We start from the raw sequence: 72,089 nt of genomic DNA, 5'->3' as shown, positions 1-72,089 counted from the left end.
CAAAAACCGTTAGTCACGTTTTTTTTTTTTAAATTAAATCATTTTGGGCTTTGATTTTTTAACAAATAGGTTAAAAACAATATTTGCAAATTGCTATACGGTTTTTGCTCATTCATTACGTAAAATAATTCAGAGACTATTTTATCAAAGTTAAAAAACAAATCATTGTCAATCCCTTTAAGTATATAACTCGTTTGTATTTCAATTTCAAATTCATTGAAACATTTATCAGAAAAATAATGTTTGTTTTACTGTAAGACCGCAATATCTATTTAACCAATTGAGATTCTTAACAATAACCACACGTTCAATATTTATTTTGGGTGCTCATAAGGGTGAGATCGGAAGCTGGAATAAAAAACCCATCTTTTTATGCCTTTAATGGATACAAAATGGCAGCTTATTATAGTTTCTTTCAGAACAGTGCTAAAATTAGTAAATCAAAGAACGTTAAAATGTTGCTAAATATATAACCATTTTTTTTAATTTCAACTTAAACATGCCATTTTTACTATAAAATGATACCTTTGTTTATAATATTTAAAACCTCAACGAATGTAATACAAACCATGATTGTACACATTTTCCTGTTATGCAACGTGCACATATGAATAATAGAAAGATTTAAGTTTGCTTATCAAAATTATTCATCTATTTAAAAAAATATTTTGATGAAGAAACAACAACAAAATAATACCTGTTATGATAACAGCGTACACAAATAGTTACAAAAACATATAGACGAAAAATTAAATTAATGACACATTACTTATCAAGTAATTACGCTTTAAACATACCAAGTTGATAATGATGGCGAACAACGAAAAACCGGTGAAACATATCAACACTATCCGCAGTTCTTTATTAGACAAAGTATGCATTGTAAATAATAATGCTTCCAAATAGCAAACAATTGCTTAAGAGCAGTTATGATTCCCGCAAATCCCTTCTAATTCGGTTGTTTGCGTTGTAACAGCTATTTAAAAGCTTTTCTCTAAACCTGCTTCCTCAATATTGCTGAAGCATTTCTCGCAAAATTATGTAATAACGATTTACAGACAGGCAAATCGCAACAGCTTGGACATCATACGGAAAATGCCGTTTAAGTACCATGTTAAATCATTCACATACGGATGGATTGCATACATAGATTCTTAATGTTCACCAAGAGAACTACTTTCAATCTGATAAGCCTCTGACGAATACCGTTTCGTTTTTGGGTAACAAAATCGGCAATCGTTTTTTTTTTTCAAATGTAAATATTTTTTAATTGAAAGCAAGTTCGAAAATCAAATTCTATATATCTCTTTAGAAAATACTAATTTATTTAAGCTCAATTGTGGCGAAAGGTGAACTGATAGAATCATTCTAAAGTTTGTTTCTTTGATAAGATTTACCTTATGCGTTTTATCTTTATTTAGGATTGTTGGGATAAGAGTGAGGTTTGTGCACATAAACTGGTTTAAACCCCCAGTTAATTTACATTTTACTGACCGTTCCAATGCGGTACCTAACGATTCTTGATAAACATACCAATTATTTTTAAATATATGCATAGAATTTATGCACTGTGCTGTTTGTAGAGTTTCGTGTTGTTCTATGTTTCTTGTTTGTGATTTTGTGTCCAATGTCTTTGGCGTTTGCCCATTGCAACTAAACCGGGTTTATGTTTAAACTTTTTGCTACTGAGCATGTTTATGTAGCTTTTTGCATAAATACTGGGTAGAAACCAGTACTGGTGTCCTTTTTGAGAGGCCATGAGAAAGTACCCCTGGTGGATCGATCCCACAGCCGCTTGGGTGAGAGGCGGACAGCTTTACCACTAGACCATTCTCTATTCTATGTTTGATTACATAACCTACATTAATCAAACAATGTTTACCTACTCAATCGTGCTAGCAGTGTCCCTTATCACTTTTGAATTACTTTACACGTTTCGTAAAGAATCGTCCTGTATGTTGATAAACACATGATTCACTGCTTTCCTCACGGACTCTCTTCTTTTTTATTTTGTGCTTAAATTTTATGGTTAAGAATTGAAAGGTTTGAAATTAACCTCAAACGAAGAGTTTGCAATGAGTTTTTGTAAAGAAATGTAATGTTTAATGATATTGTCACTTTCAGATATTTAAGACTTTGACTGTAAATGTCAAAAATAAAATATTCATTCAGTACATATGATTTAAACCATGTATAAACCATTCACACGCTAGCTGGATAATATAATTTAGCCAGTTTGCACATGTAAATGACTTGATTGTTTAAATAGTATTCCTGGATAAATATGTTGACAATGAAAAAGGAAACGGTTACCTTGACCAAACCAAAACACTAAGCAGTAGTTTACAATTGCAGGGCAGCGACCATAGGCGCAGCTATTGGTATCGAGTTGTATGTTATCAGAAGCAGTTCAAAGTTAAGATTGGTTATCGACATTTCATTGACCGTTTATTGAAATATTTCTTTATGAGAATCAACTAAGTCCAAAAGTGCTAACTGATCAATGGTTATCTTAGAGAATTTTTCTCATTTAGCTATTTAAACCTTTTTTAAACTCTTTTATTTAAAGCACTTTTGGCTGTGGGATATGATCCGACATCGTTTGATTCTGGAAAATCATCTTAATATTAATTTTGACTATGTCAAGTCCTTTAACTCTGCTGTAGCTGGGCTTCAAAACAAACAGAACACTAGGCGCACAACTTCTCATGTTGGTTACTGTTCTTGCAAACGTTTAAAGCTATAGCTCAGATACCTCATATACACACATCCGCAACATTCACACCTTTTCACAGCTGTATCTCAAAATATCACAACACCAGAGTGCATGCTCTATATGCCATTTATTTTTCGGTACGTAAAGGGTTATAACTTTGCACCTAACCGGTGCAGCCCCAGGTGAAATAAGCCAATGGCCATACCTCTCTTCATGTCCAAGGTTCACCCTCCATCAAAACCTTAGTAGCAAAACTTTAAAAGTAGTAAACGATCTTGACTCTAGCTCTAATACTTTTGTTGAGAAAAGTCACAAATATTCGTGACGGACAGATGGACAGACAGACAACAGTGATAAAAACCTTACATTTACCAGGAGACATAATAATTTATGTTCTTGTATCTGCTTTGTCGTTTAATTTGCTTTGAATCTATATGCATTTTAATGCCATAAATCTACTCGACAAGGTAGCATATGCATGTTTTTGCTAAGGACCTCAACAAACGCACGTACCAGAACTTTATACAGATGTTACCTACTTAATTTAACCATGTGGAAATTAAACGAATCCGTTCAGTGCCGTACTGTATCATGGCTTACTTAAAGTCTTATATGGGCTTAACATCTTACGGGAGTGCGTTAATTATCAAGTTATTTCCTATTTAAAGGGCGTATAATTGTTTCATGCCAGAAATAAAATGTTTGGGATAATTAACCTGATAAAATCAAACAAGAACAAATGTATTGCTCCAAGGAAAACGGTGAACTTAACCTTCCAAATGTAAGACACTTCTTACAAGATATTAAAGCAAGCTATTTAAAAGACTCATTGATAAAAATAATTTAGGTAAATGGAAAATATTTGTTAACAAGTATAAGAAAAGAACGGTGGTTTTATACTTGAATGTTGACTTGAAGAAGACACGAAAGGCAATGTGGCCTAACGTATTTATTCACAACATCCTGTACTCATGGAATATACTTTAGAAGAAACAAAAAAATAATGATATCAGAAAATTCATCATCTGGAACAATTTATCTATAAAATGCAATAATACTATACCTTGAACACATTCTCGACTTTAGAGAAAATAAATTCTTCTTATTTAATTACATGCAATTTCTATACCAAATTCCTAATGTATATTACAATTGACTAATACTATACAACAATATATGAGGAATGATCAGAAATCTTCAAGTATAACAATTTCGGTAGAATATACGTCGATGCTTGATGAAATAAAATCTAAAAAAACATATCAAAATGTCTATATAATACACAGATTCAAAATATCAAAACAGAATTAAAGCACAAACAAAAATGGGAAATTTAAATAATGCCTTACATAGCTAAAATTGATTCATATATAAAAGCATGCCAGTTTAAAATAATAAAAATAAATAATAATCATACCAACAAACAGATATTTGTTCAAATGCAAACTATCCAACTCCAGCCAATGCGACTTGTGCTCAAACAATGAAGAAACAATTAGTCAAATGTTTTGGGAGTGCATCATAATACACGATCTGGGGAAACACCTAAAGACCTATCTTCAGACTAAGGGTACACTTGTTGAACCTAGTCTATTAATAGTTTTAATTGGAGTAAACACAGCTACACGTAGAACATATCAAAATTGAGCTCAGCAATGCAATGGCAAGGCGTGGCAAGAAATGAGCTTTTCTAACATAGATGAAACATTAAGTCATATGATAATTGAACATATTGTGTGAGTTTGTTTTTTTCTGTATAATTTTTTATGATGCATCGTATTTTGTATTGATATCGCTGTTGTATACATCTTAATAAAATAATGATAATAATAATAATTTTAGTGCATTATTTTTTTAATTCGTTTCACTTTAAAGATCCAAACAAAAAATATATGTATAAAATCAATGTACAGATAAAAATTGTAAACAATACTTTTTGTGCTTTTAAAACTGGGGAATAAGTGGCCTTTAGGTTTTAAATGAACAAAGAACATTTATAAAGGCTTACATACTTTTATATGTACATACATCTTGTGATTGTTTTGTTTTTGTGTGTACCATTCAATTGAGGTACACATAATAATGCATTTTAAAATATTCCATTGGCTTATGTACTTAGTTTCCAACAATAAGAAAATCGCAGTATTTTTGGAAGCATCAAAACTAATTTATTGGTAGGAAAGAGCTGCAGGATGAAATAGCATTCAACTTGCTTGTGAACTCCTCGAGTTAAAACTGTACTTGCTATAATTGTTAGATTTCAAGTACGCAATTAAAAGGAACTAGTTATAATAGAAATTTCCTAAAACGTTGGCGAATTCTAACTTGATGGTCATCTTAAATCATTAAAATCATGCATATGGCTATTACAAAAAATATCTTTGTTGATCATGGATGACAAGTAAAAGCTGTCATGCTTCTTAAAAACATGGACGCCAGTCTATCGCCCTTCATTTGCATTTTTTACTGTACGTGAAATAAAAGGTTTAGAATGATGTTTGAAAAAGGTGTTCTGATTTTCAAATGGCTTACGATTGGCCTCGTTTTGGAAGTGAATTGCATACGAGTGTCTAACTACAATTATGTCGATTATGGATCCCTTGTGAACCTATATTGTTTCGGTATCATTTGTAAGTTTTAAATGTAGGAAAAGCACATCTTAAAAAATATACCGACACAACACAAATACCGGAACACTATTTGTTGGCTGTGGGATATTGCAAAAAAGCTGTTTTACGTCCGATTTTATTGGACATTTAGAACACAAATATTCTAATTGCAATCACGTTATTAATAAAACAAATCGGCCTGATCATCAGACATTAAAAAATAACATAAATACTAGTGGCTCAACAAACTTGCAAGCTTAATTGTTAATCGTACACTTTAAATTGTTCAATTTATTTTACTTGCACTTTCATGGCTGTATGGCTGAAACCATACAGCCTAGATGCCAAATCAGATAGCCTAAAACAAGTTAGTGACGTCATCCATTGTTCTTTTTGTACTCTTTATGGGTTATTGGACTGCCTTCTGTACTTAACTTTAATCTTATTTTCTTACCTGTATTTAAAGAATGGACTGTAAAATATTTTAATAATGGACGATAGTCAGTAGAAATACTAGTAAGGTGTAATTAACATACTGTAGAGGCTTGTGTTGACAAACTTGTTATTCTTGTATTGTGTAAAACTATGCACTTATTTGAAGAAAAATACCTTAAAACTTTGTTTTATTTAGGTTAAATTAATAATTATAAAATGTCGATTTTTATAAAATTCCGATGTTTAGGTTGTAACAAATCAATGCCTAATAAAGATGTGAATGTGGTTTGCGCAGCCGTTAGGGAAAAAAGGAAACTATTTTTTGTTGTATGTCTCATAAAGAGTTGAAAACCAAAAATGTTTTTATAGGTTACTTACTAAGCAAATAATGCGCAATAAAAACACATTTTGCACTTGTTTTATGTTCCTAGAAGTTGAATTTTAAAAGTGACTACTTCAAATAATAACCAAAATAATTATTTATTATTTATATGTACATGTATATAATCGCAAAACATTTTGATTTGTCTAAGGGGTCACATGATTAGTAGCTTTTCAATGGGTGTGACAGTGTGCAATAAGTTGACAATAACGCAATGAAATTCATGATTTGGACCTCGTTCATTACATGTTTGAAGTATGTACGCCTCATACTGTCCATTGTGTCAGTGAAAAAACACCATCGGCACTGCGTGCCTCGGACTGTTCATTATCTGACATAATGGACTGTTTTAGGCCTTTCACCCTTACCTAGATGACCAATAAGACAGTTTGGATGCCAAACCAAAGAACATAGATGCCAAACTAGACAGGAGACGCAAACATCGCCTCATTCTGTTCGTTAAAATGAAAAATGATATTTCTCCAACGTTTCTTACAAATCTTATTCCTCAGACGAGAGCTCAGCCATATGCCTTACGAGAGATCGATCAGATGTTACTGTCATCCTTTGTAGCACTCAAGCCTATGCTACTTTATTCCTGCCCCTGACTATTCGCCAGTGGAATTCACTTCCTGAAGATATCAGACATACACCTACTCCCAGGAAGTTTAAATCACAACTGAACACGAAACTAAAGACACCACAACTCCTGTATAATGTAGCAAACAGACAACATCAAGTTAATCACGCTCGTCTGCGATTAGCTCATTGTATTATGACCTTCACAGAGGAAATACTATTCCTTCTCCCCTTTGTGCTTGTGGAGCCGTTTAAACTGTGTAACATTGTTTCACTCAGTGTCCTAGATATAAATTAATGCGTGACCGTTTTATCCATGATTTACCTTGTGCTGCTACTGTAGAAAATCTTCTTTTCGGTAATGATCGCCTTACCCTTGATGCCAATTCAAGCTTGTTTTTAAATGACCAGAGATTCATTGCAGCATCAAAGCGTTTTGATGCCGAACAGACGACCCCATTGGTGTATCGATCGCTTTTCATCGGAACATTGTGTGTGACAGAGTTTTTTTCTTTGTTTGTTTGTCATTTTCTGTATACTTATTATTTGAAATTCGTAACTGTACACTACTAAATGGAAAGGAATTAGTATAAGCAATTACATTGCTTGTTTTCCAATCCATTTCATCTTACTATTGCTGTACTATTATTTTTGTATATATGAACTGAATAAAATATATTTAAACTAAACTAGACAGTCTAGATGCCAAATCAGACAGCCTAATGCCAAACCAAACGGCATAGGTGTCCATTCAAACAGCCTAATACCAAACCAGACAGCCTAGATGCCTGATGTGCCTGACTAGTGATACTGCGAGTTGTGAGCGATTTACGGCCACTACTGCCTTCGACCAGATTATCATCTAAACAATCCGATTGCAAATTCGCCAATAGTACAATAACAGATGGCAATCGTTGAGTTCAGCTGTCTTGCGTAAATCTGTATTGACATAAATGTCCTAGAATGGTTTAAGCTATACTGACGAACACAAACAAAGTCAGAAAACAGCTTTTATGGAATTTAGGGACAAATAAGGATGTTTGCTTTACGATTAATCGTTAATAGTAACTGTTATTAAACGCTTATCTGTGCTTTTTCGAAATACTGACGTTTAAAATGCATATTTTAACTAAAATCCGATTGCGAAATGTTCTGATAGGTTTCGTTGGTTTTACACTGATTGCCATTATTGTCAACTTGGTAAGTTATTATGATCATAGTAAAAATATGATAAATTTGTTACTTTAAGTCTACACAATTATGTTGTTGTTATCGTTTATCGACAGTTTCATCATAACAATTCATTATGTGTTTGCATTGTCATTTCCTTAATTTCATCGTTTATTTTGTTTTAAAAACATATTAAAGTAAGTTATTTTGCTAAATGAAATCAGAAAATAAAGTGAGGTATGCTAAAAAAAAATTAAGAAATTAGGTCAGGCCAAATGATTTCAGGAAACATTATTTCACGATATAACGGCTAAGTTTATTACCATGCTCCTTACTGAATAGATCCTATAGTTGTTAATGAAACATTAGTTCAATGTAGTACTAATAAGTTGTTTGAATATAACATTTTTTCTCGCAAGTAAATTATTAGTTAAAAATGAAATAAGAACGCTTTATCTCTGAGGGACTCGCTCACAGATTTTATTTTGACAAAGAGTTTTTAAAAGTTGTTGAACTTGAGTTATTTGACGTTTGCTCTATAAACAAATAATGAAATAAATAACTGACAGATATTTAATTGAACATAATTTTGTAAATCCAGGCCCCGATTTCTTTATATAACTCAAGCGTTTCTACAACATCCATCACAATAGAGCATTTCCAACAAACAATAAACAATAGAGCTTTCAATTTAAAGTAACAATCTTATTTAAAATCAATACATACACATGCGTAACAATTTTTGAGTGATAAACTACTTGCAAAATATTAATTACTGACAATAAGAATGTAACAGTGCATTTAATAGCTGAAAACGCACACATATTCAATAACTGGTGGGTTCTAAAAGATTTTCAGTAATCAACTATCATCATATAAGTTTGAAATATCGTAAACACTGCAACTGTTTTTGGAATTTAACACGGTTTCCCTTATAAGAGCCATTGTTTTCGATATGAATTCATTCTTTTCGGTAAATAAAAACAATTTTATTAATTCTCGTACCCATATTTTGGGAGTAACAGTGCATCTTTAAATTAATATGGTCGATGTTTGATATTATGAATTGTGAACGAGGCAATTAGTGGTGCCAACGTGATTATTATAACAGTAGAATGGTTTCGTATTAAATTTAGTTCCTATACATTTGAAAACATGGCTAATCAGATATTATATAACGAAGTAATTGCAAAATATTGACCCTCTCTGCTATATTTTGATAACACTTTCAGGATTCCGATGAAAATCTCAAAATACAACACCATCAGCCATTGGAATTCAAAACCAACCAAATTGATGCAAATCAACAAAGACTTTATCCTTTAACACAAAACAAGGACACCAGATTGTTGATTCCTGATAGTAAAATCCATCAACACAATGGCAATATGCAAAGAAAGTTTCCTACAAAGCAAAGTCGTGCTGATAAAAAGACTTTCACTCAAGACTTGATACTGACACACAGAGCGCCAAAACATGCTTCAGAAACAACGAGATTAGTATCATCTTCATCAATATTTTCATCAACATCATCTCCTGTGTCAATGACGTCACCTAGGTCAATGACGTCATCTATCTCTGTTACGTCATCATTTGACTTCTCCGAATCTTTACAAACCACCGCCGGATCTCTTAATGCAGCTGGTATTAGCTCTTCCAAACCAGCTGGCTACGACGGACCAATTACATATACAAGAGTTGGCATGGAAAGATTCTACATTTATTCCGCATTTTCGTACATTTATAATAAAAAAGTAAATTATGAACATTTAAACCCTAAACATGAAAGAGACAAGGACAAAGGTATGTCACGTGGGGTATCTGTTTTGATTAATGGGTGGAAGGATAATGTGAAAACCAAACGAAACGCCAGTGTTGAAAATTTTCTGTGCTGTGTGTTGAAAAGGGATGGAACCGTCAAAACAATTCAAGGTGTAGACACTGATGTGACGTACCATACACCGTGGGTAAGTTTTCGTTATTTATTATTAAAGCGCTTGTTAAACGCCTTAATGGAAACGTGGGTTTGACAAGCTTAATTCTTAAGCAAAGGCAAGATGCATGTCTATAAATTCGGTAGAAGGACAAATTTTGGTTTGATTTGCGAAATATTACTTCCGCGAACGGCAATACGTACGTCTAATCATTGGTTTGATCATTGAAGTACTTGGGGTTAATCTATAAGTTTTATTATTATTTGTTTTATTATTAAGTTTCCTCAAGTAAATGCATACTTTGATAAGATTTACCTTTTACGTTTTTTCTTTATTTAGGATTGTTGGGATAAGTGAGTTTTGTGCACGTTAACTGGTTTAACACCCTAGTAAATTTACATTTTACAGACCGTTCCAAGGCGGTACCTAACAATCCTTGATAAACATACCTAGTTTTTTATATATAGTATGACTGCACTGTCCTGTTTGCGGGGTTTTGCTGTTCTTCCATGTTCATTGTTTGTTTTTGTGTTCTACGTCTTTGGCGTTTACCCAGTGCCATTAAACCGGGTTTATGTTTAACCTTTTTGCTACTGAGCTTGCTTCTGTAGTTGTTTTACATAAGTACTGATTTGCCAAATATTAACCCCGCGAACGGCAATTATGCGTCTAATCATTGGTTTGAACAGCAATATGTTGATTTGATTGGCTGAACACTAACCTCCACAAAGTAATCTTCATACGGGTTCAGCAAGTATAATGTATGTAGCATGTTGATCATCAAGTAATAGATTGAGGACTGAGTCAATTCCAGAAATAAGTACAGAAGCGTTTTATGATTTTTGTAATCTGCATATCATGTAACGTTTAAAACACTTGCTCTGGATTATTGCCACACCTTGGAAAGATAATAGCAATCAAACGCTTGCTTTGCTTACAATGCTTTCTTAGTATTACAGAAGCATCTTAAGAAATCTAAATTTTAACTTTAACTCAACTTTAAAACCTTAAGTTTCCATATTACTTTCAAATTATACTTTAACCGTAAAACTTCTACATGTGAAATTAAACAATTACGGAAATGGTTGAATTTAAGGATAAGGTACATACTGTACTTCAATTTTTTCTGTTATATGACGCCAGCTGTTATTCCCCAAAAAATAAAAACCTCAATTAAAACCCTGCGAAATATTGGGCCATTCATATGCACTGCCTTGGTCTCTATGTACATCGAACTTTCCTTATTTTCTCTATTTAACTCGATAAATCACTCTGAGTTTGATTTAATCTGAGCCGGTGTAACATGTGGTGATAAGATTAACGCTTTATTAATCAGACTTACATGAACTACAAGTACATACTATAACGTTTGGTAAAGAATACTCAATGCATCTGCTAAACATATTATTTTATCTATTTGATCTTGCTTTGAACAAGCCTTTATGAAAAAATAGCCTTTCAAATGCAACATCTGAACAAACTTCCTTTATCAATGGTTAATCACTATTGTTAGTTGCGAAAAGAGTAGTTGTGTTCGGTATTGCACATTGGAAGAATTCTGTTCACAGGAAAGGTTAGGCTAAAAAGTGACTTCACTACAACAACTTGTTAGTGTAAGGGCTAGTTTTGGCCGATGATATAGATTTTCTTTGATACGGGTGACAGGTTGATACTAGTTTAGTGGCAAAAATAACCACCAATTGTATCTTTTAAGGCTGCTCAAAACTCGTAAGTGATTCTATAAGCTATCATCTTACGTAAAAATCAAGCTGAAAATCAGTTTGACACTAAAAGAGACAATGTTTAAAATAGTTGTAAAAACGGTCACAATTTTACTGCTTTTTAAAGTGTTTAATATTTAACAAGGTTAGGGTCGGACTGAACAAACTCAATGTGGTGTGTCGAACAGGCTTAGTCCATGAGGACATAATAAAGATCACCGCCGTGTTCCAGTCATCAAGATGTCCTACAAATATGTCCTACTACGTTCCGGTGAAACAAATAGAATATAATAAGGTAAGTGTATTATGAGTTTCAATTGTAAAACAACTCTTTGATGGTTATGTGTTTTTGTCTGTAGTCATTGTCGTTTTAGCCCATGCCTTGTGCCCCTAAAAAGGATTTATGTTTGAATTCTTGAATACTGGGCTTGTCCCTGTATATTTCATTGTATTACCATAAACACAACACAAGGCTGTAAACCTAAAATATCTAAAATATAATCCTCAAAATCGTTTGGTATAATGTTAAAGTATGTGCCTATTATTTTCCTTTTCCATATCCATCAGTGAAAAAATACAGCACGCCGTATTGAAAAAAATAACTAAAAGCGGAGACATATAATTATAATAAAACGAATACTAATATATCACACCTCCAACATAAATGACGCAACGCCATTGGTCCAGAGCTCACGTGACCTCATATTTTTCAATATTGGGTCACCATTTATATCGTACCAAAATGGCGTCTTTTTCCCGATTCCGATGAATATTCCGATGAATAAATGGAACATGTTAACAGGTTGACGACGTAATATATACGTTACGGGGTTAGTTGGTGACCCTATATGGGATATACGGGGTGCAGGAAACCATATTCGGGTTCGATCTTCGCTCACAACCGATAAAATTTCCTATGCCCCGTTTATCCCATATCGGGCACATACTAACCCCGTAACTTATACGACGCAATCCTGGCGGCCTATATCACGTTTTGTTTGTGTACAAACATGTTACTCGGTCCCGACGGATACTGGTTAACGGATACTCGAAGAGGCTTAAATTTGGATATTTGTTGATGAAATGTTTGATCTGGTTATGCAGGTATAAAATAGCTTAAACCCCAAGTAGAGACGTGTAACGTTGTCCATTCCCAGGTGATAGTCCCATCTTTTAGAAATACAGCTATGCGAGTGTGACCTGTTTCTGGTGTTTGTACATGTGTGTCTCTCGTTCAGTGTTATTTGGTCCCATACCATGTACCTCTAAACAAAGTGATTGTGTTTTCATATATTGAGTGGGTTTACGTACCTGTAGTGTTCATCGTAATATAAGTTTTTTATAATTGTTAAATTGTACGTCCTTTAAGTAAGCATTCAAAGTACAATTATTTGGCCAAATTGAATTCATTCTAGTGTGAAAAAGAGGACATTTTGGTATTTATTATTATGTTAATCAGCTCGATACCCACCGAAAAAGTGTGTCGGAAAATCCTGTAAATCAAATAAGAACCAAATTCACGCAAAAATGATCTAGTCCTAAACTACATATAATAAATACTACAGATAAAATGGTATAGCTATTTGCGGAAAGGTATCATTCGAAGCTTTAAATGCGACACGGTTCGCGGGTAATGGTATTAATGAATAGCCTTGATACCATCTATAAACGCTGTAACCGTTTTCAGAAAGGTACCTCTTTACTTTGGACTCCTTAAATGCGCCACTGGTCAAGGTTTTACCTCTATTGCGTCTCTGAAGGTATATGGATTTGCGAAAAGGTATCATTCGACACCATCCATATGGCACTGTTAACGAGTCATGGTCTTTCTAAAAGCCTCAGTGCCATGCACAAACAGTATCGACATTTGCGAAAAGGTATTATTTGACACCTTACATGCGACACGGTCAGAGGGTCATGGTTTTTCTAAAAGCCTCAATGCAATCTATAAACGGTACATGCATTTTTGAAAAGGAACCATTCGACTCCTTAATGCGACACTGGTCGCGGTCATGTTTTTTTTAAAAGCCTCAATGCCATCCATAAATAGCAAAGAATTTGCGGAAAGGAATAGTTCGACTCCTTTTTAAACTATTTTTTTTTTAAAAACTCAATGCAATTCATAAACATTTATTACAGATAAACGGTGTAGGTGTTTGCGGGAAGGTGGCCTTCGACTCTTTAAACGCGACACGAGTCATCGAATGGCTTGAGGCTGCACGGCTGTTGGGTGCCACAAAAGTATTCACCTATATGAACAACCTGAACGCGAATGCCCGGAAAGTGATGGCCTTTTATGAGAACCTTGGACTTGTCAGGGCGGTGGAATTTAGTAGACCGGAGATGGGTGAGGATTGGCTTTGTTTTTTGTTTGACCCTTATAGTAGAGGATTTGGAGAAAATGAGTCACATAAAAAGACTGATAAACCGGTAAACATACATTCATTTAGGTACATGTATGCGCAAAAAGGATATTACTTTTTCATTTCTTTTACTTATCTTTTAGAGCTCAGTAAGAGAACAATTCATGAAAAGAAAACATACTTCTAATAGCAGAACGGTTGTCATGATCGACTGTCAAGGATTGTTTATTGTGAATGTTTTCATGTAAGAACTACAAAGTATCTTTTTTCATATGTGTTTAGCAATAAACGACTAAATAAATAGCAAAATAAATGGCCTTTTATACAAATACCACATTAATGATATATCGATTTGGAGTTCCTTCTATTTTTAAAATGTGTGGATTAGTATTTGACATTTTTATGAAATCATTTCAGACATCCTCGTGTCACGTAGCAGAGTTACTATAGAATGTGACGTAATACGTTATATTTAAGATATAATTAAGATTTAATTAAATGGATATGTGTCTACATACTGTATGTTTAGTAATGTAGGGCATATTTGATTGTCATTTGAATATGAAGATGGTTGACAGCCGACCTGGTACAAATGTACAAAATGGTCATGTTAATTACAAAAACGTGTATTCCTGTGGTTGTAAAGCTGTCATATGTAGACAACAAATCAGTATAAAAGAGATGATTTGGGATGTGAAAACAGAGTTTGTTAGGCACGGAAGGAGACCGGCCTTGGGTCCTTAATGGACGGCAGTTGGGATGCGGGATTACCTTAAATGCCATGCTGTATTATATACTGATTATTATACTTAGAAAGAACGTGGAACAATAAAGACTTAGAACACTTAAACAGTTGTTGGTTGGTTACTGAACAAACTATCACGAAAGTTAAGTGAACAGTAGCATTACGTGACACGCGTTATAAGCTTTTCATGATTTTTTTTAATATGAGCTGATTGTATGTTCGTTTTTTGTCTATCTTCCAAGTGGGAAAACATGAATATTATCTGTATTGCAATGTATTAAACATCCCAATAAATATTTACAAAGTGTTGAACAATCGACCCAATGTATAGTAGAATGAACATCTTCTTAAACAATCAAATTATAATCGAGTTTAAAAAAATGAATCTTACGTGAGAATAATAGTGCATTTTTAATTGGTCAAACCTAGCATGTCTTTTGTTCGTGCTTTAGACACGTACAGGAGAACGTTCCATGACAAGCAAGAACAGACGTGGAATGACAAAGCGGTTGTTATGACCGATTGTCAGGGGCTGCTTTCTGACTACAAGTATGGTTTGTTTCTTGACGCGGATGAATTTATCATACCGAATGTGACGGACCTCAGGAACAGTTGGATGAAATTAGCGGTGAGATTATGATTTTTTACTTCTTTTATATTTTCAATTGTGAAGATAAGTAATGGTGCTATTTTTGAAATCTGCGATCTATGCTATAAATAACACGCGTAACTAAATATCGTTGTATCAAGAATCATTATAATTTATAATCACATAACTTATTGTATTTAAATGACTCTTCATACTGGTTCCCATTCTGATATGGGAATGGTAATTGGAAACAAAGAAAACTCTTTCAATCAGACACAATCGGTGGATAAAATTTGCGCAAGACCTTGACTTTGACAAACAACAACAAACATCTAGAGGGGGAAATTACCTGTGAAGGTGAACGATTCCAATATATTTCACTGTGGGAGCTCCATAAGCTTGAGTCTAACGAGTTTCGTAGCAATTATTTAAATGCTTACTTTTGGTGTTCACGAGGAAAAAATGATTGCAACTTTAAACCAAAGATAGGTATCATATGTATATGATTGATAAATGCGTATTACACCAGAAAGGCCTACATTACAACTATTTCTTATTCTTTCACACGTAAAATGATTAATTTACATAATCTGATATATAACTTGGATTTCAATTGCTTGTGAAATCGTCATGATTTATAGTGCCTAATGATAAGAATCAAAATATCTCGAACCTCACGAATTATAGAAACAATAATGCACCATATAACTGAAATGTATTCATGAACATAATTGCAATGATAAAAGTTTGTTGATGAATGTAAATGACATGTAAATAACATGTTTGCAATTAAAAACGTGTGAATTATAAACTTTAAAGAAATAAATCGGCGAACTATTTCTCCACGAGCCGGCGTAGGTATGACACTCTACGTCATCGGCGATTAAAACCGTACGTGAGGGGCATCCAATGGGTGGCAATTTGATATTCCTAAAATGGGTTAAAACTAAGAACTGAAAGAAAAAATCTAATTTAAATGCCAGTAAATCTCCAAAAACTTTAAAAACTTTGCTTTTTACAAGTTGGGATTCAGATTCGCTTGTTCTATACATATCTGGAATATAAAAAGTAAATTAATCTAGCGTACGTAAGAGTACAAATGCACTATGCACATAACGTTTTATCATAATTAAAATGTGGGATGTAATTCGACGGCATAGAGGTGACATACGTTTTTGTTTTGTTTTGTCTCATTAATACTTATGTGAAAAACTACAGAAACAAGCTCAGTAGCAAAACGTTTAAACATAAACGCGGTTTAATGGCACTGGGCAAACGCCAAAGACATAAAACACACACAAAAATAGATAACAAACAAGAAACATGGAAGAAAAGCACAAAACTCCACAAACAAAAATGGCTTACGTATCTGGTTAAAGGACTTAGTAGCGTATCTCGTGAAAACAAATTAGTTACTCGATAAAACGACTCATGAACCTCGTTTTAACGAATAACGTCTCTCGTTTAAACAACCAAGTAACTCGTTTAAACGAAATACTAATTCGTTTTTACGAGTTACTTAGTCGTTTGAACGATATACTAAGTCTTTTAAACGCATTCGTAAGTCGTTTAGACGAGCCACCGTAAAGTTATTTATATTCGGTTCGCTTATCATAAAGTGTATTCGTCTAACAGAAGATTTTTAATGGTGGATAGCATATGTAGAACGTAACCTTTTACATACTACGAGGTAGATTTAGGTCAAACATTGAAGTACATATCTTAACGCTTTAATGCCGGTGTAATATTCATAGCACATGTTCAATGGTCAATATTAGCACAAGCTCTGCACTCGTAACATGTTTTCCTGGCTTGCTAAAATTCGATATTTTATCTATAACACTGCTTGTTTCAAAACAACAAAATAACGGCAAGCACTGGTATACAAATTCGGGTTTGTTTATCCAAAAGTATTTCTTTCTATTATTGAGTATGAGAACACTTTTTCAAGGGACTCTTTTTCTCATTATCGATTATCCTGATAAAAATTACCCTATTCTTAACAACCATATTATGCCCTGTGTTGCTGGCCTATATGCGTTTTTGTATTCCACAAGATTAAGGTTTCCAATATCTATCTCATCGAAAGACGCAGTGCAGCTGCGTTAGAGAGCATGTATTTTTACATCTTCATTGCCCAGAAAAAATCATGCAAATGAAAAATGAAGAATTTAAAGTGAACAGGTGGACTTATTTGAAGAAGGTGGAATTATGTGGCGCAAAAAAGCACAGTCGGAGAAAACGCCGTGTTATGTTCTCGTGTATTTTTTCAGGACAGCTTGCTTTTAAATGAGACGTTTGCAGGAATCACATTTGAGACGTCCATGCATCTGACGTCATGGCCACCAACTAATCAAACAGCGCAGTTATTTATAGAAGAATACGCAACATCCACCCAAGCATTTATTGACAGAAAGAAATACATATTTATACCTGAAAGGATAAAGCAAGGAACGTGTTGGTCTCATTCGTGTGATCCCATCCGGGGATATGATTTGTAAGTTAACAAAATAATGATAATATTAGTTTTGTAAGTCAACAAAATAATGATAATATTAACTTTGTTAGTCAACAAAATAATGATAATATTAAATTTGTAAGTCAACAAAATAATGATAATATTAGTTTTTAAGTCAACAAATTAATGGTAATATTAAATTTGTAAGTCAACAAAATAATGATAATATTAACTTTGTTAGTCAACAAAATAATGATAATATTACTTTGAAAGTCAAAAAAAAAATAATGGTTATATTTAATTTGTAAGTCAACAAAATAATGATAATATTAAATTTGTAAGTCAACAAAATAATGATAATATTAACTTTGTTAGTCAACAAAATAATGATAATATTAAATTTGTAAGTCAACAAAATAATGATCATATTAATTCCAACATGCAAATTGTTTTGAGCGTTTTAACAGTTATAGAAAATGATATATAATGCTTATTTCTATTAAACTCTATTGTGTCTTGTTACAAGGTTTGTCGTCTGTTAAGCAGTGTGTGTACACCGCGTGATAAATTACGTCATTATTGCTTCGTCTGAAGGAAACGTTTTGTTTCGAATAAAACTCAGTGTTTTAAGAAACTAAACTCTCTACCAAACTCTGGTAAAAGACCGAACGTAGGGCTCTGTAAGCGGCGAAGTCTGCTCTATGTATTATATAAATTATTGAAGAAATAGTAAAGTTATCTTTGTTTAGTCTGCATTCGAAACAAAATATTGCCTATCGACGAGGCATTTATGACGCAACTTATCACGCGGTATACACACACTGTTTTTAAAAGGGTAATTCAATGGTATATCTTTAGTTTTACTGAGTTTCACATCTTTCAATTGTTTTTTTTCTGTACTTGTATGCGCAATTTGTTATTTTATATTTTATAACAATTCACATATTTACAACAACTTTCGACTTGCATATATACTTGTAAGCGTTTGATGCATCTTGACTTGCTGATAGTTTAAAATTCGCTAGATCTTTCAACAATAATTGTCTTGTGTGGTCAATTCCACGAAATATCGAGGACATTTAATCCAACTCTTTATAACACTTACATAAAATAATTCAAAATCTAACAACTTTCAGATTTTTATATGCTGACGCCAGTGAGGCAGTAATCCACCACTATAGGGGATGTAGGCAGTTTACTCCTACAAAATCTCTGGATTATTGGGTACCCGGACTATTTTCTGGCAGGAACAAGACTATGTGTGAGGACTATAGGCGGATTAGAAATCCCCTGGTATACAAACTAGCAGACAGTATTAGAGACAATGTTTTATATGTCAGGAAGATGTTGAAGTTGTGATTGTTTTAAGTTTATACATGTGCAATACAACCTAGTATATGACATACTTGTTAAGTACCATTTAATGATTAGCATGTTTCATTATCATACACTGTCACACATATATATCAAGTAGCGTGTGTGTATGTGTGAACAAATTAGCAGATCGCATTACATACGATATTTTTGGTATGTAAAGAAATGTGATAAAGTTGTTACATTATATAAAGCCAATGTTAAGGTTGATTCATGTTTAGTTGAATCAATGCGGTATAAAGCAAACCAGTGGGCCATTCCGTTACCTTACATGTTGCTTTATGCAAAAACATACATTTATGTATTCATTAACATTAATTAACACGTATATACATACTCGGTTATAAACCTTTCAGAACGACCCTCGAACATCTTCACATACACATTAAGTTAACTAAGTTTAAATAAAGGTGCATGCTCCATCTCAAAACTTTCCGAACGACCTGCGTTCACCTTCACATACACAAAACGTTAACTAAGTTTAAATAAAGATGCATGCTCCATCTCAAAACTTTCCGAACGACCTGCGTTCACCTTCACATACCATTAAGTTCACTTAGTTTAAATAAAGGTGCATGCTCCATCTCAAAACTTTCCGAACGACCCTCGAACATCTTCACATACACATTAAGTTAATTTAGTTTAAATAAAGGTGCATGCTCCATCTCAAAACGTTCCGAACGACCCTCGAACACCTTCACATATTCATTAAGTTAACTTAAACAATATTTGAATATTTCATCAAAAATAAAATGCAACAATTCTTGCATCGGCTTTGAGTGTAAAAACAAGAGATGTTTGTCAAACTGGATGCCTCCCCCACCCCCTGAGCGCTTTGTTGGCAGGTTTATTTGGAAAATTGAATTAAATATGCATGGACCGAAATGACAGCTGATTTGTCATTGACATTGGATGGTTTTGAGGCAGTTGATTATGACTATTCAAAGTGTGAGTATAGTTGGTACAGTTTTTAATCCTTTTCAGATGACTGATATTTGCAGATAAAAATGTACCCTTTCAGCCACAGGGAATAAGTAAATATGACGTAAATTTGAATTATGAATATGAGTTATGACCTCGGCCTTTGATTCTTTGACCCCATAATCAATAGGGGTCATCAACTGGTCACCCCAAACCTAAATGTCAAGTTTGAGGGCCATTGGTATAGGCATTGTAGAGTTATTAAACAGACAAGCGTTTTGAGTTCAAGGTCTCTATGAACTTAACCTTTGACCCGATGACCCCTAAAATCAAAAGTGGACATCTACTGGTCTGGCGCAACTCCAAAGTCCAGTTTAAGGGCCATGGGTGCGGGCAATGTCGAGCTATCACTCGAACAGCCTTTTCGCATTCAAGGTCACAGTGACCTTGAACTTTAGTCCGATGACTCCTTAAATCAAAAGGGGTCATCTATTGGTCATGCTCAGCCTCCATGTAAAGTTTGGTGATCATAGGTCCAGGCATTGTTGAGATATCACTCAGAGAATCATTATTAACCTTTTCGCGTAAAAGGTCTCTGTTACTTTAACCTTTGTCCCCGATGACCCCTAAAATCGGGATATCTACTGGTCAGGCCCAACCTACATGTCAAGTATGATGACCATACGTCAGGGAATTGTCGAGTTTTCACTCTAACAAGCTTTGGTCAATGGACGGACAAACCGACCGATCGACCGATATGTGCAAAGCAATATACCCCCTCTTCTTCGAAGGGGGCATGATAAGCTATAACATATACCTCGAAGTAACACATAGTGATCTAAAATTTGATCATGCAACTGTTACCCCTACATTTACACATGACAATACGATGCGATTTGAGTCGTGTGTGTTATCTCAGAGTGTTGTTTCTTATTTGGTGTAAGGTGTGTCTTGAACCGCGTTCTTTTTGGTAACACTGAAGGATACTGGACTTATCCCTCCCATAACCTCCCATGAACTTGGTGGACATAACCTACCATGCCATTTTGACTAGGTGGACAAAATCTCCCATGCCGTTTTGACTAGGTGGACAAAAACCTCCCATGCCGTTTTGACTAGGTGGACAAAACCTCTCATACCGTTTTGATTAGGTGGACAAAACCTCTCATCCTGGATACAAGATCCCATAAATGTTTGCCAGTATGGACACACATTTACCACCACAACAAATGTGTTTTTCACAAATCATTAAATTATTTCCGAATGTACATGTAATTGATTTTTACCTAACTATTAACAGGCTTTGGGAGTTAGAGATCTGGGATGTTTGTCCAACCTGTCAAAATGGTCTGGTATATTTTGTCTACCATGTCAAAATGATCTGGGATGGTTTGTCCGCCCTGTCAAAATGAGATGTTGTCCATGGGAGATTTTGTCCATGGGATGTTTTGTCCATGGAAGGTCTTGTCAATGGGAGGATTTGTCCATGAGAGGTTTTGTCCATGAGAGGTTTTGTCCATGAGAGGTTTTGTCCATGTGAGGTTTTGTCCATGAGAGGTTTTGTCCATGAGAGGTTTTGTCCATGAGAGGTTTTGTCCATGAGAGGTTTTGTCCATGAGAGGGTAGGGAAAAGATTGGGATTTTGAGGGCAATCAAAAGTGGGATAGTAGGACTATTTACTTTAGCGTCTAGAGCAAAGAAATGAAAACTGAAACGAATCACAACTTGTAGTGTCGGGTTATATAAAAAATATCTAGTTAAAATGTTAACAAATCGCCCCCGAAAAAGGTTGATAATTACTTTTTGTATTTCTGGCAATTCTGATGGCATTGAAATAACACTTTCATTACACAGAAGTTTACAAGCCCATTATCGTCAAATAATCAAATTTCAATCCTGATGATAGGCACACAGCGAGGGCCAAAATGACATAGAGATCAAAGCACTGGAACACGAGTTTACTGGGCGGATGGGGTATGCTATGATTACATGCCATTAGCCATTTGATTATCGAAAAAGTCCACTCACAGGACCGGCCGTATCTGAGAATCCACTCACAGGACCGGCCATATCTGAGAATCCACTCACAGGACCGGCCATATCTGAGAATCCACTCACAGGACCGGCCGTATCTGAGAATCCACTCACAGGACCGGCCATATCTGAGAATCCACTCACAGGACCGGCCATATCTGAGAGTCCACTCACAGGACCGGCCATATCTGAGAATCCACTCACAGGACCGGCCATATCTGAGAGTCCACTCACAGGACCGGCCATATCTGAGAATCCACTCACAGGACCGGCCATATCTGAGAGTCCACTCACAGGACCGGCCATATCTGAGAGTCCACTCACAGGACCGGCCATATCTGAGAGTCCACTCACAGGACCGGCCATATCTGAAAGTCCACTCACAGGACCGGCCGTATCTAAAAGTCCACTCACAGGACTGGCCGTATCTGAGAATCCACTCGCAGGACCGGCCATATCTGAGAATCCACTTACAGGACTGGCCATATCTAAAAGTCCACTCACAGGACCGGCCGTATCTGAGAATCCACTCGCAGGACCGGCCATATCTGAGAATCCACTCACAGGACCGGCCATATCTGAGAATCCAATCACAGGACCAGCCGTATCTGAGAATCCACTCACAGGACCGGCCATATCTGAGAGTCCACTCACAGGACCGGCCATATCTGAGAATCCACTCACAGGACCGGCCATATCTGAGAGTCCACTCACAGGACCGGCCATATCTGAGAATCCACTCACAGGACCGGCCATATCTGAGAATCCAATCACAGGACCAGCCGTATCCGAGAATCCACCCACAGGACCGGCCATATCTGAGAGTCCACTCACAGGACCGGCCATATCTGAGAATCCACTCACAGGACCGGCCATATCTGAGAATCCACTCACAGGACCGGCCATATCTGAGAATCCACTCACAGGACCGGCCATATCTGAGAATCCACTCACAGGACCGGCCATATCTGAGAGTCCACTCACAGGACCGGCCATATCTGAGAATCCACTCACAGGACCGGCCGTATCTGAGAATCCGCTCACAGACCATTAAAATTTCAATAATTTTGTACCAAGAAAGCGAAATATATAGTCCTCACTATCTTAGGAATGGGGGCCAAGACTCACTGAATGGTATAAACGCATAATTGATTAAAATTGGAATTTCCAACTTTGTCTCGAAACGATTATGAATGCTTCACACATAGATAATTCATGTTTCGAGAATAAACAATTTCTTCCAATATTTAAAAAAAAACGAAAAATACAGTTAGGAATTTCGCTTCCATATTTGAAAAAAAAAAGAATATGTTTTAGCATTCGAAAATTGAACAGAAAGAAACCCTCACAGCTCAATAATAATTTTATTAATATCTAACAAGTATTTATAAGTAAAACAAATATGTATACATGCATAAGAAGCAAAAGTGTTATCAGTGTGCAAATAAATACATTTTAATATATTTTTATATACTTTAATCTAAATTTAAACAAGAAGTTTGAATATTCCAAAACCGACAGAACACATTTATGTAAGTATATACCTTTCCGATACCGAAGAAAAGGAAAAAAAAGGAAACTGGAATGTACATCATTGAAAACATTAGTCACGAGAATGTATACTCACAAAGAACAAACAGTTATATCATTATTATATGGAATGAATGTCTGGAGAAAAGAAGTTAGTACTTTTCATAACTATGGTACAGTCGAACCCCGTTGACTCGAACTCGTTTGGCCCGAATTCCTCATTGTCTCGAACTGGATGTACAAAACGGATTTATTTATACTCACGTTAAGCATTCCCGCAAGTTGAATTTTCCGAGGCTCGAGGTATTTTCGCCGGTCCCTGGGAGTTTGAGCCAACGGGGTTCGACTGTATTCATTCATAGTGGCATATTACATTTCACTGTAAATAATACAGACAAATAAAGCTCAGTATCATCAACGATGTCAATCACGTAAAAATGGATTTACTGTAGCATCACGTCACAACCAGATGGGAATTGCACATCAATAAAATAAATCTGAGAAACGCCAAAACAAACCATAACAAAACTAGCTTAAAATAGCCAAATTTGTCAACTAGTTCATTGGTTTGATTTTTTTTTTACATAAACTCTCAATATGTATATGTCAAAAAATGCAGAAAAACGCCATAGAAGGCAGAGAACATTCATCTTGTTGTTGTTGTTTCCAAAACAACAAATTGACAAACATTAACAGGCGTACTGATTATTTAATTTGCCCCCCCCCCCACCAAATGACAAAATTAGAGATGTTTTTTTTGTATACTAAAAATGTTCACCTTTTTGAATTCACTATATTTTTTGTACTAATGATTGGCAGGGCAGAAATGAATTTGATTTGTCAGAATAATCAAAGGAATGTCTCACATCATTTGTAGATATAGAAATTAAATAGTTGTACCCATACCTTTTACAAATGAAGTATTTCTATAACCATCAATATAAATATTTACACCAATCAGCTGAATTTAATATCATAAAAAAGAAAACAACAAGATTTAATTGCGTAGTATCTTCATGGTTGAACACAGAGCTGAGCACATACTGAATTTGTGAAAATGAATTTCAATTTATACAAATGAATATAAATCTTCAACAAACATAACATAATTTTATGGCTATTCCATTTAAGCATATAACCCCTGGGAGAAGGCACTAATAAATTATGCCACCCCCCTACAGTAGCAAATTTACCCTTTTGGGGTCCAAGTTTGCTAAAAAAGACACCCACCCATATACTATGAAAACAATTGCCTCTCCCACTAGGGGGGGAGGGGGTTATGTTTAAGTGAAATAGCCCTAAATAATTAACTTCAGAACAATGCCGTCTTGCAATATGTAAATGCATGCTTTCTAATAAAATTCTATACAAACAAGTTCGAAATTTCAGCGATGTATCAAACATGTCTAATTGATTGAAAAAAAATAAACATCTAGATTATATATAAGTTTCAGATCACTAGTATTATATTTAAACAATAAAAATCTAAGTAAATATAAATGATTTTCAAACCATATACAACTATAAAGTCAATGGCAGGAAATATAATCAGCAATTAATTTATTTACGTGCAAAAAATATTAAATCAATTATTGAAGATTTTAAACCTTCAAGAGTATAAATTCTTAGTAAGTTATATACGGTAATTGGATCACTAATTATTGTTCAAGTCCCAATTTAATGAAATCAATTAACTATATTAATTGTTTTATCAAAATGCTAGTTTAAAATAGATTTTACAAAACCAAAGAAGTTTTATATATAAATGTGTTGTTTTTTTCAATTTGTAGCAATGTATGAAAAATGTAGCTGGTTGCAAAATAATACACATCTAGATAATATCTTAGTTACAGATTACTAGCATTATATTTAAAAACAAAAATCTAAGTAAATATAAATGAATTCTAAACCATACACATCTACAAAGTCAATGGCAGGAAATATCATCAGCAATTATTTCATTTTAGTGCAAACAATTTTCAATCAATAATTGAAGGTCCTAAACCCCTGAGAGTTTAAATTCTTATCAGATTATAAAATTAGATGACAACTTATATTTGAGGCCCAAATTTCATTCAATCAATTAAATATTTTAAGTTGTTTAACCAAAAAGCTAGTTTAAACTTGCTTTTTACAAAACAAAAAAAAGCTTGTGATTATCTGAAATAAAAAGTCTTTAAGTCTTGAGAATATTATAACAATTTATACGAAGACCAGTTCGTGAAATTTGAGCCTTGGTTTCAATAAAAGCAGTTTGGTCCCCTTAAATAAAGAATGAAAAATAGTATAGTATGAAAAGAATATGAACACAAACATTCGGAACCACTCAGCCATTTTCCATAGAAAACAAGAAAATAATTATACTGCTCAATAGTCATTCAGAGAAAACAATAACATTATAGAATGCTTTGTTGTTGCGAAATAACAGTTTGTATTGCATTTTTTGTCTTTGTATATTTGTTAATTGTACGAGATTAAAAAATGACCGAAGCCATCATTTGCGACGCTATTATTTTATTACAAGAAACAACCATAAAACAATCAGTCGTAATTTCTTAAGTTTTAAATTTTCAAAACTCGTAGAGATTAATCCCTCGCGAATTATAAGCCTTTATCAACATGTACAACTCTATGTAAAGCTACACCGTCTTACATGATTAACACAATACTTAAACATGTAAGAATGTACACAATGTCACTTACCGAACACATGTTTATGACATCAAATGAAATTCTTTGCAGTTGGATAAAGATTACAAGTTTGAAATGAGAATAAGAAAATAAAAAACATATCTTAGCGAACTTTCTAGACATCTAAATTTCAGAACGAACATGGTCTTGGCCTAAAATCAATACATAAAGACACCCTTTAAATTAAATCTGAATAAAAAGAATATTAAAATAAAAGCGTTTGCATTTATTTCTCTACCTGGTTAATTTGTAATATAGTACATCCTTAAAAATCATTTTGCAGCTTTTAATGATATATTTGCCATACATTTTCAAAAAAGAAAAATTTGGAGTTTTTTTTAACTAGCACCATTGGATACATCCTAAGTAAAGGGCCTTTTACAATGCATTTAAATTATAAACAAAAGAAGGTTATATAAACGTATATTGAAAGGTGAAAGTAAAATGTTTTAAGTCACTTTAGTGAAATAATATCATAATTTTCAATTTCACCACATGATATATGTAGGATATTTGTAGAATAAAATCTTTATTGGAGCATATGCAATCCTTGATCAAATATTTCGATATTATTAACTGGTTCAAAAATGAGGTATTCTCGGTTCGATCAAAGGGAAGTAACTACATTTGATTTTAAAAGGAGTATTTAAAGTTGATATTTTCACTCCTTTGTTTGCAATGAAAATATCAAACTTTCACTGCTGTTATTTCACTGATAAAACGCCATATTTCACCCAAAGGCATGAAAAAAAGACATTCATATGGAAATAAATGCAGATGGAATGAATAAAGAGCTGAAAATAAGAGATGGAAAGTAATATCAACGACACCATAACTTCATTGAACAGCCAGGTACGCACACAACGGACAATATCTAGTCTAAAGTATGTTTCCAGATGACAGTATGAGGTAATAGCACCAGAAAGCATCCCTTATACAACTGCAAAGAATTTTGTATGAGGTTAATGCCAGAAGTACCAAACAACGGTATACAATTGTAGTGTCTTAAGGAATAAATTGTGTGGTTGTTTTCATTATCGGGGTATGAACGCAGTAGGGCTGTTAAAAGTGTGCAGAGTAAGAAGGTTAACTGAGTATTCCTATTGTAGTGTCTTAAAGAATAAATTGCGTGAATGTTTTCATTATCGGGTATGAATGCAGTAGGGCTGTTAAAAGTGTGCAGAGTAAGAAGGTTAACTGAGTATTCCTATTGTATTGTCAAAAAAGTGTAAGTCAACGTGTGATCTTTCAGTGCACAAGATTATTATTAAATGAAAATTCCATTGAAACAAACATTTTTATTTTATTTTTTAAACTAATTCAGAATGAAGCTAATTGGTATTTAATTGCAAAAGCACGTCTTAATAATTTGTGAAATCAAGTCATTCTGGAAATGATGTCACTACTATTTCATCCAAGCTTTGTACCTGCTAACGCATTCTGGAAATGATGTCACTACTATTTCATCCAAGCTTTGTACCTGCTAACGCATTCTGGAAATGATGTCACTACTATTTCATCCAAGCTTTGTACCTGCTAACATTTCATTATGGTTACACAGAAGAAAGGGCCACATTTTCAAAACAGTGAGTGATATCATGATATTACTCTATGAACCACCAGCGATTTAGGAAGGATATATTGTGGTTTGGTACCTGGCATAAACCAAACAAATAAAAGTGTATTAAGGCGCCATAACAATATAAAGTATACATGTATATGCAAATTTTTATAATAAATATAACAATATACATATTGAATAAAAATAGAAATCTGGAAGAAATATTCAAGAGGATCACAGGCATGAGTTTTGAACAACACATAAAGGAGGTAAAACATAGAGAACAAGGTTGTTTCGAGCCAAAAAGGCAAAAAAAAACGAGATAATATGAGGTTCTTGGGGCGGGTTCATCTAGAATCATAAGATGTGATTTTGTACCTAAGAAAGATTTTCAAAATTACTTTGGCATTGTTAAAAATCTTTCTTAGGAACAAAATCTGACTTAAGGTTTCCTGATAAAACGGCCCCCAGATCTACAGCATTTTAACATAGTGTTAGGTCTATTGCAAAACATGAGCAATGAACAAGAATTAAGTCAGGGTTGGGAATTATGCTGGTTCAATAAACAAATTCAGGAATAATATGGATACAAGGCAACAGCTTTTTCTTATACAATGGTGCAGTGAACAAATTTAGCACAAGGCGGCTTGGGAATGTAAAAATATTTTGGCCTTGCCAGTTTAAATAACCAGGCTTATATGGGCTATAATCTCACTGTCAAATGAACTTAACTGTATTCGGGCTAGTTCAAGATAATTTTTCTTGGAAGGGTGCTGAAGCTTGAGAAGTCCAGCCAAATGGAATAATTCAAAATACAAAAATTCATATTTATCTCCTTGTCTCCAAATGGAATAATTTGAAATACATAAATACTTAATAATCACCTTTCATGGGGATTTCTGAAAATATTTGAAAGTCCATAAATATTTATCATTTATATTTCTTTGAGATTATTCAATTATTCAGAGATTGAGCAAAATGATGGTCAAAAACAGTTCATCAACTAGGAAAACACAGGCAAGCTTGATGGTCAAAAACAGTTCATCAACTAGGAAAACACAGGCGAGCTTATCAATATCTTATCTTTTTGAATGTTTAGTAAGTTTGCAAAACATTTGAAATATTTACTTCAAAAATCAACTTAATTAGCCCTTCAAACATTAACAAAAATGTATGGGATCACTAGCCATGAACATTTCACTTTTTAAATGGGAGCAATAAAACAACCAAAATATTAATATTATCCAAAGAAAAAAGAATCCATGTTGTAAATATAAATTTAAATGTCTTCAACAAATCTATTTACAACTAGATTGAAAATATCTCCTAACAATTACCCAACATCAATAATTTTGGTTTATACATTGTAAAAATGTACTGTTCAACATGTGCTGCTCTTTAAAGGGACTACACACCAGATGGTCCCAAAATCCACAAATACAGTTTTTCCTCAAAACAAGCCCATAATTATCAATATGAGCAAAATATGAGGCCAATAATACATCATTTCACATGATTTAAAGAATATTTTGTCACCGTCTCAGCTGAGTTTACACGTTTAAAAATAGGGTGAAAGATACATGCATCATAAGCACCAATAAGTATGATTCAATGAGTCATACGTAACGATGTCAACTTTATGTAAGTTTTTGACCATCATCTATTTCTACTGCAACGGTATCATCTGGTGTCTAGTGCCTTTAAACGATGAAACAAGAAGACAGGAAGTCCATCCATTTTACATACATGATATTATCTTACATAATCTATAAATATGAGATTGATTCTATGCATCATATTTATTATTTGCAAACAACCATGCTCTATATTCTATGAAATGATTAAACAAATGAAATAGAGAGCAGATTAATTTAATTGAAGAAAAAACGTTAATGATTCTCTAATTAAAGCGTTCATATTGCACAGAGAGATACATACCAGTCAACAAGTTTAATAGAAATGTTATAAATAGGCTTATGCAACAATAAAGAACTTTCTCGCCCCTTATACTTGGGCACGGCATTTGAACAATGGGTAAAATACGAACAAACTATTCATAAAATCTAAATATCAAATGAAATTTCTTCTCTCTTCAACATTTGAAAAGAATTGACAGAAAATAGATCATTTTCCAAACAAGTTGTACTTGATGGTATGGAAGATTAGATGATGACATAATGTTCTTATATTTTTGAATTTCTATTCAAGTAAGTATATATCATTCATTTACTGCTTGGTAAGTGTTCAAAATGAAAAAAACAAATAACGCAATTCGAACGGATTGGAGAAAAAACAGCATCATAAAATATGTGGAAAATGAATGGAACTATAAAAAGATGGTTGTTGTCAAAATCAGTTCAAAGCTGTGTGCAAATAAGCTCTAACAATATCAGTACATGAACTGTCATATATATGTGTGTGTTTCCTTCTAGCATCAGCCTTTACAGTTGATTTGATTTTTGTTTTGAAATTCTAAATGAAGCATATTACACAATTCTAAAAATATCATCCAATCAGCAGCCACATCCGCCTTCACTGCTGGCCTCGTCTACTTCATACCCTTGTCTATTTTTAGAACGGTTAAAAATAGACTTATCCACAGATCTTTCTGCTCTTAACATCACCATATCCAGTAGGCATTCTATCGCCTTGGCAACGTTGTGACCAGTGGCAGCACTTGTTTCAAAGTATGGAAGTCTGCAAGTTCAGAGGAATTGAACAGTTAGTAATGTGGCATTATGTTATAAAATATTGATACCATTTTATGTTTATTGTGAGTTTTATCCAAGTAAATGTCACCAATATAATTTGACTTCTAGTTTACATTCTTATTTATTGCCATAAGAGCAATATTCTGAACAAGCGCTGTCGTAAGACAGCGCGCTCGACTACGCCGCTTTGACTTAGAAGTGAATACAATAACGATGTATCATGTGCCTGTCAAAAGCAATAAAACAATCAAATAAAAAAGTGAACAAGAATCCCGATGTGACAAAACCAGGTTTTTAATGATTGGCAGAAGAGATTCAGTTTCAACTACTTTCTTCTATTTTTTTTTAACAGTGACCTTGATCCTAAGGGCCCCAAACACAATCCCATGGAAGTCATCCATAAACTCTTCCTACATATCAAGTTTAGTCACAGTATGTCAACAATTACTGGAACAGTAATCTATTTTTAGAAACAGTGACCTTGACCCTAGGGGGCCAAAATGCAATCCATGAAAGCTCTGCATAAACTTGTCCTATATAGCAAGTTTGGTCACACTATGTCAACCCTAACTGAGCTATTCAGTACTAACCATATTTCGATTTTTAGCAACAGTGACCTTGACCTAGACCACAACTCTCGGGGCCCAAAACACAATCTTAGGAAAGGTCTCTATAAACTCTTCCTATATACCAAGTTTGATCACACTATGTAGACCCTTACTTAAGTTATTCAATACCAACCCTTTTTCTATTAATAGTACCCTTGACCTTGATCCTAGGGGCCTCAAACGCATTCCAATAAAAGGTCTCCATAAACTCTTCGTATTTACTTAGTTTGGTCTCTTTATGTCAAACCTAGCTAAAAAGCTAAAATTATCCGATACATAAAATTATGGTGACTGATGCTGCCCTCCCACCAGCCCGCCCGAACAATGACGCAAGTCATTCAATATGAAAATGCGGTTAAGAATATAAAAATGTGCCTTTCAAAAGATATTCAATTAAATAAAAAAAAATAAAAAAAAAAAATCATTCAAAGGCCATAATTTGTATGTAGGGTTGAAATGGAGTTATGTTCCTTGTAAGATGGTCGTCAATAATTCTGCGTAGCATTAAGTGCATTGAATGAAGGGTATAAAAGTTCTTTTATTAAAATCCCAACTTACCCTAAAACTTTAACCGGCCCTTAAACTTTAACCTAAGTCAATCAGGGGCCATAACTTGTATAAAGGATAATATGGAGTTATGTAACCTCATTGTGTGATGGTCCTGAATAACTGTATGAAGTATTAAGTCAATTAAATGAAGGGTATAGAAGTTATCAATAAATATCCCAACCTGCCCTAAAACTTTAACCAAAGTTCAATAGTCAAACAGGGGCCATAATTTGTATAAAAGATAATATGGAGTTATCTAACCTTATTATGTGATGGCCCTGAACAACTGTGTGAAGTATTAAGTCAATTGAATAAAGGGTATTGCACTTATTTAAGTGAAAATCCCAACTTGCTCTAAAACTTTAACCGGCCCTAAAACTTTCACCTAAGTCAATCAGGGGCCATAACTTGTATAAAGGATAATATGGAGTTATGTAACCTCATTGTGTGATGGTCCTGAATAACTGTATGAAGTATTAAGTCAATTAAATGAAGGGTATAGAAGTTATCAATAAATATCCCAACCTGCCCTAAAACTTTAACCAAAGTTCAATAGTCAAACAGGGGCCATAATTTGTATAAAAGATAATATGGAGTTATCTAACCTTATTATGTGATGGCCCTGAACAACTGTGTGAAGTATTAAGTCAATTGAATAAAGGGTATTGCACTTATTTAAGTGAAAATCCCAACTTGCTCTAAAACTTTAACCGGCCCTAAAACTTTCACCTAAGTCAATCAGGGGCCATAACTTGTATAAAGGATAATATGAAGTTATGTAACCACATTGTGTAATGGTCCTGAACAATTATGTGAAGTATTAAGTCAATTGAACGAAGGATATAGAAGTTATTAATAAATATCCCAACTTGCCCTAAAACTTTAACCTAAGTTCCATAGTCAATCAGGGGCCATAATTTGTATAAAGGATAATATGGAGTTATCTAACCTGATTATGTGATGGCCCAAAACAACTGTGTGAAATATTAAGTCAATTGAAGGAAGGGTATTGGACTTATAAGTGAAAATCCCAACTTGCCCTAAAACTTTAACCAGACGCCGACGCTGGGGCGAGTAGTATAGCCCTCCTTATTCTTCGAATAGTCGAGCTAAAAAGCATTCAACAAAATATAGTCATACCATGAAATTCATTTGAACCCAAACTATACTGTTTACGATCTTACATGAGTAACATTCAAAACAAAAAGATGAGAAAGTATTTTGGGATTATGTCCTAAATCAGTGTCATAAATATTTTACCCGGCATGTAAGATGTCTGAAACGATATTGACAAGGTGGCCTCCAATGAGAGTGAAACATGGAAGGGGAACCGGCTTATCATAAGCCCGTCTTAATAGACCTCATGTGCCAGGCCTCTTGTGCTGCTTAACTGGGTTAATATTTGATTTATTCTCAGTGGGCTTGGCCTTGTAGTTTTTTTATCTTATTATTTAAATTTGAAGGAAACTTAAGCAATGAGTAACTAACAAGGAAATTAAAATAACAACCAAATTAAACTTAAACAAAACAATGTATTAATCACATCACTGTCATCTGTTAAATAGAGGATATTTGTTTCTTTCAGTGTAAAATCGTATTTTATTTCATGAGTGTCATAGAAAAACATATTTTCATGAGTAGCGTAAAAAAGAGTAGGAATTGACATAAAAAATAAGGGCTTTTTTTGGAACTCCCTTTGAATTTTGAGTTTTATTAGGAATTTTAGCAAAACTGAAAAAATTAGAAAGTTTTAGGAATTTTAGGGCCGCTGGACAGCCTGTATAATTAATCACATGTGATCTCTGTCATCTGATAAACCTTTTTATTTATATATTGGTTAATCTGAACATTAAAAAGTTTATTCTTTTCTTGATTGGCCAACATATTTTTTAAAATGGTCCACTTTCAAAACAATAAAAACATGAAATACTTGACTGACATCTAATTTTTTATGTCTAATTGTAAGTCAGTTTTGTTTGGTGCACACATAAAATCTTAAGATTGAAACTTTAGATACAAAAACATTGCATTATTATTTATTATGGCAGGCTGGCACAAAGACAGGCAACAGACGGACAGAAGGAGGGACGTATTTTATAATATAGTTTGTCAGTTTTATATAAATAGAATGCAAAAAGGCGCTTCATATCATTAATGAACTAATGCACAGAACTAGGACATTTTTATTCAAGGGATTACTGCATGTACCAATTTTTTCTACCATTTTGGAAAATGGGCCAGGGCTTTTCTCACTTAAAACCTGGGGGGGAGCAAAATGAACATGAGTATTGTGTACGATATTTGAAAATACTCACCCATGTTTTTCTGCCACCTCCCGAGCCCGTTCCTCTGTGATCATCCTCGAATCCTCCAGATCCACCTTGTTCCCACACAAGATGATGTCCGGGTTTTCACAGTAGGCATGGGTGGAGAGCTGCGTGAGCCAGTTTCGAATATTAAGGAAGGATTGTTCATTGCTGAGGTCGAAAAGCAGTATAAAACCCATGGCATCCCGGAAAAATGCAGTCGTCAGACTTCGGAACCTACAGATAAAACAGGAAATGCAGTTCCATGTTCTTACGCAAAACAAAATCTATGCTTCCCAGTATGCTTGAGAAAGAAGCTGAGACAAATACTGTAGTGTTAGAGAATGCCACAGAGTATAAAACAATGATATTCTGGGAAAATGCTAATGTCCAACCTAGAAATGAAATAAAAATAGCCTTAATGTAGGCATTCCTAGTTCCCAAACAACACAATATCAGGGTTTTCACAGTATTTCACAGCATTCATAGAATGGAGAGTTGTATCCACCAGTTTCTTATAATTATTAACAAAGGATTGTTCACTGCTGTGGGCTATTCCATTTAAACATATAACCCCCAAGGGGAGGCACTTTTACATTATACAACCCCCCTACAGAAGCAAAAAAGGCACCCACCCATATATTTTTAAAATAATTGCCTTCCCACTGTGGGTTATATGTTTTACTGAAGGAGCCTTGAGGTAAAACAATGTATAAAACCCACTATAAATAAAATAGTATGTAATTCAATCCCCACCCCCTGTGGGTTATATGTTTTACTGGTAAAATAATGTATAAAACCCATGGCGTCCTGGAAAGAAGCTGTTGTTAAGAGTTCTGAACGTATAAATAAAATAGTATGTAATTCAATCCCCCCCCCCCCCAGGACAATATAAAGGTTTTGAGTAGAGAGTTGCGTAAGCCAGCTTTCAAATATTAACGAAGGATTGTTCGCTGTGAGTTCAGAAAAGGAATATAAAAACAAATATCGCAGAGGTCAATAAACTTATTCCTTTTAAAAAGTCATACTATTAATTCAATAATATAAAAAAAAGCTCAAAACAAATTAAATGTGGGATAAAATATGGAACTTTGACTTTTAACAGAATTTGTGCATGACCGTTATGTTATCCCATTTTATGAATTTAAGACTCAGTATTGGTTTACCTTTTAATATTTGACATTATCACCTTCAGCCCTCTTAACATTGACCTTGAATGTCCTTAATATTGACCTTGAACCACCTCAACATTGACCGTGAACCCCTTAATATAGACCTTGAACACCCTCTACATTGACCTTGAACCCCTTAATATAGACCTTGAACACCCTCTACATTGACCTTGAACCCCTTAATATAGACCTTGAACACCCTCTACATTGACCTTGAACCCCTTAATATAGACCTTGAACACCCTCTACATTGACCTTGAACCCCTTAATATAGACCTTGAACACCCTCAACATTGACCTTGAATGCCCTTAATATTGACCTTGAACCCACTCAACATTGACCTTGAATGACCTTAATATTGACCTTGAAACTCTCAACATTGACCTTGAACCCCCTCAACATTGACCTTGAATGCCCTTAATATTGACCTTGAACCCCCTCAACATTGACCTTTGGACACTTTCTCTGCTCTGTTTTGCACCACAATGGCTCTAGAACCATCTTATTTCATTGAAAATAATTATAATTCATGTTATTTTCACTAATGTCACAAACCTCACAGTTGACCTAAACCTTCTATAAACTAGAGCTGTCACAGGAATGACAAACACCCCAAATGCTGCTTCGACACAGGAATGGCTAACTATTTTTCCATTTCTCATGCTCAACACAAGTGTGTTTTTTTATATTTAAACCCATAGAGTAATTTAGAAGTTGCTGACCAGAAAATGTAACAAAGGGTAAGCAGTTGACTGAAATGTTCTCGTACAATGCACTGCCTCTAGAATAGAGTTATGGTTCTTGTACACTGCACTTCCTCTTATATTGTTCTTTCATCGTATGAAGTTTAAATAAATTCCATCCAAAGGTGTTCAAGTAATCCTCTAGTCAAGAACAATTGAAACGGACAGCCAGACCAACCACAGAATGACTACAATATTCCCCCTTTAAATTTTGTCATGGGTAAAATAATATCAAAATTCATAATCTTCCAAGGACAAATTTTACCAATATGCTGCAGATTAACATCTGTTTTTGTTCTTTTTTCATTCGAACAAGGGGCATAACTGACAATTATTAAGGCCATAGTTGAGAGCTTCCTCTGGCAAGTTTCATTCAGGGCTTCCTCTGGCAAGTTTCATTCAGGGCTTCCTCTGGCAAGTTTCATTCAGGGCTTCCTCTGGCAAGTTTCATTCAGGGCTTCCTCTGGCAAGTTTCATTTGAATATCTTTTAAATTAACACTATTTCAGTTACGGCCAAGGTATGTTTTTACACAACAATGACACTGACAAGGATACAAGGCTAAGACAATACCAAGGCTTTTTTCTTTGAAATACAGACAGCTTTAGAATACAATGACCTTTCAACCTACCTCTCTTGCCCAGCAGTGTCCCACAACTGTAAATGAACCCTCTGACTTCGTCCATAAGTACCATCTGAACCTGGGGCTCTGTGTATCTAAAATATAGAAAGGATACATCACAATTTAGCATAATTGACAGCAGCCTTCCCATCACAGTAGATGAACCCTCTGGCTCAACCCAAAAGTTTCTTCTGTAATTGGGTCTCTGTGGATCTGTAAGATAACTATTCTTAAATCATAAATGACATTGTGAAATACTGTCCTAAGGCCAATATAAAAAAACTTTGTTTGGCATTAATCAGCCCATTTAGAATGGGTAAGGTGGCTAGGTTCTTCTTTGCAGAGATGACCAAATAAATATCCCAATCATAAAATCCAGAATATTTACTTTCAGTATGAGGGATTGAGCTTCAATTAAGCTTAAGGGGCTTATTTCCCTGTTCAAAATATTTCTGAAGCCTTGTACAGCCATTTCAAGGTATTTTTCTCTGTTTTAAATACAACTGAGCCAGCAAAAAACAAACTATACAAAAGTCTGAAATTGCAAGTACTCAGTCCTTTAAATTTCAAGACTAGTCATGAACGTTATCATACCTGTTTGCTTTTTACTTCCTTAACCTTTAATTTTATGTCAGATGATTGTTCTTGAGCTAATTTAACTTGTTATCATATATCCGACTTAAAATAAAGATTTTTTTATCTTGTATAATGAACAAGAGCTGTCACAGAGACATCGCGCTCGACCATTCTGCTGCTGTTAAGTTTATGGATTTCAAAGTTTTGGTGAAACAGGCATGGATCACTGTAAAATTTGAACACATGGGGAAACTTTAACCAGAATTTCTAAGTCAAATGATAAAAGGACAAAAATTATATTATATGCATGAAAGAGTTATCTTACCTGATTATTTAAGAGGGTTGGGAGCCCTTGTATAAAGTTTCAATGCAATACATGATACATTAGCTGAGATATTGACGTAAAATTCTTAGTTGAATGATAAAAGGCCATTATTTGATAAAAGGCCATTATTTGATAAAAGGCCATTATTTGTATTGTATGCAAAACAGTTTAATATTTCATTTGGTTATTCAAGTAAATTGGATGGTTGAGTACTGTTGCATAATGTCTCAATAGAATACATCAAGTAGTTGTGCGATATTGTCCTATGTGTGCTTACATGAAAAACCTTATTAACCAGAATTTCCATGTTGAATAATAAAGGGCAATTCTTTGCATTATATGCATGATAGAGTATCTAACTTAATTAATCAAGTCGGTAACACATGTCTAAAGCTAATCAATGCAATAAATGGTGTATTTGCTGAGATATGACTTAAATGTAGTTACATGCAAAACCTTAACCAGAATTTCCAGGTTGAATAAGGGCCATTATAAACATTTAATGCAGAATAGAGTTATCTTACTTGGTTATTTGAATAGGTTGGATTTTTGATTACCACTGTATATATATAATTCCTCAACTTTGCTTTATAAGTATTCAGGTAAAAGTTAAATTCAAACAAATATATACGTATACATAGCAAAATAAGAAAATATGTCACTATGAAAAGGTTCAGTATATAATTATGACATTGATCTTTATTAAAACGGACCACATGAGAGGTACATGGTTTTACAAATTGCAGAATACAGGCCACAGGTCCATATTCATTAAAGATGCACTCTAATACTCCCAAAAAAGATTTAGCGCAATTAATACTATTGTTTAAATATACCAAAAAGGATGAATAAATGTCAAAAACAATAATTCTTATGAAAGATACCGAGTTTAATTTGAAAGAAAGGTGCAGATAACACGGTATTTCTACGTTATGAGACAATAGTAGACCACAATAAATGTTTCAGCACTCACCAATCATTTAATATTTTTTGCGTTTTTAGCTATTAAATACACGGCTGCAATCTTGTTACCAGTAGTAAATATTTTCCATAAATGCATTATTTAGTAATCAGTTCAATGTATCACTCAAAATTTATGTTTGTTAAACGTGTGAATGTATTGATTTTAAATGAGAGTGTCACTTTAAGCTCTTGAAGCTGAGACTCAAGATTGCAGACCATCATTTTAACTACTTGAATGTGTCATATGATTCATTAAATTTATGTGACATGCACAGGTATTAGAGAAAGAATTTGAAAAGAACTATGAAAGGGATATTGTTGTCCCGTTCGGCATGGGAGATAAATGAAACAACAAGAACGCCACTGAGCACTCCTTTGTTTTTGTTGGACTTCAGTTATTATTATTTTTTTAGCTAGTGTTACGGGTCTTGCATAATTGTGCATTGTGTCTGGATATAATTAATAATTTCACTTAAATACCTTGAAAGGTTTTGAGTCATTGCTATTGCTAAGCTGACGATGTTGCAGACAGCGAGACTATTGCTATCACAATACCTTGACTAATATTTTCTCCGTAAAGCAGACCAGCTAACAACTCAACATAAAGATGCAGTGTTCTTACCCAGTGTTCTCAATAAAAACCGGCTGCTGGCCAAAATGGACGGTTCAAGTGGCAATAGGGCCGCTTCAAATTTGGAAAACTAAATTGATTTTCAGTAGAATAAGTAGAAGCTGGTCGGTAACTTTACTATTTGAGACGGTTCAACCGAAACTTATTGAGAACCCTGCTTACCACTCGCTTTTCCCTGAAGTCAATACCAACAGTTGAGATGAACTTTCCCGAGAAGAGATTGTCTGTGTATTGGTATAGGAGAGATGTCTTGCCAACACCCGAGTCCCCTGTAAATATAAAGGTGACACAGGATTTAGACAACACCAACCCCAAAATAGGTGTTTCATTAATTTGATCATAGTGACATTAAATATAGCATTAGATAGAACCTTTTTGCTTTCACCCCTTAAAAATTTTACACCATTAATGATAAACGCCAAACAACAGTATAACAGAAAAGTGCAATGTTATATGGTTTAAGTTCATCAAGAAAGGATATTCAAAGGAATTGGGCCACCCAAATCAACAGTTAAAAAAGACTGTGTCACAATTAGACAATACCCCCCAAAACAAAATTTTCCATTTCACTGACGTACAAATACTTGATAATTTGGTCTCAACAATATATATGTTTCTCGCTAGCATCTGAGTCACCAAAATATAAGTGTTACAAAAATTAAACAATATACCTAAAAGTATGTTTACGCTCATGTACAAGTTCTTGTTAATTTGGAGTCTAGTGCAGACATTGATTGTAAAGGTTTATAGAAGAAATGGCTTTCCTACACCTGAGTCGGGGCTTTTTCTATAGTATCCACGAGTCCAACAATCGGACCCATTCCCAAAGCAAAATATAAGATATTTTTCCCAATCTCCTGAAAAAAATCCCAATCAAAAGTTTTTGTTTTTTTAATGAATGACTTTTTACTTGTACTGGTTCATTAAACATCATGATATATTATGTGTTCATTGATTTTCATCACATTCAGAGATCAGTATGAAATATTATCTGTCATGAATTATTGCAATTGATTTTTCCGCCTCTTCAGGTCTTTTGAAAGGGAAAACAAATTAATAATTTCCTCATTCGCAGAAGACTGGAAAGCTTGTTCTTTTAACTGTCAAATTTCACAATTTCGGTATATTTCACGATGCAAGTCTTCCCAAAATGTGTAGTGTCTTTTTCCCAAAATGGGCAGAAAAAGCCCTGTGAGTCACCTTTACAAATAAAGAAGGTGTCACAGAAAGCAGACAATACCCCCAAACAGGCATTTCATTACACTGATGTATACGTACCTTTTAATTTCCAATTTACTGCCTTCTAAAGGCTGTTTCCTCATGTCTAAATGTCCATTTCCCCACAAAATATTTTTTCCCAATTTAATGAATGCAGATTATGTTAACGAATCAAAAAGCAATGTTTTCTTGAAAAAATAAATAATATCTAGACAAGACTTACTCTTTTACAGCATAACGTATGCATACAAAAATGAAAACATGTAAATTTGCCATTAAATTAGGTTTTTGGCCTTATTTTGTATTTTTCCCATTATTTTGAGGCACAGGCAGTGAATATTTTTTTAAAAAACAACACTGATTTGAAAGCGTGGGAAGACTAATTCTGTACTGTTCTGCTTTGTTTATTAATTTTAATTGAAGAGAGGCTATTCTTACACTTGCGTCACCTGTAAACACACAGGTGTCCCAGGAACATGACAATACCCCCATAGGGCCTATATCAAGTACTGTAACCTCAAGAATGTTTACCTAAGGCAAGGAATTTGACGAGGTAGTCATAGTCTGACAGGCCATGGTTGGGAGATTCCCCCATGTTCAAAACTGAAAATACAAAACAGAATTATTAGAATTTGTTATTATTGATCCATCCAACACATGGGGTGTACTGTATCTAAGATATACATGTATATACCATATCTGCTTATTTAAGGCTAATAGCTGTTTTTGTCTGCAAGAATAAAAACATTTTACTCCGATATTGAAATGACATAAAGATTGAGAAACTAACGCTCGGACAATTACGAACCATATCCCTAAGCAGAGGAAAAGATATATTTATTCCCTGGTCTCCTGGTAGGGGAAGAGTATATAAAACATTTGAATTAATGGGAAAAATGAAGACCAGATTGCTTTGTACACATTATTTTCTCACAATAAATAAAATACATACATGCACTCAATACAGTACTTTTTGGTTAAACAGAAATGCTTCTATATCAAAATGCTTATAAAAGTAGAAAATATGCTCCAGGTACATGGGTATGACAGTCTATCTCAACTTAAAACGAGGATGGACATAAGAGACGGTCCAGCATGAGAATATAAAAGAACCTTAAACAAAATGTTATATTGCCATTATAACAAAACACAAACAAAACAAATGGTTATACAAGTTCATCTATCTGCTAGATGCATCAAAAAGAGCACCACACTGAGTACACGTCAGTGATCACCTGTTTTTTTTAATGTCATGGGGTCAACACATCAATAAAACATCAATTATAAATCTGACTCATAATTGATGTGTTATTGTTGTGTTGGACAATGATAACTCTTAAAGAGTTATGGGTCCTGGTTTACAAGTGAGTTTTGTCGCTGGAAGCATGTTTACCAAGTTTCATTTCAATATCTTGAACTTAACATGTTTGAGGTTACCAATTTATCACTCCTTCAAGGACACCAGGGATATCATAAATACCTCAACTTTTTCCCTTTGAAAAAAAGACAAGCTAGAAATACACTTAAGTATCATATGGGAAATAAATACATCTACTATTCTATACCAGTTACATGTAGGCATAAATAAACATTTCTGCAACAAGGTAGTAAATTAATAACATTAATTAAACAGTAGATGAAAATTAGCTTCATCTGAATTTGAAGTTGGCGATTGTTACAATTTCTTCAATCAACTTGTAGTTTGAGGACATAGTTGGTGTTATCACTGTATACAGTGCTATAATACATCTTATTTTTTGTAATTGTATGCATGTATATAATTAGAAATGTTTTTTGTAAATACTTCTTTCAATAATAATGTTACCCATTAAAACTACACTTAACAACTTTTCTAACGCTACCAGTAGCATTTTCGCAATAACTTTAAAACTACCGAAAGGAACTGAATAATATTTTCAGGAAATATAGATTAATACAGAGGACATTGTATGACATAAAATTTACAATAAAAGAATTCTAAAAGATAACAGATTTTATTAATTATTCAATGAAACTCCTTTTTTCAAAGTCGCAAATTAGCCAACTATTCAGTACTCCACATTCTTAACTGTATTCTTGCAAATTTTTAATAAATTAAATTTCGTTTTTATAATCACTGTTATTATTATATTTTAATGTGATTTTATATTTATTTCCCCCCCCCCAAAAAAACAATAAATAACTGTTTAATTGCTCATGTGGGCATCGATTTTATTTTTCCAAGAACTCGTTTTTAGAGGCGCGGTGCACGTGAAACTTGTGCTTACTGGTATGTAATACATGTACTTTCTAAGTAGTCTAAAAATAAACAATTAAATTCATGGGCATCGACATTTGCATCAGTTATTAGGAAAGATTCTTAAAATGCCGAAACTGTCAAACCAAGAAAGAGCAAGTGCAAGTTACAATGTTGTAAGTGTTCGTTTACTTATTTTTTGCCAGTCATTATAATTTCGTTTTCGATCAGACTTTTAAAAAAAAGATATTAAATATAACTTAGGCCATTTTCAGAAACCTGCAAATTTCGTTCATTTTCAGGTTGCAAGAATGCTGAACGTGCACTGCACATCAGTAATACGTTTGCTTCGTAATTACAGAATGACAGGCTTTGTCCGAGACCTGCCACGCCAACCAAGAGGACGAGCTACTACAAGAAATCAGGACAGAAACATTCTGAATACACACCTTCAAGACAGGTGACGTCGAGCTACTGATACATCGAGGGTAACAGTTAGAACGCATGGTCGCCCTATCAGCGCCCAGACTGTGCGTAGAAGATTGAGGGAAAATGGTGTACGCTGCAGACGCCCATTTCATGGGATTATCTTAACTGATCAGCACAAACTAACCCGTTTACGCTGGGCTCGTCGTCACTTACGGATGACCAGAGCGGACTGGGCGGCTGTATTATTTACCGATGAATCATGCTTTAATTAATACGATAAAGATGGTCGTGTACGAATTTTGTTATTAGCATTCCAAGGACATTTTCAAGATTGGAGACCTAGACTTTCACTTTATTAGTAATTGTATTTATCCGATAAATTTTGCGACTTTGTAAAGTGGGGGTTGCATCGAATAAAATACAAAATCTTCAAAACACGGAAATGTCTGTTGTTTGTTTTCCAACAATCACTGTCTAATATATTACTTTAACTACCCTGAAAATTTCACGCAATTATCCTCATTAGTTTTTAAATTAATGCGAAAAGGCTACTGGTAGCGTTAGAAAAGTTGTTAAGTGTATATGCTTTTATTTCAAAGTCACCAATTCATTGTTATAAGTTTAACTTTTGTTATGTTACATATACATGATTGTGTGTTATTCATGTTGGAAAATGGCTCATTGAGCTAATGTTTCTTGTTATTGTATACCCGATATTAAATATTGATTCTTGTATCTCGTATCCATGGTATTGCAATTAGAGCAGATGCAGCATATGCCCCTGAAGTATTACAGCATCACTGATAACAATTAGACACTCTCAAACATCCAAGCAACACAATTTTATCACATTATAACATCAAAATTTATTAAAAATCATACATCTTTTTGACAGTTTTACAAGCGCATTTTATCATAGAGTATGCTGAAAAAAACCTTTGGTCGAATTCCAAGGGAAATATATTCTACAGCCAAAAATGTATTTGAGTACAATTCTGTATTCTTTATAAAATACTAAAGAATATTTTTTTGCTCTATAACTAGTTTTCTTTGAAATATTGACAAAGTCTTTTTATCATCACATTCTGTGAAAAAATATGTTTTCAAAAAGTATAAAACAGGCAAGATTTTGAAGAAGACTATAATTTTATATGCTTTTATATGGTAAAATGAGTTCAGACTAAGTATGAGCATTGACTTTAGTATTTTCGTGATATTGTGGCCTGGTGACATCAGTGTAAAAACGTTGCCTACATACATGTATACAGCTTAGGAGGTGTATGGAAACCAATACTTGGCAAACTAAATTAATATTTTTGTTTGTTGATACGCAGGTTGTTTCAAGCAACTGTGGTCACCGCACCTAAGATTAAAGATAAGGAGTGGGAGCATATTGAAATATAAATGAGGCATTATAAGTACATGTATATGTATATACCGGTAGTAATTTAAACTGGGTGTATATTTTGAATAATTAATAATACATTGTACCAAATCATATTAAAATTTCTACAAATAAAATGTTGAATACCTGTAACTTTTTCCAGCCTAATCATTGTTTGCTAAACCAATTATAAAACACATTAAAAAAGTACAGTCTTAAGAAGCATTACCCATTTAGTTACAATCTAATAAACTTCATTATCTCTAGCAAGAAATGAGCCCATTGTCCAAGTCTGGTTTAGGCATTCCTGATATGAGCGTGCCAAAAACTGAGATATATTTCGAGCATGCCTGGTCCAGGTGTAACTGGGTATTAGATTAATAGCATCACTTATACTGTCTCGATATAGAAAAGACGCGTTAGAGTGTCCTCCTGCAGAGCAAGAGGTCATGAGTTTCATCCCAAACATAAGCACAAAGCATAATTATTTGTGAAGTTTGTCACATTTGGCGCCCAATGTAAATGACTCACTTAGTATAATAAGCCTCTATGGCAAGCAAATTGACCTTAAGAAAAATTTAGGAGGTCACCCGATATTGGATATATATGGATATATATAGAGCTAGCTTAACAGCCGCTTCAGAGTCTTTGACAATTTTTTGTTTGAGACTCTACACGTCCATAGCCCACTTGTTTTCCTAGCCAAGAATGACAGATACCAACGCTAAGTATATCTAATGGCAAGATAATGCGCACCTGCTATATAGTTTCAAAGTGGCGATGCTTTGTTGACAGAAGCCAATCTGAATAAGTGTTTCATGAAACACTAGTGTAATAAGGGAAAGGTTATGGCTAAAAATGATAATTTATGTGTAAAAAAGTTCCCTTAACGTGCATTATTGTGGCTAGCTTTTAAAGCAATGCGGTCGAGTGTCCGCCTTCAGAGCAAGATGTCATGGGTTCGATCCCCACTGTATTCACAAACTATATTGTCACACAGGCATTTCTGATATTTCTAGTCCGGGCTTAGCCACAATAATGCACTTTTAGTGTACTTTTTTAACACTTGGACATTCATTTTGTTCCCTAAACACCACAAGTCAACTGATTCATACCAATGTAAAATATATTTTTTAATTGTAACTCCACAATATCTTACTGCAGTGTTAAATAAAAACACAAAAGTTACACATAAAATATTTTGAGTCAATATCTTTCTCTTATTACACTTAGTATTTCATAAAACATAAATTCACATCCATCTGTCATCAAAGCATCCCAATTTTTCACTAACTAGCAGGTGCCCTGTTATCTTTATCTTTAATATACTTAGTGCTGGACCGAGTGCTGGGATGTGTCATCCTTGGCTAGGAAAACAACAAGTGGGATATGGACGCGTAGAGACGCCAAAACAAAAATTGTCAAAGACTCTGAAGCAGTTGTATATACAGACTAGTCCAGGCTAATCCATATAAAACAGATAGTCCAGGCTAATCCATATAAAACAGATAGTCCAGGCTAATCCAATGTTTGTTAGGAATCATTGAGGCATGACTAAGGATATGGTTAATAACTCTGTTGAAAACGTGCCCCATCGCAAAATACTTTTGCGTATAGAACGACGAGCAATGACTTCAATAAGGTAACAACAAAAAACTGTCAATAACTTAGATTCTTTGTAAAAGATCAGATTTTATTTACTATGCACATAAAAATAAAACTATTAAAAGCATAAAGTTGTAAACAGTTCTTTTGATTTAGATGATTCTTTCAAACGAAAACAATCTAAGTTGAGTCGAATAGAGAAGAACCAAATGTACACTTTGTTAGCATGCTACATATTCAATCCATAATAAGCAACAACATAAATAACATCAAAATACCTGAAAATATATATATCAAAACTTTACGAAAGGTACTCCTGATTGTGTTTTCAGTGTTTAATCGAATAAGGTTAAACACAACTATTACTATTTAATACCCCTGTATTAACTCTGCACTGGCATACATTCCCTCCCCTGTTGAAAAAAAAGTGTACGTGTGTTAATGAACTTAGTTCGACAATTCTAAAAAAATACACTGGTTAAGGGCTGGTTCATTAGGAAATATATGAAATGATATTCACATTATGTAAGTAATGAAGAAAATGAATGAACGGCTAAGCCAGGCTTGAATTCTAAAGAAGTAACGCTTATAGAATGGTTTAAATGTAAAAAAATCCTAAAACTCCACTTTAGATGGGGATACTCTTCAGGGGAACTAGCTAAACAGGACTTTATTTAACCTATCAAAGAAAAATACACATTCAGAAAGGATTCTTGCTTTGCTTGAATTTCCCGAGGCTTTAAGTATTTTGGCCTGTCTCTGGCAGTCCGAGCAAACGGGGTTTGACCGCATATCTGAAAATTGTGATATGTTTAAGCATAAAAAATATAGTTCCAAAATAAAAATAAATAAAAGTTCTGCCTGCAGTTGGGCTCGACCCTGTTTTCCTTTTTAAAACAATAGTCAGTTTGGTTCTGAATTTGGTATGATTATTTTAACACATCGCGAATACGTTTATAGGACATACAATTAAAACATGTTAACTTGTGGGACTTAAGGAAAATTGGTCGTATTGTTTAATTTGTTCAAAAATGACCAGAGGCCCGGCCAAAGACGTAATACATGTTCAAACATAATTTATGGCTTATACAGCTTTTATAAAAAAATGTCCATTAGTGTGTTACCTTTATCATGAGATCTTTTAAAAGTTTATTTTGTGTGTGTGCAAACACTCTCTTTCGCCAGTGAGGGAGATGAGAAGAAAACTTATTTTTCATTTTGCTTTTTATAATTTCTAGCTTTTTTTCTAAATGGAAAATGGTTACTATGACAACTAATCTAGTATTTCACGGATCAAGTTGAAAATATCTCTTTCTAAAAAATGATTCCAGTTTAAAATATACTTTCGGTAAAATATTAAATTCCCCATTTATATCATAAAAAGACCTGATGTTAAAGTCGGTGATTAGTATTGACGTATTTTTATACGCAATGGAGGAATAAAACATTTATCTATCCATCTACAGCATCGATCCACAGAAAACACATTCTTTCCTTAGTCTGGTTCCCTGCTTACTGATATACTTATAGTGTCCACAGGGCGCCGCCATTATTGGTCTTTGCCTGACCCGATAACGATAATGTTAGGGGAAGGAACTCCAGACTATTTTTTCCTGTGCTTAAACCAGTACTGAGTAGACCATTGTCCAAGTCATGTCTTAAATGTCGAGCACCAAACAGGGAGCTACTCATTCGAGCACCAACAAGGGAGCTACTCATTCGAGCACCAACCAGGGAGCTACTCATTCGAGCACCAACCAGGGAGCTACTCATTCGAGCACCAACCAGGGAGCTACTCATTCGAGCACCAACCAGGGAGCTACTCATTCGTTGCGTTGTGAGCATAGGAACTAAAAGCTCAAATTATGGAGTAGCGGTACTCTTTGAAGTCGAAACGATGCGGTAGTGACCTTTAACTTATGAATTCCTTAAAGAGACACTCGTATTTAAAACCAATACATACACATGTATTACAGTCATAAACTTATGAACTAATCTACTGACCGAATTTAATATGGCTGACTAGGGTCACAGGTAAGACACAAACAAATAACTAAATTGATCTACGAAGTATTATATTGGGACAAACATTCATTCAAAAAAATCAAAACAAATTGTACATAATATATTTTCGTGCTCAATTTGAGGAAAAAACATGTGATGTAATGTTACATTAACATTCTGTTTTTCTCCTTCTTATAATGATAGTTTTCTGACAAAGGTGTTCTACTTCTGACTTGGTTGGTTTTCTTGTGGTAAAGTTGATCTTCTTCTGATAAAATAAGCCTTCTGCTGCTGGTCCAGTTAATATTTGTTAATTTGTTTTTGTTGATAAAAAGTTAGACGGTCTAGTAAAAGTTCATGTGGAGTTGACTTTGAATATATTACTTGTTGTCAGGTGAAACATCAGGAGCAAAAAGCCGCTTATGCACCAGTCAGTTGTAACCACGGCAACCAGGTCCGGGGGTATACCGGGTATAGCCGGGGAAATGGACAGTGTTTTTACCTTCCAGGTGGCCCCGCAGTGCCGGATGAATGCGGTGGTTTTGTGGCACCCTGGCCTCAGTTAGGTTCCCTGGGGTGCTGGGGCATTTGACGGGGATTTTACCAGTCGATCCCACAGGGCGGTGATTTTACCCGGGCTTGGCTGGACCGAAAGTTAAAGTCCCCGGTATTCTCCGCACTTGGGGGGATGGGGGGGGGGTGTCGTGGTTACAATTGACTGATGCATTACAGTGATGCAGTGGCTTATATACTCACAAAAGCTTAGCTCAGCATTGAACAAGTTACCACACTGATAAGCCTAATGTTCATGTCTCCAAAATATGTTAATTAGTGTTTCCATAAAATCACAAAATATTCATCAAACTATATACACAATAAGTAAATATATTTACTCATAAGATAAATGCAATTATTGATAAACGAATTCGTTTCTAAAGTGATCTGAAATATGATGAACACCAAATAAATATTAGAAGGGATAACCCAACACTTAAATGTGTAAACAAGACTGGTGCATTATTGGTTAGGCAAACTATAAATTACAAGAAAGTGTTTGGATTAAGAAATTCTTATGATCAAAAAGCAATTATGAAAAACAATGCAACACTTGAATCATGCCAAACATATGAACAATTATAATAATTACACAAAATTAAGCAAGTTTTTTGCAATTTAACCTACTAAATTATATAGTTACAACCAAATGTTCAGTTAAACCCCGTTGGCTCGATTTATTCGTTGGCTCGAACTGGATATAAAGGACCAATTTCTATATCTGTAAGCATTATCGTTTGGCTCGAACTCCTCGAGGCTCGAGATAATTTTGCCGGTCCCTGGGAGCTCGAGCCAATGGGGCTCGACTGTAATTACTTTAAGCTTGTTTAACATTTTTGATTGTCTTAAATCCAATCATTCGGAGCTCCTCCATTTTATCGAAAACAGCATCGGAAGTATGCCGGTACATCAGTAGAAGTAGTTCGTAAAATTTTGAATTATATCATTAATTAAATGTAGTGTTTTAGCTTGTATTTGTTGATATCTTAGTTTAAATTGATTGCCAGTGAAGTGTAGTAATGCAAACATAATTAAGATTACTTCGCAATTTACTTGCAGCGGACTAACAGTGTACCGATTTCTGACATCGTAAACTGTCCATATACATCCGAGGTTGTTTTCGATAAAAATGGCCGAGAAGCTCCGAATAAAATCCAATCACAGAATTGAAACTAAAGGAATGCGCCTTGAAGCGTTTTCAATTGTATTTAACATTGGTCATGTTTAAAGGCACAATGATCACGGCAAAAATTTACACCAACCATGATATGACACAGCAATGCAACATACACCAAACATGATATAACACAGTAATGCAACACACACCAACCATGATATAACACCGCAATCCAACACACACCAACCATGATATGACACCGCAATCCAACACACACCAACCATGATGTAACACAGCAATCCAACACACACCAACCATGATATAACACCGCAATCCAACACACACCAACCATGATATAACACCGCAATCCAACACACACCAACCATGATGTAACACAGCAATCCAACACACACCAACCATGATATAACACCGCAATCCAACACACACCAACCATGATGTAACACAGCAATCCAACACACACCAACCATGATATAACACCGCAATCCAACACACACCAACCATGATATAACACCGCAATCCAACACACACCAACCATGATATAACACCGCAATCCAACACACACCAACCATGATATAACACCGCAATCCAACACACACCAACCATGATGTAACACAGCAATCCAACACACACCAACCATGATGTAACACAGCAATCCAACACACACCAACCATGATATAACACCGCAATCCAACACACACCAACCATGATATAACACAGCAATCCAACACACACCAACCATGATATAACACCGCAATCCAACACACACCAACCATGATGTAACACAGCAATCCAACACACACCAACCATGATATAACACCGCAATCCAACACACACCAACCATGATATAACACCGCAATCCAACACACACCAACCATGATATAACACCGCAATCCAACACACACCAACCATGATATAACACCGCAATCCAACACACACCAACCATGATATAACACCGCAATCCAACACACACCAACCATGATATAACACCGCAATCCAACACACACCAACCATGATATAACACCGCAATGTAACATACACCAACCATGATATAACACCGCAATGTAACACACACCAACCATGATATAACACCGCAATGTAACACACACCAACCATGATATAACACCGCAATGTAACACACACAAACCATGATATAACACGTCAATGCAACACACACCAGCCATGATATAACACCGCAATGTAACACACACCAACCATGATATAACACCGCAATGTAACACACACCAACCATGATATAACACCGCAATGCAACATACACCAACCATGATATAACACCGCAATGTAACATACACCAACCATGATTATAACACCGCAATGTAACATACACCAACCATGATATAACACCGCAATGTAACATACACCAACCATGATTATAACACCGCAATGCAACACACACCAACCATGATATACAATGTACATTTCATAACTTACAAAATAATGTCATTTGTAAATGTTAAGGGAACCGTCTCGGCACGGTCAACGATAAATTTGTAAAAACTTACAGAGATTTTAAAACCTTAAACTATTCCAAACATTTATCAACAAAGGTTTACTTTTATTCGGCCTCATGATAAGATAAAAACCATAACAGTTCAGAACAATATTAAAGGGTAATTAGCATCGCGTTTTGATCAGGGAGGTTGTATTCGACTCGTGTCGATTTGTGCAGATACGGATTTCACGAGACGCAAGCCGAGTGAAATTAAAATCTGCATTTATCCTCGAGTTTCAGAGTCGAATACGACATTCCGAATAAAACGCAGTTCTAATAACCCTTTTATTATTATTATTAGTAGTAGTATTATATATAACACTCGAGTGGAATACGGACGACCGTAATTTGCGTAATTTCCGTGTGGAATAAAAACGAATATATAATAAAACAATATTCACCTTAGTTCTATTTCCAAACCCAAAACTAAGCTTAATTCTTTAATAAAAAAGCCGAGTGATATCAAAATCTGATAAAATCCTCGAGAGTCGAATACGACATTCCGTATTTTGCGAAATATATTGCATGTAGATAAATAATGGGTATGTTATAAAACAATATTCATCACTTGTCTATTAACTTAAACCAAGCTTTATTTTCCAATAAAAGAATTATTAGTACAATACTGTTTTTTATTCCATTTAAAAGATTGTAAGCAATTCAAATTCGATCCGGATTGGCCGGGACTTCTGATTTGTTTTATTTTTAAAATCTGATCGCTCGGCTGCCAAAACACTGCCCAAAGTAATGGTGAAGGTAGGGTTGGATATTTCTACAGAATTGTTTTTTTAAGTTAGGTTGTTTCTGAAAAATATTGTAACACATCATAACAGCGCCATTTGGTCTGGATTTACGTTAACAAACGTAAACAATAAGAGTTTGCGTATTTTTGGATAAAGTAACAACTTAAAACATGCGACCAAAAAGAGAATAAAGCATGTCGGCTAGAAAATTATTGTAAGAATCCTAGGTTAGAGCGGGAAACCGAAACGAAATATGTTGTTTTGTAACTTCTTATCTTTTATTTGCCATTTAAAGAGACCTTTGTTCAATTTATTATCCATCAGACTGTATGTGAACTTTTCAAAGTAAACGTGAACTGCCCAAAGTCTGGTCATAAATTTCGATTAATATCTCCGAACATATTCGGAAATTGCCGACTGATTGAGACTGATTTCTTTTTAAACTGTGACGATGTAACCAGTCAAGCTGACTGCATCTATCTCTACCCATTGTTCACCTCCGTGACCATGTAAGTCCAGTTTGATACGGTTGGAAAAGCAGATTCCAGTCTGAAACAAACGAGTTAATGGTAATACAATGTAGTGCAAAATACAAAGGATTATTTAAGTATATTGGTGTGTATGTGGACACTCTGCTTATTGGTCTTTTAACAAATGTATTAGTGTTTTTATTTGATCACTTAGATAAATCTCGTCTTCCCTCGACAATACGAATGACTTTACTCATGTTTCACCGCGAATGCAATACTAGTAGTTTCATTTGCATTTTTGTTCAAGAGAAATATGAAGAACATTTGCACTTAAGAGTTTTCCTGTTTATGGGCTTTTATCATAGATTGGCAACGTGCGTTTTTTTAAAAAAAAAAAAACAACATCAAATGCAAATAGTAAATAATATATGTGCATTTATGAGATAGATACATGTTCAAATTTGAGTTTGATGTCCTCAAATTTAAAAGCGTTCGAGGACGCAATGGGAATCAAAATAGAAGGCGAAGCTGACAATACTAAACTACTTACATGCTACAGTACAGAAGGGGCAAGCGCTACAGTTTAGTTTCCAGATACGGTTTAGATAAGATTTTCATTTCATCATGGCATTGGCAATGTTTAATTTTGATGAAAAAAATTGACCCAAGATCAGTTTGATTCATTTGGACAGTTATTGTTTGCTGATTGAACTTATGTATTGATATTTCTATCGGTGAAAGTTTTACATATTCTTCCGCTACATATTAATCCCTTTTAAATGATACCCCAGTAGTATGGTGACACCAGGGAGTAAGATTTTCACATTATAGACATCAGATACCCTAAATTTGCTAAGATACCGGTATAGTTTGGCATTTAAACATTTCCCACACCTACCCCAGTTAAATAGATTTAATGGATGCCCCAGTTAAATTGTAAAATGTAAGAGAGTCTTTACAATGCCTTATTTAGTTGTAAAAACGGAAGTAGGTAAAGTGCACAGTATAAATATGACCTAGTTTTTTTAGTTTAGAACACACGATCATATAGGCTATGATACGCTTGGGTGCCGAGGATAAGAACACACTAACCAAGGTGGGAGTGAATATACGAAAATACGTGATCACTTCCGTTTGTTCCGTACTCCAAAGGGTACTGTATCCTCCGTTCTGGTAACATGAAATGGAGGTTATAGAGCCTCCATACCACGTTTCATAGATCTCCACTGAAGTAACGTAAACTGGGGTCGGAAAGACTAGCTGAAATGTGATATAAACATGTTAAAGCTATTGGCTGGTTGCTAAGGATAAGATACAAAACAATACACATGCAAAAAGTTCCCACGACTGCAATGTACTAAACATGCTTATAAGTCCTATAAAGCAAAATCATTAAACAATAATATTAAGCTCTCCAACGTGTCGGGCCTACTCCTGTTTCTGAAAAAGACACGAGTAATATAAAAACAATTTTAATCAGCTCTTTCTTTCCCCCTGTTCGCTTAGCAATCCGTCCCTTGAGCTCTTTCAGTAGCTGACTTAATGACAATACTATTACTTCTACTTAGGGATTAAAATTCGACTTTTGCATTTTATTGGGGTATGGTATGCAATGGGGCTGTTCAAAATGGGTGGAGTCCGAACCCCAGCATTTTGAACTGCGCCATTGCATACCATAACCCATTAAAATGCAAAATGTTGATTTTTAATACTTATATTTACATTTATTTAAATGTAAATTTCTGCTAAAATAAAAAGATAATTCAAGAGCATTTTCTCTTTTTTCTTTCTCTCGTTGTTCTCCACGGTGGGTGAATTCGAACAGCTACGGTAACCTAAATCTATAAAACAATGAATGCGCAGCAAATATAGTTCCTTATTCATGGGTTTAATTTCTATAATTTCTAGGAAAAGTATATTTTAACAACGTATAATAACTGTATTACAGCTAGAAAAATACAACTGGAGTTTTGAAAAATTAACAATTAATAGAAAACAACAAAAAAATCGTTACCTACAAAGTTCTCATTCTCTCGATAATACGCGATACTAGCGTTTGTAAGTCACGAGTTTTTCAAATTGGGGAGAACGTCCAGTCAATTTGCTTGTTGAGCCTAATGTTGAAGGATCACTTGGTGTATGAACCATGTTGGAATAAGGTGTTGGACAAATCAGCAAGTGCATTGTTATTTCTTAGGAACTTTCGCGGAAGGAAAGCCAGAGGACGCGAGAAGACTAAGTGTTGAACTGAGCTCTTTCTTCTGGATGTTGCTGGGTGCACTACAATATGTTATTGTTTCATTTCCTCGATTTCATGTTTTGTCAGATGCTTTATATTTATCAAATGACAATTCCAAATTTCGAAATAAGTCGTCATCATTGTCATTTAATATTTCTTCAACTGTTCCATCCATCATGAAATCAAAATCTACATTAAAATCAATCAAACTATCGTTGCTCATTTTGTTTTAACTGCTTTACTGCAGATTTTAGTTTTGCAGGTTGCTAAAAATTTTACTACGATTTTATTGAAGAATATAATTCCGTAGTAAATATGCCCCGCCAATTTGTATTATTGCGCCCAATGACAGCACAGAAGTATCGAACAAATGCACGCGATTTCGATGGGAAATGCCACTTTATACAAATATAATGTGAAATTAATAAACAACAACCATCGTTCAGGAGTGAAGTGTTAATGTAAATATTTGACTTTGAAGGCATTATCAATATATTCTGATATCAAAATTGCTGATATCGCTGTTCGACAATGAAAGGAAGGTACTTTTTACTTGACCGTAGCGACATCTAGCGGGCGCTCGATGGCCTTTCTAAAGGCACATAACTGACAGATGTCCCCCATTGTTCAAGGGAGGTAACTGACCAAAGGCGCACGCAATATTGAGAGCTATTAACCCTTCTCAAGATGTTCCTTTGTGAAACTCGTATCTTACCTTAACTGGTCGAAATGGATAAACCGATTGTCCTATAAACTGTAGAACTACCTGACAAAACCGATTTAGCCAACTTACCTCGGGAAATTAGTAGAACAACTTGTCGAAACCGATATCATCGACGTACAACGAAACAATCCTCAAATTGCTTGTCATAGCTGATGAATCTGACTTACCTCGAAAAACGTCGTGGAACTGTACTCGTCGAAGCCGATATAGCCAACATTCTACAAGAAAACTCCGCTGAGATACTTGTCGAAGACGATAAAACTAGCCTACCTCGAGAAACTCCGAAGAATTAACCGTCAAAGCGCACCAAGATTTGCCACTGTCTCCATAACCATCAATATCCGGCGGTCCCAATAATTGTATCGTTCCAAACCTTAAACGCATAGATGATAAAATTATTGGGAACTGAATATGCGTGAAAGGCGATATAATACATTTTAATCGCCTTCACCATCCGCTTAAGCTGTATTTTAATGTTCTTCAAATAGATCCAATGACCTACCAGTGTAACAGTGTAAAAAACATGATTTTATAACACAACATCCATTATATTGTAGCATAAAAAAGAAAAAACAAACTCATATACGTTACGACATTATATATATGTTTATATAAATATATGTAAAATGAACGCCAAAAATACGAATTGCGTCCCCAAATTGCATGTTTGTAATGAAACGAAACAGTTGTAAATCATTGTTTGGCCTATACGATACCAACAAGAGAACTTACTCAGTGGTTGTCCACTCTGTTGAATAGTTTAGCACACTGCTAACCCACTGTGACTGAAGTTCTCCTAGAAATAAAACAAAAACAAACAAGAACAGTTTAGACAAATAGATTGACAGGGACTAACTTGACTCAAATATTCATTTACTAAGCTGTACACCAGTCACGCATTTCATGTGGTTATGATTAAAATCATGCGACCGCTTTCAAAATCTTGAAATATATTTTATATTTTAAATTCAATATTAAAAGGAAAAATCAATAACAATATCTTGAAAAGTCAATAGTTGAACTTGAGCTGTCTCACGCTTCTTACACATGACTTTAAATAACTACATTTAAAACGTGTATAAATAATGAAAGAAAACACTCATTACATCCGTTATATGCCTCAAAAATACCGTGGGACAACTGACTGACAAAACCTCGTTTTAATGAATATGCATGAGGCAGGGACAACTCTTCTTCCAATCAATTTGCTTGTTTCAATTAAATATTCTTTAGTTATCCCGTAGAGTCAGTAGTCTCCATGGCCGAGTGGTCTCGACTGCTGACGAGTATTATTGTATTGAAATGGCAGTCACGGCTTTCGCTAGACCGTTTTTTAATGGGAAAGCATCTTCAGTGGTACTTTGCGGAACCAATGAAACTGCCTCATTAATTATTCATGTGTACGAAATTTCGATAATCTGATTGTCCACGTACACAATAAAGCATAGTGTAGTAGTGTAACAAGGATATCCGACAATGTCATTGCATCTGAACCAAGGTGACTCGCATAGAGCCTTGCCTGATCGGAGCTGACCAAACTTTCTTTTTCTTCTCTCGGTGTTGTTTCGCTTAGAGTTTAATAACCACCTTTTGTTATTATAATCACAATACATGATTTTTGTTATTATAATCTTCAATTATGAGGGTAAATAGTCTCCTTGCGGATTCAAAAATATTATTTCAACAGAACGGTGGACGCGTCGGGGTCATAATTCAGCAATCAGGAGGGGCCCGACAATTAGAACACCATTAACACTTTTCTTCTCCTAACCTTTTTATCCTGTGGAGGCAGAGCTTCTCTCTGTTTGTAAAGGGAGATAACAAAAAATGTGACTATATGGTAAATCAGGGAAATATGTCTTTTACGTTTAAGGGCTGGTAATGATGCAAAAGTGGGTGGGGAAGGTCAAAAACTAAAACGTTTAAAAATACATGTTTTATTTAGTTTTGAGGAACGATCTTTTTTGGAGTGTAACATTTATTCTTGTCGACATGTTGTGGGTTAGTTGGGAGTTCAAAAAACTTTACCAAAAAAGGCGGAAATTTTTAACAGATTTTGGAAAAAAAGGCATTCACATTATTTAGTAAAAGTCTGTCGACAATAGTACTTCGTTTTTATGTCAAAATGCCCCAGACTATTTATTCAACAATGTCTTGAGGTATTTTGATTATATCTTGTCAAATAAGAAGGTTATTCAGAAAAATAATGAATTTTCGCGGATGAAATTCATTTCAAAAATGCATCTATTTTTTAAAAATAGCTACAATAACACAAAGCCACAAGACATTGTTGATTGGGCAGTTTCGATAAATTTGACTCCCAAACCTATTCTTTTTGTATTAAGACATTTTCGAGAAAGTGTAAATGCGTTTTGATTGGAAATCTGATAAAATATTCTTTCGTAAAAATGCTCAACTCCTAATTACAGCTGTTCATGTTGAATCGTATATATGAGTCATGCTTGTTAAATATTGAACCTCAAAACTAAATAGAAGTTGATTTTTTAAATCATTTAAAATGTTGGTCCCTCAATCGACTTTTGCATCGCTGCCGACCCTTAATGTAAATGGAGGATTATAATCTTTCGCATGTAAAGTACCATGGGCGTCTTATTTATAAATACGTCAAAAGACAGATTGAAAGTATCTGGCACTAATATTTCTAACTGTGAACCATAAGCTTCCGCGTTACAAGGTGCATTGTCATACGGGTGTTTTTCTCACCATTGTTGGCGCTCTTTCTAACGCCCGCAGCATTGCGTTTAGTTAATGTGTTTACGTCAAGCGTTTGCAATTTGGTTTCCCGGTTGCTGTGTATGCGCTCAGATACAAAAACATGGATATACAACAAAACGGTTTACTGAATTCAGGTACTTATAAAGAGCATTTTCATCAAGAATACTATGTGTGTACGCTGTGTATGCGCTCAGATACAAAAAGGATATACAACAAAACGGTTTACTGAATTCAGGTACTTATAAAGAGCATTTTCATCAAGAATACTATGAGCGATTTTCATTTCGTATATAGGCGGGATTTTCAGCAGATGTACAGATCAATTTATAGCTGTTTATAGCAAAATCAATACTTTAATTACGAATACTCGGTGTAACACTATATAATATTGTTTAAAACTCCTAGATACGGAATCGCTTCAAATGGCTTTTCTTGAAATGGTCCCTGGATATATGGAAGTCAATAAAAACTATAATTCTATGTTTCATTTGCAAATTTATACTTATTATAAGCTATGGTACATACCAGATGTATGGTTCCTAAAATGGTATTTTTAGAACCATATATCCGGTATGTATCATAGCTTGCGTTGTCGTGATATATATTTACCGATTAATGTGTTAACAACTTGCATCCCAGCATGTGGCGAGGATATGAGATATTCCTGTTGATCCACACTATGATAACACAGTGATGAACTCTTTTCATAGGCGACGACTGAACAGATCCCTCTTTCTCTCACCCGTAAACACGAATCAACACATCGGACTAAAGATCTTTCCAGAGATGAGCTCAAACTATTAGTAACATTGACTCCTTTAAATATCTTCCATGGCGTATTTGCTGTATTCCGGTGAACAAGCATAACACAACTTACCCCAATAAACACAAAAAATAACATTTCTCTCGTATTTTATCTGTTTAGTTCGTTTAACATCTTAATCGCAACGTGAGAAACAAAACAAGATTCAATTTTTGAGTAAAAATAGATAAAAAAAAACCCAAACACTTTCATCAAATTTGATAATAATTCAATCTAGTCTGTATGAAAACCAAAACATAACTAAAACGCATAAATATTACAAGGACAGTTCGAAACCATTTGCTCTGATGAACATATTCATTTTGAAGTTTTTATGCTTTAAACATTTTTAATATTTTAAATAAGACTATATAAGTACTTCCGCATGGCGGAAACGTGAACATTAAAATGAAAAAGGTTTATGAATGTAAATAAAACAACTGTGTGTGCAATATGCTTCAATGTTTGATCAAGAGAGACACCAAGCTCCTTATATCGAATAAAAACGTTATGTCTACTAAAAATCTCGGTCCTATATTTATTTTAAAGTTTTATGAATACAACATTACACGAAGGGAATCTGTCATTCCCCAAGATGCATTAACTCGGGTCCGGATCATTAAATATTTCCGTTACGCAGTTGTTTCCGCAGTCAATATTCACTTAACGAAATCTAAACGCTTACCCAGGTTTATAGACCAAGTATTACAGTTTTATAGACCAAATTTAACAGTTTTATATACCAAATATAACAGTTTTATAGACCAAGTAAAACAATGAAATGAAAGATTTCAAGACCCGAGTTTATTTTCATCTTTTTAATTTGGAAACAGGACAAACTCTTAATTATACGATAACATATTGTTGTATTAAGACAATGCAATATATTTGTTAGGTTGGGTGTCTAACTAATGTGAGAAATCAACCTGAAGCTCAATTTAAAATTCTCCTCAGAGTCTGTATGGCATTGCAACCACTTTGCTTCCAAATTATTATATTTATAGATAGACTGAGGTTGTTATCTTGTTCCTAATAATTTTGTTCCCATAACATAATGATTTAGTTTTCACAGGACAAAAAATGTCATGCTCTCATTTATTCCCACAGTAAACCATCATAAGCATCATAAACCATGATTCGCTCAAACCAAAAACCAAACGCAGTTATCCCTCTTTAGTCTGGGTTTTCGGTTATCTTTTGGGAAAGTGACATGGCAACGTCGCTTGTTTGACCTTTTGTGACAATACATACAAATTATTAGTTAATCAAGATGTTCAACCAGAGGCACCTGGATTTGGTGCAAATTTCGGCCACAACTTAGGACTTGCGACCCTTCCAATAAAACCAAACGTTACATGGTTTGGGTGTAGTAAGACGGGGTTTAGCTGTTTAGGTTCGAAAGGATGAAATCGTGTGCAGTGGATAGATTATTCCTATGATATTGACAACGCATGTTCACTTTGGCAATTTAAGGGAGGAGGTCGTCTGGTCAGTTGTCCTCCTCTCCAAAAGAAAACAAATCCACAGATAATCCGTTATAGCAGATGCGGTTCTAAATTTAAACTCCTTAAATGAATGTAAAATACCATTATACTAAGTAATGTTTCAGTTAGTATGAAGGGTCATTTCAGAAAAAACGGCACTCTAATAAATTGCATTCAAATAAGTAATATGAGAAGCAATAATTCTAACTTATTTTTCATAACCAAAAGGTTCTACAAATAAACTCCTAAAATGTCGAAATTCCATTAGGATTCTTTCGGATCTTAAGCCAGCTAGGGAACATAAAAGCGGCAATTTGATATATTAATACTTCGTCTAAATAAGTACATTCAAATGTGTAGTAATATGATCAGCAATAACACTGACATGGCTATCATAAAAGATGGACATTTGTCAAGATAATCAATACCATTATCTGTATCATGGTTGGGTGCAATCCTTCATGAAATTTTACAAACACGACCACTTACTTCCCGTATCGGTTTTCTTAGAATATGTTACTCGAAATAATCAGCAACTGTCAACAGAAGATTACGTCAGTTTCAATCATTAATAAACGCCAAGTAGTGAGCACAAACAAAGAAGTAAAACCCATGTTTAAAGGCACAATGCCAGGTCATGATTTCTCGTAACCTATTACGCTTAACATTTAGATTATTTTGTTTTGAAAACTTCTTACTTAAACCTAAGTACTTAAACCTAAGTTTGATAGATAAAACATAGTTTTTTGTGATTATCAGACAGAGAACTCCAATCAACAGTCTTCCAAAAACTACAAAAAAATCACAAACTCAAATATGAAAAAGTGAGCTAAGCTTAATAGTGTTATAAAAGACTTAAGAATTTTCGAGAAATCGGCCCCACGCGTCAAAATCCAAAAGACACTAAACGAGAGAAAGAAAACGTACAAACAACATATTTTGACTAATACATATTGGTTTCACTGTACTCATCTTTAACAATTGGAGCAACATGGAAAGTGAAATTGGAGTATGTGATTATTTTTTATCACGCATGTTAATCCCTTTAACGTAAACTATTCTAGCGTAGGAAATAGGCAATGAATTTTAGCTGTAACCTGCCGGATTATGTAACATTGATATGCAATAAGTAATAAATTTATAACCTAATTCTAATAAGTTATACCTTAATAAAAGAAGATGAAGACACTTTTCATAGACAACAAAACTCCATTTCCATAATTTATGTAGGGGTTAAGTCAGGTTAAAATAGGCAGAATGCTGGAGAACACACGGGTGCTTAGAGGAAAAGGACACGTTGTACTGTTCTGAACATATATTTAAACTATTTATTTGACAGTTAATGTTGAAATTACAGTTAAATCAGGTTTCAACTGTGATGTAACAGGTTATGTTTGTATGTGTGTATTATCATATCATAATAATAATATAATATAATGAAAAAATAAAATAAACACTAACTGATCTAAGTATTATATTATTTGAGCGCAGAAGAATTAAAACAATTTAATGAACCACATTAAGTTTGGGCTCTAACCTATCTTTACAGGATTTAAAAAGAGCAGTGTACTGGTGTATTTAAAGTTTTGATCCTTTTTGGTGTATCAAAATACAAAGGGTAACTACAGCAGAAGCTATATCCAAAACAGGGGTAAAGGCAAGCCCTAACATTTTACGAAGACCCTGTTTTAGGGAGCAACACGAAAATAAACGAGAGAATGTAAACCAGCCATTGTCTGCACGTGATCAAATAAAGAGCACTTAAAATTCAGGAAAAACACAATGGCCCATTTTTTTTATTATCAACGTTTCGGGCAAAACAATTGTTTCACATGTCACTATGTCCTTTTTGATATTTGCGGTTTATTTCACAACAATTGACATTGAACACGTGTTTATCAATAAAGCCATCTGCGGTCATGTTCTTTTTACCTAGCTACAATATCGGATTCAAAGTTGATAGCAATTTTTGTATTGAAAACAAACACACAATTGTGAGTTTCAATAACGTTGGACAATAAATGGACTGAATAGACCTGACTGATGACGTGTTTAATTCAAAATGTCACCTATGATTCAGATAACCTTTTTTACCGATATTTCTTTCAATTGACATGAATGATATAGCTGCCGCTTTGTCATTCCGCCTGTTTGTTCGGATGGCCAACGTACCGCCCGTATTATTTCTTAGCAAACACATACCTTGTATTTAGCAAATATTTTGATAAGTTCAATGGACAAAGTATATCCAGAGGCGACACAGTGTAAACTTTTAAATGCTCAATTCTACTGTGATTATTTTTAATTTGGGCAACTATCAGTTGTCTGTTTCTCACGTATTTTTGCCACAGTAATTCCTGTTATAATGCTTAAACTTGGTATGGCTTGTTTCATAGAAATAAACACTGTGTAAACCTAACCAATACAAAAGGGTGTTAAGTCAGTATGCTTCGTTCTAATTATTGTCCCCGAGTTATGTCCCTTTGAACTTTCTCGTGATACAGACTCTTGCTTGGAGGCGATTTTGCAAGATTGTCATTACATTTTTTGTAATAGTGTTTACTAAATTTGTGACGAATTACATTTAAAACGTTAAATTGTTGAATTCTTGCTTGATTATGTCCATATTCGAAGTGTCATTTTACACCATATACTTCCATTCGTCTGTAGTTTGTTCATCACCCTTTACAATTTGTATGAAATAAAATGATTTTCCGCGCTTCTACCTTTATATTATTGAAAGTATTAGATTAAAGATAAATTGTAATATGTAAGAAAGAGGGGGGGGGGGAAGATTGGAGAGAAAGGGAAGGGAACTAAGATAGGGGGTTAAATGGAGAGAAAAAGAGGCGAGAAAGAGAGGAGAGAAATCGGAAAAGAGAAAGATGGGGATAAAGAGGGGAAGAAAGAGTGGAGAGAAATTAGGGGAGAAAGAGGGATAAAGATGGGGCAAAGAGAGGAGAGAAATTGGTGGGGAGATAGATGGGAATAAAGAGGGGAAGAAAGAGAGGTGGAACGCGACCCTGAACGATTTGTCTAGGTAACGTTCGAAAATTGGTATACAAATAAAACAGCATAAGCCCGATTTGGGACTGTTTTTCACATTTTTATTTTTATTTTTTAACAGTTTCGAACCTTTCTTTTCTATACCACTGACGTAAATGTTTAGACGTCTGTCATTTGTTCCAGCTGCAATATCAGATACTTTCACCACGAATGCGTCTTTTGCAATCGATAACTGATATGTGATTTTCTTTCTTTTGTCTTACGTAGTATATTTTATATGCGCCGATAACGTCAATTGTCGAGGGGAAAATGACGTCGTATTTCGCATGAAAAAGTGATAATGCATTAAAACGTATACGTATGTGCAGTTCTTTTTGTATCATGCTGTTAAAATGTGAACAGAAAACGAATAAGAATACGCTTATTATGCAAAAATAATATTTAAAACTATGGTAATTTCCCAATGTATGGAACGTTTCAGTGGCCATCTTTTTATTGTATCATTCACACCGTTGGCAAAGTCTTATTTAATAACATTCACAAATACAAACACCACAACCAGACCACACACTAATCAAAATATCTTTATTAATAAATGATCGGATTACCACCTTGTAACTATCAGTGAAACCTGAGTTCACTGGAACCCGAGAATATTGGAGGCTTGAAAAAGTTGATATGGAAAATAACCACACATATTTTAGCGTATCTAAAATAAATTGGAGTAAGTGCATAGTTACTTAGCTTACCTAGCCCAATTAATCGGATCTTCGAAAGAAGAAACTAAACTCAAAATAATATGAAAAAATGATGACTTTACATTGACGTGTGTAAACAACAGATTGCAATGGCTTAAGCGAAATTTGAGTGTCAAGAATTTCTCATATATAGGCAAAGATCCAGACGAAGAAGAAAACATTCATTCATTCATGTGTTATTGCATCAATACATTAGTGTTCTCTTGAAGGCACACGATCTAGTATAAAAAGTCGCTAGCTTTCAGAGCAGCCGACAAATCAAATACTTATATCAAAACCGTATTAAAATATTCGAAACGATAAATATCTGAAGAACGAGAAAGGTCACAACTACACATAGCATCTCAATCAAGTAAGATTACACGCGAAAATAATCATTAATGTCAAGTGCTAAACGGCGATTTTAAGACTTCCTGAACCAATAAAAACCTATTTAAATCCACTCGCCATTGAGAGAAACCGTTCATTTTCTTCATAGGAGTTTGAGGTCAAAAGATGCGGTAAAAGCTGAAACGTATTAATTTAGATGGATTCCCATGTCCATGTATCCGTTAGTTCTTGAAAGGACACTGACCAATAATGATTTTGATTTGAATCAAATGTCAATGTCAAAGTGACATTTGAAAAATAATAACTCCAAAACGACTTAGTCAAAGGGCGTCAAATGTTGCTGATTTCCACTAGCGAATTACGGGGGCATATATTGGTCAGTGTACCAAATCATACATAGTTTCTTAACGAAAAGCTTTGTGTCAAGGCTGGGTCGTCCAGAAGTGTCATTAGGATTGTTTCGCCTCTAAAAATAGATATCCTTATAATGAACATAAACAAAACAGAACAAGATGATTTATTTGGATTTAAAAATATTGTTTCTCATCCATACAAATAATTATAACAAAATGATGGTAAATAAATACAAATAATACAGAAACAAAACATATTAATACAAACAAGTGTAATTAAAGGATAGTATTTATAAGCGAATTTCTTATTTCATTAGCTTTGCTTATATATGTACACAATCGATTTAACACCGATCTTTAATTTGATGAAAACAACTCAATCAATTTCCACATACTCGGGTTTCTAGTGTAATACTTGCTTATATAACGTTTCCTTATGTCTTTGTAACAATCACATTTTAAAATAAAATGAAACTCCTCTTCAATGTCTCTTAAAGCATTAACACATAATACGCATTGTCTATCTTCTCTATTGACACGTTGCGGTCCATATCGTCCAGTTTCCACACATATATATAATGATTTGTATCATATACCTTTTATTATTCAAAAACTTTTTACAATGATATATTGGTATTAAATATCTTTAATTCGTACATATCGGAGCATAAAGGTATTTAACTAGATGGCGTTTTTGAGTTATGCTCTCTTATACAATGACACAATTGGAGTTACTTCGAACGTTTTTCAAAAACGGATGGAAAATAACAAAAATCTGCAAAAAGCGTAAATTAAGAGAAAAAAAGTAAAACAAAACAGTAATTTCCTTTATCCCATACCGCAAAGAACTTCAACCTTACAAACCTTGTTAAATGTCTGAATAGAATAATTATAAAGTATGTAATATAAGGTTATCCTTAAGTGCTTCTACAAGGCTTCATGAGATATTAGTTGAAAATGTAATTGTTTCCTGTAATTCGCATTTTTAAACGATTCTTTATTTACGTATTTCGTAACAAAATGAGTTTCGGAGTTCCCAAAAGGATTTGGAAACTACTTGAAAGGATTAACGAAGAAGCTTCCGATTAAACGAATCTACTTTATTACATAATTTCAGTACTTAAAGGCTTTAGCTTTGTTATCTGTCGCTTTGGTATCTATCCAAGTTATGTAAGCTGGGGAGCCATTCGCCTCATGTTAGTAATTTATAATTATGTACTTAATAATCGTTTATTATTAGTACAACTATTTTTAACCGTATTAAGAAATGTAAAAGAACGATACACTTTCTATAATGTGACGTCACAAACCACGTGGTATGTCCACACTGAAATCTTGATAACGATAGTCGATGCGCAATCAACCTCAGACTAGTCCAAACATGAGGAATTAATAATTCCGGTATAGTTAAGCAAATTGTGCTTAGAAATAATTTATTTTGAATCTTTGTGTTTTCTTTTCCTTGTGATAATTTGTTTGTGTGAAAGCAAGTTTAATCCAAAGGCTTGTCATCGTCGTAGACGAGACACCAATACTTTGTTTATTGATCATTTTATTAATTTCAATGTTCTTTTACTATGGCGATATACATGTATAATGCCTTTATGCTTTTGAACTAGTGCCACTCATGCCTGTTTTCTGCTTCAGTGCGTGTGTTATGTATTCTTATCTTGTGACTATAAAAATAACAAGCAGATACTCATTGACGTTCACGTCCGCCCAGTTAGCTCAATCGGTTGAGCGTTGGACTGTGAATCGGACAACCCGGGTTCGATTCCCGGGCGGACCAGGTCACTTCTGTTGTGATTGGTCATGAAATCCTTTCTACGGCCATTCGCACTGTACCACTGCCCCTGGCATGTACAGAAGTTGTCAGTTCCTTGCAGAGGTGATGGCACCTAGTAGTGATTAACCGCCAGATAGTCTGTCCAGGATAGGTGTGCGGTGGTTGAACTGTCACTCTGGGACCCTTCAATGTGCTCACGCCGGGACCCGGAGTATAAACTACAAACACCACAATCATTGCAACCTAATTTAGAAAAATAAATGTGTTTATATTTTTCTATTGAACTACTTTATTTTGATGATATCATTAGGACGTTTAACGTTATCGCTTTTCATTTTTTCACAGAATCGATGAAGGGATTGAAAGGCAAATGCTCTTCAGAACCAGAACAATAAGGCATTTAGATTGTTTTCATCAATGTTGATTCAAATTCATTGTTTTAATTCCATTTACGTGATCATTATTTTACCGTCATATTGAGTGCCACGGTGGTTGGGTGAATACAATATCTCAACAATCTATTTGGTATTATAAAGTTTGTATTTCACCTTAACAAGTGATCACCGACTAAGTCTAGATATCGCGGCTTTAGGATTACACGGACTTAAAACTATAAGACACACAACATAGTGTAGAGATGTCCGTAAATTGTTTCATTCATAGCAGAAAATGCTAAATATGTATGAAGAAAGTACGCTTATATAGTTTATATCACTACCCCAACTGAAAACAATGTGACAATGCACGTGTTATAGTGGTTTCACGTGTCCGCCCCTTACACTAGAAGTGATGGGTTCGAGCTCAACCAAGGAAAGGATTTCTTGGCCCCTCAAAATTTGCCAGTTGTTTACACAGAAAACGGACTCGATTTTACTACAGTACATTGAAAGCGCAAAAGAGTGTAATTGCCTTGTTTTTCCCGTATGTTTGTCGCCATGTCCCCCTTATATACCCGTTTCTCAGCAAACAACTTTCTTCAATTGAAAACATCGGCCAGGAAGCTTAAAACGCAAAGGAAAACTTGAATATTGTCATTATGTCTTAAACATTTTTGTTCGTGTGATTTTTAGTTGATCTTTTTTCTTAGTTCAACAGACCATTAAGTTTAAAAATAATGTCCGTGTTTCTATTTAATTGCATTATATATAATATGTTTATGTAGCACTGATATTGTTCAGACCTTTTTAGTCAATTTTGGGCTTGCAATCAAACCAAACATGCGATATTTTAGAAGTTATGAGTCTCGTGTGTTTTAAACAGTATAATTAGCTTGTATTTTATTGGCAAAATGTCGTCGACGTCCTCGTTCAAAAGTCCCGCAATTGAGCGTAATTATAAAATTATAAAACTAGAAATCCATAAAAATGTCATCGTAGCCAGTTCTACTGAGCACAGTTCATTATGCCCTTTTGCCACTTATGCCAGTGAAGAGCATATGAGAGCCATTTACAAAACGTAAAAACTGTACATACAACTTGTAAAACAGGTAAAAATTATAACTGCATCTATTACAGACATTGTCGGAATCTAGTATTTTAATGTGCATATATATATTCATGATATTGATTTCGCTTGATGAAGTTATATTTCATTGTCGGTGAGGTTAAGCATTTTTTAATATAATTTATACTACAGAATAATGGATAACTTAATTAGATAACCATTGAAAAGGTCCATCCACCAGGCAGCTACTTTAGTTTTGAACATACTTTTGCATATTAATCAAATTCTATTTATTTTCAGCTTCTGGTAGTCCTCTGAAAAACAAGATAAACTAGACAAATAAAAAACATTATAATTGAGCATTTAAATTGTCCCTGTAGTTTCAATTGTGTTATTAACATTGCCGTTAAAACATCTACACCCGCTTCCACCGTCTGCAATGAAATTACGGCTTTACATGTAATAATCCAGAGGAACACGAACAAATGTTTTATGGCCTCATAATCGCTTCTAACTCTGAAAGCCACGTTGGGATAATTATTTGCTAACTGAGAATTACACAAACGTTATCGATTGTATCTAAAGTCTGTAAAAAACGATTATGATTTTCAAATATTATTCATTAACATTATATTTTCTGTCTTTCTTAATATGGCATTTGAAAGAAATTTCATAATCGTAAAAAACAAAAACAAAATTGTAATAACTAAAACTTTTAAAACTTTTCATAAGCTACTACGCTCAGCCTGGTTTGAAAAATGATCATGAATGCCATTTTATAATACATTTTGAGAACTATCGCACATAGTCTCGTTTCTGTCAAGAAAAACTCCGTGTCCATTATGGTACTAGTATGATTTAAAATCCCTTAAGGCGCTTGAATTAGTCTCAAATAGTGCTATATTTTCTCAGAAACACTCGATTGTCCGGTTAGCGCAGTGGTTAGCGCTCTCGCTTTTCACCAAGGCGACCCTGGTTCGATTCCCGGCCTGGGCGCATGTGAGTTTGGTTTGTGGTCACCAAGCCGGACAAGTGGGTTTTCTCCGGGTACTCCGGTTTCCCCCACAACACAAGACTACACTCTCGCGCTACATCATGCCAACGAGAGTGACTTAGTATAAGATATCATAGCTTCCTTTACAATCGTTGTAAAATATATAATGTTTAAAGTAAACACTTGATTCTTTCATCAGTATGCTTAATCATATTGTAAAACTCGGAGTAGAATATGCTTAAATGTTGAAATAAGAGAATAGCTTAAAATGGTGCCTCATTCAATTTAAGTCTGTTGTAGGGCGGGCAGTGAAGTTAAGTTAATACTTTAAAGCGCAGTGTACAAACCACGTGATTAAAATCGGACATGACAACAGTATAGAATGTTTAAGGATACATTTGGTTATGTATGCTATTTTGACAATGTTCCTGATTTCTATTTGCAATATTTGATAAGATTTCGAATGTGTAATCACCTCCCTATTGAAAAGGGGCGATGGTTTAATATTGAACGTAATTATAGGAAATGTCATCTTTGTCAATCAAACGATGTCGGTGACGAATTTCATTATCTTGTTAAATGTACTCTCTTTGTTGATGCAAGAAAACGACTGCTACCGTATATTAAAGGTGATAACTGTAACACAATTATGTATAAAAAAATGGTAAATGAAACAGATGAAAAGAAATTTATAAATTCAGCGAAGTTTTTTAAGATTATACTGGATCATTTTATAAATACACCGGGCTAATTAGCACTTACCTCAATTTTACTATAAATTGTTACAAATATGTATAAATATATCTTAGTTTACTCTAGAAGATAGAAAATAGCGTTCTTTTTCTTAGTACTTACACAGCTCGTCTGATTTAATTTTTGTATGTTTATTTGTTGTAAACCTCGTATCACATGTATTATACGACAGAGTGTACAATAAACTTTGAAACTTTGAATCTTTGAAGTAAAGTGATGCATATTTCAGTTTTCTGCCGAACGAGATCGATTTTATTTATTTATCTTCCCAAGCGATAAAAGTTAATGCCACAAAACTGCATATACATTTTGAGTACGGAAGAAAATCCTTAATACAATATTCTTTATTTAAGGCTTTGAGGCGTGACCATTGAGTCAAACTAACATTGATAGACACGTCGTTCATATCACGTGATTCTTTTTTCTTCTTAAGTCTGATCAGTGAACTAAAACAAATAATAATTATGCTCTGAACAGATAGATAGATAGATAGATTTATTTCAGCATAAAATGTACATAGCATGGAATTAAACACATGATAAATAATATCAGGAATAAAATTTATCCATGTTAACTACATTATATATCTAAGGATAACACAATTTTTTTTTATATAAGGACCACAATGGAAATAAGGGATTATCAATCCCTTTTTTCCATTGTGGTCCTTATATAACAAACTAGTTGACATAGGAAGACATGCTATTAAGAAATTATAATTAAAAAAAAAAAAATAAAAAAATATCACAGTAGAAGACTGATTATGTATTAATTGTATTGCATATTTAAATATAAATAATAATATGTTAGGTAAAATAAGAAGTATCACAGTGTATCACAATTGAAGTGCTGTTCAAATACTAGATTAACAGAATGTATTCAACAATGGACAATAAAACAAGACATGAATATCCATGAATAATAGGTATGCTAAATTAAAAATGTAAGATTACCTTGGACATGAACCTATCTATTACAATATAAAATACATGATATATGAACAGCCCTAGTCCAACAAATATGTTTTAAGGGAAGATTTAAAAGACTTCAAAGACTTGCTGAACCTTATTTCCTTAGGGAGATCATTCCATAGTGAGCATCCTCGGTAAGCAAAGGATTTCTTACCAAAACTATTGACCTTTGGATATGAAAAAACCTACTATCCATAAAATCAGTGCCCTGAGATGTAGCGGACATTCTGAATCTAGTTTTATAATTGTGTGCCACACTAACGGGGTTAAAATGTTCACTTAGATATGAAGGGGCCAATTTGGAATGAATCTTAAAAACATGACAAAGAGTTATAAAATCAACCCTTTTGTCCACAGTAACCAGTTAAGACAATAAACTGAGATTTTCCAATGTGGGACCTAGATTCTAAATTGAAACAAATCTCATTAGTTTGTTTTGTGTGACCTGAAGCTTATTACGCAAAGTCTTGGTTCACAGAATAAAACCAGATGGTAGAGGCAAAGTCTAGATGGCACTGAATAAGGGACATGACCAGTAACCTTTTTGTGTGCTTGGGTAAGGTACTCACGCTTCCTAAATAAGAATTTTAACTTGTGTGTTTGCCTTTTTCATGACCGACCTAGCCATGTCCTCAAGACAAAGCAATTATCAATGGTTGCGCCTAAATATTTTACTGAAGTTTACATTCAATTGGCAAACCTTTGCAAGTCACGTTTAGATTGCCTTTAGATTTAAGCCTCTGTTTTGACCCGAATAAAATAGTTCTGTTTTACCAAATGCAGAGAGATAGCTTATATCAGATAAGCCACTCACTAACAAGTTCTAATTCTTCAGAAAGGCTAGACTCTAAATCTTCTGTACTTTTGCCTGACACTAAAATTGCGGAATCATCGGCGTATAGGAGCAGCTTATTTCTGACAACAGCTGGCATATCATTCACGTAAATTAAAAAAATAAAAGTGGATCTAAATTGATCCTTGTGGGACACCACATGTGACCTTTGATTGAGGACGTAAAAGTACCAGAGACTGAAACAAGTTGGTGACGGTCGGAAGGTATGAGGAAAACCATCGTGTTGTTGACTCGTTCAGACCAATGGCTTTAAGTTTCATTAGAAGAATATCATGGTGACCGTATTCAAACGCTTTCTGTAAGTCTAAGAGCACCATGCCAACAAGATTCCTTATCCATATCATAAAACGTAGGTAACGGTCAAATGAATGAGGCATGTCTCAGTAGAATACTTGCGTCTAAAACCGGACTGTAAAACTATACAGAAGTCATTGTTTGTCAAATATTCCTCAACTTGGTCATAGATAACCTTTTCTAAGACCTTAGATATGATGTTTAAATAATGGAGACTGGACGATAATTCCCAAACTTCCAGTTTTGTCGTTTT

General features: G+C 34.3%; 1 protein-coding gene across 2 annotated transcripts; it reads right to left on the bottom strand.

Moving 5' to 3' along the window:
- Window positions 1-23,382: 23,382 nt before the first annotated feature.
- On the bottom strand, window positions 23,383-46,215 carry LOC128240796 (ras-related protein Rab-27A-like). Of its 2 annotated transcripts, XR_008262305.1 has the most exons (7): window positions 46,169-46,215; window positions 40,768-40,839; window positions 39,181-39,287; window positions 36,533-36,618; window positions 33,996-34,223; window positions 27,785-30,509; window positions 23,383-27,731 (listed from the first exon to the last, which is right to left on the bottom strand). XR_008262305.1 is itself a non-coding variant. In XM_052957669.1 (6 exons), exons 2-6 carry the CDS (start codon window positions 40,829-40,831, stop codon window positions 30,326-30,328), a joined length of 669 nt encoding a protein of 222 aa, XP_052813629.1. In that variant the 5' UTR covers window positions 40,832-40,839; window positions 46,169-46,215; the 3' UTR covers window positions 23,383-30,325. The 2 variants fall into 2 exon arrangements, 1 of the variants encoding a protein (XP_052813629.1); XM_052957669.1 differs by having other exon boundaries at window positions 23,383-30,509.
- Between the last annotated feature and the right edge of the window lie 25,874 nt (window positions 46,216-72,089).

Source organism: Mya arenaria, chromosome 7, assembly GCF_026914265.1.
Source record: "Mya arenaria isolate MELC-2E11 chromosome 7, ASM2691426v1".
NCBI classification, from domain to species: Eukaryota; Metazoa; Mollusca; class Bivalvia; order Myida; family Myidae; genus Mya; species Mya arenaria.
The sequence above is the reverse complement of the archived record's forward strand: the minus strand, read 5'-3'. Positions and strand labels throughout refer to the sequence as shown.

Bases quoted from the DNA above. Each gene is read 5' to 3' on its own strand.
- LOC128240796 (XM_052957669.1), bottom strand. From the start codon at position 40,831: ATGGGGGAATCTCCCAACCATGGCCTGTCAGACTATGACTACCTCGTC. The intron at 39,288-40,767 runs GTAAACATTCTT...TTATATTTACAG, and splicing joins CGTCAAATTCCTTGCCTTAG to GGGACTCGGGTGTTGGCAAG. The intron at 30,510-33,995 runs GTGAGTATTTTC...CTGAACTTGCAG, and splicing joins GAGGTGGCAGAAAAACATGG to ACTTCCATACTTTGAAACAA.